The sequence below is a fragment of the Henckelia pumila genome, chromosome 4 (assembly GCF_033568475.1).
Source record: "Henckelia pumila isolate YLH828 chromosome 4, ASM3356847v2, whole genome shotgun sequence".
NCBI lineage: Eukaryota > Viridiplantae > Streptophyta > Magnoliopsida > Lamiales > Gesneriaceae > Henckelia > Henckelia pumila.
In genome coordinates, this window is record NC_133123.1 from 49,001,989 (window position 1) to 49,074,077 (window position 72,089).

Here is a 72,089-nt window from a genome sequence, read left to right on the forward strand (position 1 = left end):
AGTTGCAAGATCAACTTGATAAGGGATATATTCGTTCGAGTGTTTCTCCGTGAGGAGCACCTGTTTTATTTGTCAAGAAGAAGGATGGATCGATGCGATTATGTATTGACTACAAGCAGTTGAATCGTGTCACCATCAAGAATAAGTATCCTTTGCCGCGGATTGATGATCTGTTCGATCAATTACAGGGTACTTCTGTTTACTCGAAGATAGATCTGAGATCTGGATACCACCAGATGCGGGTACGAGACTCAGATATTTCCACGACTGCTTTCAGGACTAGATACGGCCATTATGAATTTCTGGTGATGCCATTCAGTTTGACGAATGCACCGGCAGTCTTTATGAATCTGATGAATTAGGTATTTCGAGAATATCTGGATAGATTTGTCATCGTCTTCATGAAATAGTGGGTGCCCGGTTAGCCAACTTGTGGCTAAGGGCTTTTATGACTCTATGTATAAACAATCTTTGTTTAATATAATTTACATTCATTAATGGCATTTTCTTTGTCTTTCTTCATATTGTTATATTGTGATATACTATTGTTGTTTTGATAAAAACCTTGAATATACTATAGTGTAAGTAAGATGAGATAGTGAATAAAGAGAGATCACAATTATGAAACACATCTTATAGTCACTGTATATTCTAAACAGTTCCTAGTCAATTGAGTCGTCCGCTAATAAGGATAAGGATCGCTCGAGATTGAGACTAGCATTTGTGATGCCAAGTACCACGTTTCATTGGTAATGGACATGGAGATGTTTAAAGCATGCAAATGAATATTCATATGATGAATGATCGAACTACCCTATTCGAACTTTCCAAGTGGTTATCACTTATCGAGTGGATAAAGTCCACAGTTTTGGTTGTACACCATTAGTCCTTACTACTTGAAACATCATTGAGACTCTATATGCTAGTACTGTATTTTGACTCGTTTACTGACTCTATTGGGGTCATCAGGTGTCGGGATTTGGTACAGTTACGACACATATAGGAGTCAATGCTTTGTTGTCAAGGATTCACCACATACTTGCAAGTGTGGATATCCTATGCGATCTGAGGAGATATTAGTGTGACGAATCTCTGGCCAGAGTACATGATGTGTTTTAGGTTACTCGGTTTCCTAGTAGCACATGCGATGTCACTATTTGATCTTCAAGATGCATTGCATAGTTATCGAATCTCGAACGACTTTCGATGCACCAATGGTTGTTGATTCGATCGGGATATATGGATGAAGGGACCGTACTGTATGCTAACCAAAATCTACTGGTTCTTGCAGGTACTATCAGTGATACCTAGGGAATCATGGGGCGATGTTGCTAGACGCTCTTACCATGATTCATTGGGTAAGTCGGAAATCGTTGTTCCGAGTCACAAGGAGTTGTGAGCCCACGGCTAGCTATATCCCTGAACCATTGAGGGTCACACAAGTAATGGATTACTAAACCCCGTTGAGATAGTTAAATTTAAAGAGTTAAATTTAATGAAAGAGAAGTTGGACTTCTTAACTAAAGGGAGTGGAATTTCCTAAAATGACATAGGGATGGGCATTTTTGGAAATCACTGAATTCGGATTCAGAAAAATTATCTTGACTTTAAAAGATGCAAAAATGGTTTCTGTGCACATTGGTAAAATCAGTTTATCAATCGGAGTCATGATGAATTTTATATTAATTTCTATAATAACAGGCTTGGCTTGTTGGACTTAAGTTATGGATTATGGGCCCTAAGGAGTTAGAGTCCTTATATAATTATAACTTAATCTAGTCTAAAAATTATCTATAAATATAAGTGTAGTGTTCGAAAATTGAATGTATTCCATCCTTGAAATTTTCGAAAATCACTTATAATATTCTAAGGGAATTTTGAAAATTCTCTTCTCCTTTTTGAGATAATTCAGGCTGTGATTTTTGTGAAAAATTACATTCTGAATTGACAGATCAAATCTGTTTATTCTCTTCGATAAACATCTGATTGATTTCTAGTGCAATCAATCAGAGGGTTTCTGTTTTCTATTCGTGGACCTAATTCCGGAGATTGATCGAGCGAGTCATCGGTTCCCGAGATTTACAAAAAGAGTAGATTAAATTCTGTTGGAGTCCATAATCAAGCTTTAGCTTGAAGAGGTAAAAATATTTAATTGTGTATTTATATTTTTACTTGTAAGATTTTAATCGTTAGGATTTGATACCCACGATATGGAATCGTTCCATATCGAAAAATAAATTTTTTTAAACTTTCGCTGCTCCGGGTATCACATCCGTGTGATTAGAGAATGCATGTTCCAACAGTGGTATCAGAGCCAGGTCGTAAACTTTGATCAAACGATTAAAATTAATCGATTGTACAAAATTTTTAAGCCGCGGTTTTTGGAAAACAAAAAAAAATTTTAAACGAAAATTAAATTTGAACAGGGCAACGGGGCAGCGAGATCGCTGCCCAAAGGGCAGCATGATCGCTGCCCAAGGGCAGCAATCGTTGCTGCCCAGGGGCAGGGGCAGGGGCTGCGAGATTGCTGCCCAAGCTGCCCAGGGGCAGCGAGATCGCTGCCCAAGACAGCCAAGGGGCTGCCCTACACCCCATGTGGGGGCTGCCCTGCCCTACGTGGGGGCGGGGCTGCCTGGGAACGTCCCGGGCAGCCCGAAAAATTAAATTTTTTATTTTTTTTCAGAATTTTAAATTTTTGAAATTTTAGTTTTTGGTCCGATCGAAAATTGTTTTTGATTGGTCCGCGAGGCGTCGGATCAAATTGTTTGAGTCCTTAAAATTGATTTTTGGATAATTTTGAATTTTTGGAAATTTATAAATTTTATCCGTTAAATTAGATTTTATAAAAATTAATTATTTTGGTACAATTGATGATAAGATATGATCTTATGAAAGGATGAGATAAAATTTGATTTTATCTTTTTAATTATGATGTCATTGCATGTTATCCAATTATTTAATTATTGAATTAATTATTGGATAAAAGGATGATCAATTGCCATGACCAATATTATAGGTGTATGTTAGGTTGTTTACATTTGGTTTTATTGTTGTTGGGTTTTATTAATGGGCTTGGTTTATGGCCCAATTTAAATTGTCATTTGTAATAAAAAGTGGGTTTGGTTTATGGCCCGTTTCCACCCTTAAATATGTATCCCCTACTTGTCATCGAAATTTATTGTAAATTTATTAGACGTAGTGGGAGATAAAGATTTGAAGACAATGGTGGGCCCAGCAAACATTAAAGACCGAAGAAATATAAATTGGAAGCTCAATGTAATAGGATTGCATTGCATACCTGCATATCACCTAGGATTGGACTTAGACTCGTGATTGGCAACCACGGGTCGATTAGTGATTGGGATCTATCATCCTTTAAATAATATATGATATTATTATTGTATGCATGTTTAGACTAAATTGTATGAATTCCGCAAGCATACAAACTTTAAAAGATGAGACGAATTTTCAAAATTAAAAATCCCTCATTTTAAATATGATTTAAAATTGATCGAAAATTGTTTTTGATTGGTCCGCGAGGCGTCGGATCAAATTGTTTGAGTCCTTAAAATTGATTTTTGGATAATTTTGAATTTTTGGAAATTTATAAATTTTATCCGTTAAATTAGATTTTATAAAAATTAATTATTTTGGTACAATTGATGATAAGATATGATCTTATGAAAGGATGAGATAAAATTTGATTTTATCTTTTTAATTATGATGTCATTGCATGTTATCCAATTATTTAATTATTGAATTAATTATTGGATAAAAGGATGATCAATTGCCATGACCAATATTATAGGTGTATGTTAGGTTGTTTACATTTGGTTTTATTGTTGTTGGGTTTTATTAATGGGCTTGGTTTATGGCCCAATTTAAATTGTCATTTGTAATAAAAAGTGGGTTTGGTTTATGGCCCGTTTCCACCCTTAAATATGTATCCCCTACTTGTCATCGAAATTTATTGTAAATTTATTAGACGTAGTGGGAGATAAAGATTTGAAGACAATGGTGGGCCCAGCAAACATTAAAGACCGAAGAAATATAAATTGGAAGCTCAATGTAATAGGATTACATTGCATACCTGCATATCACCTAGGATTGGACTTAGACTCGTGATTGGCAACCACGGGTCGATTAGTGATTGGGATCTATCATCCTTTAAATAATATATGATATTATTATTGTATGCATGTTTAGACTAAATTGTATGAATTCCGCAAGCATACAAACTTTAAAAGATGAGACGAATTTTCAAAATTAAAAATCCCTCATTTTAAATATGATTTAAAATTGATATTAAGATTTATAAAAGGAAATTTAAATATTGTTTAAATGTTCCTACCTTCCATCAACGATCAATGTATGAGATGCTACCCGGGGGCACGGTCCGGCTCATATTATTGGGGGGGGGGGGGGGGGCATTCGTTGGAAATCTGTACATTGGATCGACACATATTGTAAGTTGGGTGGTACTCCCATGGGATTGGCTCATATTATTGGGGATCCACATGGCGACCGTCCATCACAACTTAATATTGATGGGTCATCTTGACATGTCACATTAAACGGCGTCATATTATTGGGCCCTTATTGGACATGAGGTAAAAACATGGGGGTTTCTTTGAAAGCAATTGGGCTCTACCTTTTGAAAATTATGGTTGGCTGATATTATTCGGGACTATAGTTTGTCAATTGGACTCCATCAAGTTTTCCGTTTTCACTAGAGGGTAGTGAAATCGTTAAAATAGTGGGAGTGAAATTCATAAAATAAATTTCGCCATATTTTATGTCTTAATAAATTAATTAAACAATCATCGATTATTGTCTGTTTCATCTCAGTATATCATTATGATGAATCTTCGTAATCCACATGTTTCAATTCTCGAACAAAACAAACTTTCTGGCGCAAACTATACGGAATGGTTCCATAAGTTAAGATTGTCCTGAGTTTGGAAAAGATTTTCTAAGTGTTAGAAAAGGCTCCTCCGAAAAACAGCCCCAGCTGATGTAACTTCGGAAACGTTGGCCGAACTAGAGAAATGGTAGGACCATGATCTCAAGGCCAAATGTTACATGCAAAGATGGACAAGTCTAAATAAGTTTGCCATCACTGTAAGAAACCCGGTTACTGGAAGCGCAACTGCAAAGAATGTATATCGAGTAGTTACGAACTACAAAGGATATATTTTATAAATGTTTCACTTAATATTATTTCTTGGGCATTGGATACCAGATGTAGATCTCACATTTGCAATGAGTTGCAGATGATGACAAGAAGTCGTAAGCTTAGGATGGGTGAGACCCAGTTAAGGCTCGGGAATGGTTCCAGAGTTAAATCCAAAAGCTATAGGAAACATTTGTTTAATTTTGCAAAAACAATTTTAAGCTATATTTTGAGAGAGATGTTTTTATTTGTACCAAGATTTCATTAAAACATTATTTCTTTTTCTATTCTTGATAGAGAAGATATTTCTTGAAAATTTGCGAATGGGATTTGCAATATTTATAAGAATGAATGTTTGATTTGAAATGGACAATTTAAAAACGATCTATATAACTTCAAATTAAAAGACGTTCCAGTTGATTATGTTGATAAACCGGTAACAATAAACAAAAGGAAAATCGATGGTCAAAACCCGGCAAACCTTTGGCATGCTAGGCTAGGTCATATTTCCTCAAGGAGGATGAACAAGCTAGTGGGAGAGGGCATGTTTGATATGTCTGATATTAATTCTCTACCTACTTATGAGTCCTGCCTAAAAGAAAAAATGACTAAATCTCCTTTCAAAGGGAAGCCTGAGCGTAGTCAAAAGTTGTTGGATTTGATCCATACAGATGTTTGCGGACCATTTAGTATCGGTACTAAATTTGGTCACACCTACTTCATTACCTTTACTGATGATTATTCTAGGTATGGGTATTTATATTTAATGAAATATAAGTCTGAATCATTTGAAAAGTTCAAAGAATTCAAGGCTGAAGTAGAAAACAAACAAGGTAGAAGTATTAAAGCACTTCGATCGGATCGAGGTGGAGAATACTTAAGTACCGAGTTTTTGAGCTATATAAAAGAGAATGGGATTCTCTCTCAGTGGACTCCTCCCATGACACCTCAGCTGAATGGTGTCTCGGAGCATCGCAATCGAACTTTGTTGGACATGGTTCGATCTATGATGAGCTTCACTGAGCTCCCTCCTTCATTTTGGGGCAATGCACTTGAAACGGTGGTATTGTTGTTGAACAATGTTCACACCAAAGCAGTGAATAAAACTCCATACGAGTTATGGAATGGCAAAGCTCCTAAGTATTCGTACTTGAGGATTTGGGGATGTCCTGCTTACGTGAAGCAGATAGTGGGAGATAAGTTGGATAGTCGATCCACCTTATGTTATTTTGTAGGATATCCGAAGAATTCAATCGGATATTATTTTTATCATCCTACTGAAACAAAAGTGTTTGTTTTGAGGAATGCCACCTTCATGAAAAAGGAGTTTTTATTAGATAAGAAAGGCAAGATGATGGAACTCGAAGAAATTCGAGAAAAACAGATATACAAAATAACGATCCCACACCTCAAGAACCTTCAGTGGACACGCCTACATCTAGGAGATCCAAGAGAACTTCTAGACCTCCTATTCGATATGGTCTTCTTCTTGAATGGGATCAAAGTGAACCCGACAATGGATGTGATCCAAGAAACTTCAAGGAAGCAATTTCTGATGCGGATTCGAATTTATGGCTTGAAGCTATGCAGTCGGAAATAGACTCGATGCATACAAACCAAATTTGATCTTTAGTAGATCCTCCCGATGGAATTGTTCCAATAAGGTGTAAATGGATCTACAAGAGAAAATTTGGGCCTGATGGCAAGGTACTAACCTACAAGGCACGATTGGTAGCAAAAGGTTATACTCAAAGACAAGGAGTTGACTATGATGAAACCTTTTCACCAGTCACATTGTTCAAGTCCATATGAATCCTTATTGCCATAGCAGCATGGTATGACTATGAGATATGGCAAATGGATGTGAAGACTGCATTTCTTAATGGAAACATTAAGGAAAAAATCTATATGATGCAGCCCGAGGGATTCACATCCATGGAAAGCAAGCATAAGGTATGCAAGCTTCAGAGATCAATTTATGGTCTCAAACAAGCATCAAGAAGTTGGAACCAGAAATTTGATGAAACAATAAAGGACTTTGGTTTCATCAAAAACCCGGAGGAACCGTGCGTGTACAAGAAAGTAGTTAAGGATGCGGTGATGTTTTTAGTGCTTTATGTTGATGACATCCTACTAATTGGGAATGACGTAGGGATGTTGCAGTCAACAAAGATATGGTTATCAGGTAGATTCTCGATGAAGGTGAAAGAGTGGGTGCCCAGTGAGCCAACTTGTGGCTAAGGGCTTTGATGACTCTTTGTATAAACAATCTTTTGTTTAATATAATTTACACTTTTATTAATGGCAATGACTTTATCTTTCTTCATATTGTTATATTGTGATATACTATTGTTGTTTTGATAAAGACCTTGAATATACTATAGTGTATGTAAGATGTGGTAGAACATGGGGATGTCTATCATGAAACACATCTTATAGTCACTGTATATTCTAAACTGTTCCTAGTCGATTGAGCCGACCGATAATAAGGATAAGGATCGCTCGAGTTTGAGACTAGCATTTGCGATGCGGAGTACCACGTTTCATTGGTAAGGAACATAGAGATGTTCGAAGCATGCAAATGGATATTCATACGATGAATGATCGAACTACCCTATCCGGACTTTCCAAGTGGTTATCACTTATCGAGTGGATAAAGTCCGCGGTTTTGGTTGTACACCATTAGTCCTTACTACTTGAAACATCATTGAGACTCTATATGCTAGTACTGTGCTTTGACTCGTTTACCGACTCTATTGGGGTCATCAGGTATCGGGATTGGGTACAGTTACAACACATATAGGAGTCGATGCTTTGTTGTCAAGGATTCACCACATACTTGCGAGTGTGGATATCCTATGCGATCTGAGGAGATATTAGTGTGACGAATCTCTGGCCAGAGTACATGATGTGTTTTAAGAAATGGTTTCTTAGTAGCACATGCGATGTCACTATTTGATCTTCAAGATGTATTGCATAGTTATCGAATCTCGAACGACTCTCGATATACCAATTGTTGTTGATTCGATCGGGATATTTGGATGAAGGGACCGTACTGTACGCTAACCAAAATCTATTGGTTCTTGCAGACACTATCAGTGATACCTAGGGAATCATGGGGCGATGTTGCTAGGCGCTCTTACCATGATTCGATGGGCAAGTCGGAAATTGTTGTTCCGAGTCACAAGGAGTTGTGAGCCCACGGCTAGCTGTATCCCTGAACCATTGAGGGTCACACAGAGTAATGGATTTTTAATCCCCGTTGAGATAGTTAAATTTAAAGAGTTAAATTTAATGAAAAAAGAAGTTGGACTTCTTAATTATGAGTAGAGGAGTAAGATTTCCTAAAATGACATAGGGATGGGCATTTTTGGAAATCACTGAATTCGGATTCAGAAAAATTTATCTTGACTTTAAAAGGTGCAGAAATGGTTTCTGTGCACATTGGTGAAATCGGTTTATCAATCGGAGTCACGATGAATTTTATATTAATTTCTGAACATGCGGACTTTGCTTGTCGGGCTTGAACTTATGACTAATGGGCCCTAAGCTGTTAGTGGCCTACATTATAAATAAGTTATTGCAGTACAGAAATTACACACAACAGGTCACAATTTTCGAAAAAAACCCTATTTTTCTCTCAGTAGTGGCCGCCCCCTTTCTCCCCTCTGCTCGGAAAATCCAGTCTGTGAATTTTGAATTACAGTCTGGTTTAACGGATCAAATTCGTTAATCTCTTCGTAGAAACTTCTGATAGATTTTCTAGTGCAATCTATCAGAGGGATTAAATATCCGTTCGTGGACCTGATTGAAGAACAGTTCGTCCATCAGTTCCAGGGATATACAACAAGAGCAGAGCAATCTGTTGGTGTCCATAATCTCGCTTCGAGATTGGAGGTAAAAATTTATAATCGTTATTTAATTTTTACACACACACAATTTAATCGTAAGGTTGATACCCATTATGAAATCGTTCCATATAAAATTTTAAACTTCCGCTGCACCGGGTATCAATCCTGATTGATCTGATCGTCGCATTCTCCAACAGAAGGATTTGGGTGAGGCCTCCTATATTTTAGGGATACAGATCTATAGAGATAGATCTAAGAGAATGATAGGACTCACTCAAACAACCTACATCGACACCATATTGAAAAGGTTTTCTATGGATGAGTCCAAGAGAGGACATCTACCTAGGTGTCATGAAGTTTCTCTATCCAAGTCTATTTGTCCCAAGACTGACGAAGAGATAGAGAAAATGACACACATACCATATGCGTCAGCCATAGGTAAGTATTATGTATGGGATGATATCTACCAGATCGAATGTAGCCTTTGCTCTAAGTGTCACGAGCAGATATCAGGCCAACCCTGGTCAAATGCATTGGAAATCCGTGAATGATATTCTTAAGTATTTGAGAAGGACTAAGAATATATTCATGGTTTATGGAGGAAGAGAATTGAAATTGGAAGGCTATACCGACTCTAGCTTCCAAAGCGACGTGGATGACTCGAAGTCAACCTCTGGATTTGTATTCATGCTCAATGGCAGTGCTGTCTCTTGGAAGAGTTCCAAGCAGGACACCACAGCGGATTCCACCACTGAGGCAGAATACATTGCAGCATCAGCTGCTGCTAAAGAGGTCATTTGGATGAGGAATTTCGTCCAAGAGTTGGGCATAATTCCTGAAGCTGTTGGTCCAGTTCCGGTGTACTGCGACAACACTGGTGTCGTTGCTCAGGCAAAGGAACCAAGGTCTCATCAAAGATCCAAACACGTACAGAGGAAATACCACATCATCCGGGAGATTGTGGAAAGAGGAGACATCACTGTTGAGAGAGTGGCCTCTACAGACAATATCGCTGATCCACTTACTAAGCCCTTGCCAGGACCATTGTTTGAAAAACATCGCGAAGCAATGGGATTACGTAGTATGACTAGTTGGCTTTAGGGCAAGTGGGAGATTGAAAGAGTGGTTGCCCGGTTAGCCAACTTGTGGCTAAGGGCTTTTATGACTCTATGTATAAACAATCTTTGTTTAATATAATTTACATTCATTAATGGCATTTTCTTTGTCTTTCTTCATATTGTTATATTGTGATTTATTATTATTGTTTTGATAAATACCTTGAATATACTATAGTGTAAGTAAGATGAGATAGTGAATAAAGAGAGATCACTATTATGAAACACATCTTATAGTCACTGTATATTCTAAACAGTTCCTAGTCAATTGAGCCGTCCGCTAATAAGGATAAGGATCGCTCGAGATTGAGACTAGCATTTGTGATGCCAAGTACCACGTTTCATTGGTAATGGACATGGAGATGTTCAAAGCATGCAAATGGATATTCATATGATGAATGATCGAACTACCCTATTCGAACTTTCCAAGTGGTTATCCCTTATCGAGTGGATAAAGTCTGCGGTTTTGGTTGTACACCATTAGTTCTTACTACTTGAAATATCATTGAGACTCTATATGCTAGTACTGTGTTTTGACTTGTTTACCGACTCTATTGGGGTCATCAGGTGTCGGGATTGGGTACAGTTACGATACATATAGGAGTCAATGCTTTGTTGTCAAGGATTCACCACATACTTGCGAGTGTGGATATCCTATGCGATCTGAGGAGATATTAGTGTGACGAATCTTTGGCCAGAGTACATGATGTGTTTTAGGTTACTCGGTTTCCTAGTAGCACATGCGATGTCACTATTTGATCTTCAAGATGCATTGCATAGTTATCGAATCTCGAACGACTCTCGATGCACCAATGGTTGTTGATTCGATCGGGATATATGAATGAAGGGACCGTACTGTATGCTAAACAAAATCTACTGATTCTGGCAGGCACTATCAGTGATACCTAGGAAATCATGGGGCGATGCTGCTAGACGCTCTTACCATGATTCATTGGGTAAGTCGGAAATCGTTGTTCCGAGTCACAAGGAGTTGTGAGCCCACGGCTAGCTGTATCCCTGAACCATTGAGGGTCACACAAGTAATGGATTACTAAACCCCGTTGAGATAGTTAAATTTAAAGAGTTAAATTTAATGAAAGAGAAGTTGTACTTCTTAACTAAAGGGAGTGGAATTTCCTAAAATGACATATGGATGGGCATTTTTGGAAATCACTGAATTCGGATTCTAAAAAATTATCTTGACTTTAAAAGATGCAGAAATGGTTTCTGTGCACATTGGTGAAATCAGTTTATCAATCAGAGTCATGATGAATTTTATATTAATTTCTATAATAACAGGCTTGGCTTGTTGGGCTTAAGTTATGGATTATGGGCCCTAAGGAGTTAGAGTCCTAATATAATTATAACTTAATCTAGTCTAGAAATTATCTTAAATATAAGTGTAGTGTTCGAAAATTTAATGTATTCCATCCTTGAAATTTTCGAAAATCACTTATAATATTCTAAGGGAATTTTCGAAATTCTCTTCTCCTTTTTGAGATAATTCAGGCTGTGATTTTTGTGAAAAATTACATTCTGAATTGACAGATCAAATCTGTTTATTTTCTTCGATAAACATCTGATTGATTTCTAGTGCAATCAATCAGAGGGTTTCTGTTTTCTATTCGTGGACCTAATTCCGAAGATTGATCGAGCGAGTCATCGGTTCCCGGGATTTACAATAAGAGCAGATTAAATTCTGTTGGAGTTCATAATCAAGCTTTAGCTTGAAGAGGTAAAAATATTTAATTGTGTATTTATATTTTTACTTGTAAGATTTTAATCGTTAGGATTTGATACCCACGATATGGAATCGTTCCATATCGAAAAATAAAATTTTTTAAACTTCCGCTGCTCCGGGTATCACATCCGTGTGATCAGAGAACGCATGTTCCAACACTTCATTGATGATATTCTTGTCTATTCTCATGACAAGGATGAGCATGCACAGCATCTGAGAATTGTTTTACAGACGTTACGAGATAAGCAGATGTATGCAAAATTGAGCAAGTGTGAATTCTGGCTTGATCGGGTAGTGTTTCTCGGTCATGTGATTTCTAGTGAAGGAATATCTGTTGATCCAAGTAAGATAGAGGCAGTGCTGAACTGGTCTCGTCCGACGACGGTTGCTGAGATTCGTAGTTTCTTGGGTCTAGCGGGTTATTACCGTCGGTTCATCGAGAATTTTGCACAGTTGGCCAGGCCTTTGACACAGCTTATACGGAAAGATGTTGCCTTCATATGGTCCTCGGATTGTGAGGAGTCATTTCACGAGCTGCGTAGACGTCTTACTACTGCACCTGTGCTAGCTCTACCTTCTGGATCAGGAGGTTATGTTGTCTATACTGATGCCTTTGGTCAGGAGTTAGGATGTGTTCTTACACAGCATGAACATGTTATTGTCTATGCTTCTCGACAGTTGAAGACGCATGAGAATAATTATCCAGTACATGATCTCGAGTTAGCCGCCATTGTATTTGCACTCAAGATTTGGAGGCATTATCTTTATGGCGAGCAATTTGAGATATTCACGGATCACAAGAGTTTGAAGTATTTATTCACTTAGGCGGAGTTGAATATGCGACAGAGATGCTGGATGGATCTTTTGAAGGATTATGATTGTGAAATCAAATATCATCCAGGTTCTACTAATCTTACTGTTGATGCCTTGAGTCGGCAGGTGAGACTTTCTGCACTTCAGACTAGTGAAATATCTCATTTGGTTTAAGAGTGTTGTTTATTGAGTTTTACACTCAAGCACAAGAAAGGAAGAAATGGAATCCGTTCGTATACTATATTATCTGAGCCAGCATTGTATTCTCGGATCAGAGATACTCAGATATCTGATGTTAAGACTCAGAGTTTGGCACGTTTAGCCAATGGGGGTAATACATCTGGATTTCATTTTCAGGCATATGGTTTATTGTGCTTATCAAATCGAGTGATTGTACCTGATGTTACGGAGCTCAGGAATGATATTCTATCTCAAGCTCACAGGAGTCGATTGTCTGTTCATCCTGGAAGCATGAAAATGTATAAGGACTTGCGAACCAGATTCTGGTGGAAAGAGATGAAGCGGAGTATATATCAGTTTGTTTCAAGATGTTTGGTTTGTCAACAGGTCGAGGCTGAACACCGACGACCAGGTGAATTACTGCAGAATCTTGATATTCTCGAATGGAAGTGGGAGCATGTGACTATGGATTTTGTCACCCACTTGCCTATGACTTCACGTCAGTGTGATGCTATCTGGGTCGTTGTTGACCATTTGACGAAATCAACACACTTTATTCCTTACAACCGGGAGTATTCTTATGATCGCATGACACGCTTATATATCCAAGAGATAGTGTGATTACATGGAATTCCAGTGAGCATAGTTAGTGATAGAGATCCGCGATTTACCTCACGTTTCTGGGGTAGTTTTCAGCAGGCGTTGGGTACCACTCTGAGTTTGAGCACTGCATATCATCCGGAGACTGACGGGCAGTCAGAGCAAACTATTCGTACGCTGGAGGATATGCTACGTTCTTCTGTCATGGATTTTAGCTTATCTTGGTAGGATTAGTTACCTTTGATCGAGTTTTCCTACAATAACAGTTATCATCGTAGTATTGAAATGGCACCTTTCGAGGCATTGTATGGTCGACGGTGTCGTACTCCGTTATTCTGGGATGAAGTCGGGGAATGACAAGTCGAGGGTCCTGAATTGGTGCAGCATATTGTAGACAAGGTAGATTTGATCAAGCGGAGGATCAAAGCTGCTCAAGATCGACAAGCCAGTTACGCTAATATTCACCGCAGGCCACTTCAGTTTGAGCCTGGTGAATATGTGTTCCTACGAGTGTCACCTTTTAGGAAGGTGATGAGGTTCGGTGTGAAAGGCAAGTTATCACCTCGTTTCATTGGGCCTTTCCAAATACTGGAGAAGATTAGAGATGTTGCATATCGTTTGGCGTTACCGCCATCTCTTTCCAGTATACATAATGTTTTTCATGTGTCGTTACTTCGACAGTACATAGCTGATGAATCTCATATTATCCAGCATACTGATATTAAGCTAGAACCAAATCTGTCTTTTTTTGAGCGACCACTCCGTATCCTAGACAGGAAGGAGAAAATTCTTCGGAACAAGACTATACCACTTGTGATGGTACAGTGGCAACGCCGAGGCGTTGAAGAAGCAACTTGGAAAACCGAGAGCTATATGCGGGCTGAATATCCTGAGTTATTTGCTTTGTACTTTTGATTACCATGTAAAGATGTAATTACAGTTGTTGTAATAAAACATGGTTTGATGTTTCATATTGTTATCTTGATTTGTCTTTAGATTTTATTTCGCGGACAAAATATCTAAAGGTGGGGAGAATGTAGTAACCCAGATTCTATTTTAAGATAATAATATGTTAAACATGATTTAGGGTTGGTAATTAACCAATTCCGTGGCTTAATCGGACTTCAGAATCAAGAATTGGATTTTCTTTTTCTGAGCCAGTTCGGACGATCCGAAGAGGACTTCGGACGGCCCGAACTCAGCACACCGGGGGCTCCAAAGGTGAACTTGTTGACTTCGGAGTTAAGGCAAGTTCGGACGATCCGAAGTAGGATCGGACGGCCCGAACTTCATCTGTGCCAAGTAGGCAGGATTACTCAGCCATGGTTTTTGACAAGTGTCGAATTTAGGACACTTCGGACGACCCGAAGTGGTGATCGGACAGTCCGAACTCGACGTGTCTCGCATGCAGGCAGTGAGTTGGATCGGACGATCCGAACCCCAGTTCGGAGGGCCCGAACTCGACCAGAAATTTTCCTATAAATAGGACTCGTTCGATTTCAATTTGAATTAAAAATTTCCGAGTTTCCTTCTCGAGTTATATAGTGTGAGTTATACACTTGAGGGCTCTATCGGTTATAATCAAGGTTCTGGAATAACCAAGGTGTGGTTATAGTCATCCGGGACCAGTGACTCCAAAGGGTTATCTACGGACGAAGATATGGTCCGGGAATCTATTTAAGTTTTGGGAGTACTTATTAGCTTAGTTAAGACTTATAGAACTTATGTAGTGATACGGTGAACTTTTGAATATAGGCTTGGAACCTAGGATCTACTATACTTGAACTAGCTTAGAGGTACGTATACATTGACTGAGATTGCCAGCGAGTATACATGTTTATATGTTGCATTTATTTGGCATTATTATATGGCATGATATATGATTTACCGTTTTCCATATTCATATGTCATGTGCATATACACATTGAGCCTATACCTTGTTATTCCTGATTATAGAGCCGCTCAGCTCTATACTCGATAGTCTGTCACTGAGAGTACCATGACGGCGGGGACATGTATGTCTGACTACTCTGGTGTACTAGACGAGTGTGGTTGCACCCAGAGGTTGATCCGTGCGGTGACAGCACTCATGTGGTGCCGGTACTGAGCATGACGTTTCAGATGACCTTTTACTAGTCATCATGTTGCATGCATTATATACATATGTTTACTCATGTTTATGTACTGGGCGTTAGCGCTCACGTCCTAGTTGTTATCTTGGACACCCTATTCCACGGGGTAGGTCGCAGGATGGACGGAGCTGGTAGTTCAAGGCAGGACTAGGGAGCAGGAGCCTTGAGGAGTTTATTATACAGCAGGATTCGATATAGCTGTATAATGTTTACTTTTAAGTTTTTCGATATGGTTGTATCACTACAGTATTAAGCCTTGATATATTTTACTAAGCTGATATGTAAATTATGGATTATGTTTCCGCACGTTTTACTCTGTTAAGTATTTTGCTGTATTAAGTTTACTGCATGCTATTAGTTGCCAGTTAGTAAGTGATTCCATGTAGGGTCACTACAGGTTTGGACGAGTTGGAAGAAATCCTGGCTACCCTTACCAAGTATGGGCAAGACGAGTTGGGTGTTATCCCGACTTTCTTGCGGCATAGTGCACTGCAGCCATGATCATGATCGAAATCACAGGGTCACAATTCAAGGATCTAAGTTCAAACATTTATATCTATGTTTTCGTATAGTTTACTCAGTTATATTGTTTATGTTTGACTTAGCCATGCATATGTTTCATCCATATTCACGTCATTTATTCAGAAATCTTTTATTTAAGTTTCACGGCACAAAAATATATTTTTATTACAAGTTATTTTCAATCTGCCCGAGCTTGTATTTATGTAGTACTCGTTATCTCCCCCATATTCTTGCTGAGTATTTTAGGCTCACTACACTCATTTGTTTTTAGGTGATGATTACTACATTGAGGCTGAGGGGCAGGATCCCCCGGGCGAGGTCACCAGTGGTGCAGGCCCTTGACCGACGTGCTATTAGTTTTTCCGCCAAAAACTCTGATGTTGCCTTTTTATTTATGAGTTGAAATATTTTCATACACTGTCAGTTATTTGCAGGAGGTGATTTCCCTAATTTAGGATATTTGGTCATGTAATCTTAACAGTGTTTGTTCCGAAACTATGTGGGATTTATTTCACTTTTTCAGATTTTATGTTATCGTATTTGGATTTTTAACTTGTGTTTATTTTATTTTAAATTTAAATTGTTGACTGTGTGAGTTGGGCTTATGATATTTTTAAAACGAGTCATGGAAATTTTTTTTGTAATTTCCGCAAATACTTTATTTATTATTTAAATTTTAGAGGGTTAGGGTCGTCTCAAACATATCGAGCATAAGTTCAGGCGATGATTCCAATTTTGGATTCTCACGATAACTCAGAACCGCCTGACTTCATATTCCCAGAAGAGGAACAAGACTTCACTGAGGCACAAGAAGAATGTCCTTTGACATACTTCTCCTTTGCCTTCTCCTCTGTCGAACAACCGACATCTAGTACTGCTCATGTTTTAGAAACTCAACTGATAGAACCAATTACATCAGTTGTTGATGATTCTCTTCCTGAGATCCCACTCACCTCAGTCTCAGACGTTATGAAGGCCATATTTGACGAAATTCAGCCTACATCTCCTCTTCTTGAGATTCACTCGGCTGACTCCTCTCCGAACCCGACTATTACAGCATCTCAGCCAACTAGTCCGGTCAGTCCAATTGACCAGTAGATTACGGTCGATGTACCCTCATCATTGAACAAAACAACCGTCACACCTCCAAGCACAGAGCACCTCATCTCATCCCCTGTCACAACTACTGCCGATGACTAAGCAATCATGCTCAATACGTCAGGCGATGCAATTGACAAACTTGCCTCAGCTTCGGTTGTTGAACCAGAATCTACAACTTATGCTTTGGAATGCATCATAGACGAACTTCGCTCCACAACGCAGAGCCTTAGCAATCACATCCAAGGACAAGATGCTGGTATTGCAATCTCCAGATCCGCGATTATGTCTCGTCTAATCAGTCTATCTTCTGAGCTCGGCCGATGCGTTACTGAATTGCGAAACTACAAAGAACGCAATCTTCGGGCCATGGATACTATTGCCGAACAAGTATCACAAACTATTCGTCGCACAAATGAGCACACCTCCGCGCAAATATTAGTTCTTCAAGCTGATCTGACTGCTCACATTGACTCCCGTATTGACTCATTCCAAACCACAGTCGGTGCTCAACTCGGAGAGATCATCTCTCATCTTTACCGTGGTGATGTCAAAAAGGGGGAAATATCCAGAAAATCAGTTGACACCGAACGCCAAAGGAAATAAGATATTTACTTTATTTTAGACGTCTTCCTACCGTTGAAACAGAAGAGAAAGACGTTGAAGAAAATTGATATAAATATCAATGTCTCTCTACAAAGAAAGTGCGACACGACTACAAAGAATTTTCATAATTGAGCTCTTGAATCTACTTTGAATACTCGACTGCTCATTCAACCCTCAGTTAAAAAGCATATCCAATCTACAAGGAGATCTTTTCGAAGGCTACTCAAATTCAGCTGTTGTTTGAAGAACACTATCTGCTACAAGGATTTGAGAGTCTAAGTCTTCAAGAAACTTAGACGCTTATCATTACCAACCGAAGAAAAGTTTTGATAAGAGCTTTAAATCTTATCACTGTGAATCTAGGAGTTTCATCTTAGACAGTGGATAAGTCCTAACTTGGATCGGGTGTATTGCAGACGTTGTAATAACCAAAGTCTTCTAGTGAATCCTTCCGAGGTGGAAGAAGGGGTGACGTAGAAGATTGAACTCCAAACATCCAGAAACATATATGTGTTTATTTACGTTACTGCATTACAACATTCCACCATTATCATCTAGCATATTAAGAGTTGTTTTCGCACTATCATAAGTAGCTCTTATACTTCCAGCAAGCTAACAGAAAATCGGTTGAGTAAACTAACATTTGCTCAATCACATTGCATTAGAATTAAAGATTATCATAAGTGCGTATTCACCCCCCCCCCCCCTCTACACACGTATTCGATCCCCAACAACTACACTTGCGAAATTTTTGAAACATGAAGATGATTATAATATTAATGCACTTGAACTATTTTTTGAATTGCAGTTACTGATGAAAGCATTGCTGGATTGGATTACCTGGCCACTTGAGTTCTTGGAGTATGTCGAAAAATTTCATAATTAGGGAAAGGTTTCCTAATGCTTGGATATCTTATAGAATATTATAACCATACCAGTTACAATAGCTTCTGCTCAAAGAAGTTTCTCGAAGCCGAAGTTGATAAAGAACTACCTCCGATCAACTATGTCATGAGATATAGATTATTGAATGGTTTAGCCATATTGTCTATTGAAAAATGATGGTAGTTAAGCTTGATTATGATGATTTAGTTGACAATTTTGAACAACAAAAAACGTGAAGAGTATGAACATTTTGTTATTAGATTTAATTTATATATGTAATTTATGATAATTTAATAAATTTACATAGTATATTAGTTAGGGGTGTCAAAATGAGCCCAACCCGTCAATCCGAGACGAGTCGACCCGAAAAATATCGTGTTAGGGTGGGGGTTTTGGGTTCAGGTCAAATACCCGAATGACCCGAAACTTTTTTTTTTTTATATAAAATTAAGAAAGATTTGCTACATTTTCATACGTTGTATCTTTAAAATAAATTTATTGTAAATTGATATAATAAATTTTCGTCATTTAATATTTATTTCGTAAATTTTTAATTTTTTAAAATATTTTTTAATTTTTTGTAGTAAATATAATTTAAATTTTTTACAACTAGAGTTTCAAATTTAAATTTTATATAAGCTTACATTTTGTTATTATGTGTTTAAAAATTATTGTGTGCTTTGAATTTTATTTAATTATTTTTTAAAAAATAAGAAAATAAAATCGGGTTGGTTTGGGTTAGCCATGTTCGGGTTGACCATTTTCGGGTTGATTTGGGTTCAGGTTGGGTTCGGGTTGTGAATTCTTTAAATCATATTTTTGCCAACCGACCCGAACTCACCCGACCCACCCGAATTGACACCCCAAATCATTAAATTAGATATTGGTTATCATAATGTTAATTTTATTAATAGTTTGTATGTAATATTTTTATATTTAATAAAGCTTTTTATATAGATCTTTTTTTGAAGGCTTTTTTATATAAATATTAAATTAACCTAAAACATTCAATTTTCTGGAGACACCCTCAGATAAACATGTATCATTATTTTACATAATATCATCATAAAATCAAATATTTTCAAATAAATATTATATTATATTAAATAAATAAAACGCATAATATTTTTCTATTTTATTGATCCATGAGCCATGTCCCACCGGGACGTTAATACACACTAGCATAATTGCACACACACGATGTGTGTGACGAAAAATTGTTTTTTTTTTAAATTATATTTAATTTCAATAAAAAAATTTAATAAATATATAGTAGAAAAAATAATTTTTTTTGGGTTAAGAATGATAACCATAACAAGTAGTTAAAACATCATTTTTTTATTAGGTATTTTGCGCTACATTAGTTTTTCAAATAATTTGGAATTTGAAAATAGTTAAATAAATAGAATTTATTATTAGTTTTTCAAAGAGGTTCCTGATATACGTGCACGTACGTCAAAACAAAGAAAAAAGAGAAGACCATCTCCCCAGTCCCAATCCAATCTCCCTTTTTATTCTTTATCTCCGAATCGATGCCAACACCTATCGGAAAACAAAAATTAGTTTAGGGTTTTGTTCCTCGCTCTGCAAGCTTCAATCTAAGCCTTGAATCTCGAGTTTAGAACCAGATTTGTGCCACTCGAATCTCTGAGATTGCGACGGGCTGCGCTGTGGTATCATTGTTGAAGAAAGTATTGTTGTTAGAAAGTGTTGTATTATTTTAAGAATTAAAGCTAATAGAATTTCCGGAAGTTGAATATTTGAATTTCGAGAATTTTAGTTGAATATTTTGAAAATTTATTCAATTTTTGAATTCCGATGACTATAGGTATAGTATTGAATTATGAAACTTTGATGATTCTCGATAAATTTGAGATTTTGGATACCATTATGGAGTTAGAACTTCCTAAGTGATTCTTGTTTGAAGTATTAAGTGATTGTTGTTTGAAGTTTCTGGACATTTCAAGCATATTTCTAGCTCGATTCTTCAGTGATTGTAAAATGCCCGGAATCGAAACTTTATCCATTTGATTTAAATTCGATTTCTTCGCGATTATCGCACTAATATTGATCATCAATTTTGTTAATATTTTATGTATCAAAGTCAAAGAAGAAAATCACTTTACGTAGTTATTGCTGATTCTTACACTAGTTTATGCGATTGTTTATTATGCTTTCTTATTTTGGAGTTATGGAAAAACAATGGCTAAGGACTCGTATTTGGTATTGAAATTATGCATGATTTAAGTACCTGTTTTGTTTTCTAGTTCTTCAAAATTCATTGGAGATGATATGTAGTACCTAAAATCTAATCTACTAAATCGCTAACATTAAATTTAATAAATATGATTTATTATTTTTAAGTTTAATTTATTTAAATTCTTTATTTGAATTACGTGTTAATAAAATATTAAATATTTATTTAAAGGATTTTATTTTACTGACTATTAAATTAATTCTTTTAATTTTTTAATTTTACTCATTTAAATTATTTTATTATACTACTTATTTGTTTCAAAGATTTTAAAGGTTTAAGTCTACTTATTTAAATGATATTAACTATTTCATTTACTTATTTAAAAAATTACTTTAGATGTTGGATAGTTATTTAAATGATTTTAACTATTAAAATTATTTATTTAAATATTTTGATTGTCCAATTTATTTATTTTAAATAACTTAAGTTTAGCGGTTAGTCACTTTAAATTATTTTTTAAATGTCTATCTTATCTAATTAAAAGTTTTTACCTGTCCGAGTCGTTTTAAAGATTTTATTTCGTTTGTGTATTTATTTAAATGACTTTTAATCGTTCGTCAAGTTTGTTTAAATTATTTTAATCGCTTTGTTTATTATTTAAATATTTTAGTTGCTTTAAATTCATTTAAAGTATAGTTGCTCAAATATTTTAAGTTAACTATTCTTGGGATTTTTGAGTTCAGCGGCTTCCGGTTCCGGCTTTCGGCGTTAGTGGTTTTTGGGGGTAAATTCCTAGATATTATTTCAAGAGTTAATATTTGTGATAATTGAGAAAAATAGATGAAATGTTATTTTAGAATTTTTCGGGTGTCAAAAATCGCTTTTATCGCATTCTTGAGCTTATTTTTAAAATTTTTCGAAAATTATCATTTTCAAACCAGGCAAATAGAATTTAAGTATTTAATTCTTGAATTTTCAAACTTTGAGTATTTACAAAAATTTGGGACTAACACTTTAACAAACACCATTTAAAATACTACATACTATATATTATACATTATTTTTCATATACATTTAAGGCATTGTTTGGTTTGATGTATTATTTATCTATGTATAACTTATCCCAATCAATTTTGCTTTATTTTTGTCATATTATTTATCTATTTATTAATTAATAATTTTACATCAATTAAATCAAATAAATTATAATCTATCCATCAAATCAAATAATTTATTAACTATTTTTTTCTTATTTATTTTTAATTTACATTATATTACTTATTTATGAATTACTTATCCTATCACTCAAACCAAATGGCCTCTTAAATTATGTGTTTACTCGGCCCAATAAGGGATTACACTTAGAAGCCCAATTCACGGCCCATTTCTATTTTTCCCCTCTCAAGCATCAGCCGATAGTACCCCTTTCATTCTTCCTCCCCCTATTCACACTCTAGCGATCGGCACTCTCACTTTCTTCCATTCCAGCCTTCGGCCGCCGCCAGCTGCTCTTTCCCGGCGAATCATCCCTCCAGGCGAGGTGCTCGAGTTCCACAATTCTTTACCACGGCCGAGTCCGTGTATTTTCTGCATTTCTCTGATAGCCGTTCGAGTTCCCTGCTTCCTTTTGATTAGCCGTTCGAAAGCTTCAGGTTTCCTTTTGGTGTTGTACGTGTTTATGATCTATATATGTTGTTTTTCTTGTGTTGGCCAGATGTGAGTAGAAGTTTCTGTTTATTGTTTGCATCTGCCTCTGTTTCGAATCCTGTTTCGAATCTTCTTTATCATTGGGCTTATGTGATTCGATATTTGTGTGGCCTTGGATTGGTGATTTAGAGGCTGCCATAGTTGAGATGTAGCTCTCATGGTAGTGCTTAGGACGGGTGAAGTTGGCTAGCAAGTTGGAAGTGAAGGGCTGGTGTTTTGGGTGTTGAAGGGGACGGTTTTGAGGGGCAGGGGCAGGGGCTGGCCTTATGAGTCACTAGGCTTGGGGAAAGCTGTTCTAATGGTTTAAAATGGGTCTATGGGTGCTCATGTGGTTAGGTTATAGGCTGGAAACTTAGAGGAGCTTGGGTTGAAGGTCTAAGAGAGGTCCAAGTAGGAAGAGTTGCATTGTTTCCTGCCAAGAAACAGGGCTGCCCGGGAATGGTGGTTTATGCCAGTGTTATACTCATGTTTTGGTTATGGGCTCGGGTTTGGGAATAGCCTAGGATGCTAGGGAATGCTGTTTCAAACTGGAACTAATTCGGTTAAGTTTTGGTCTAGGCTATTGAATGTTAAGGTGCAGGGTTTTAGGTGTTGGGTGTTGCTGCCCGGAAACATTATTGCCAGAAATTATTGGTTAAGATTTGTACCTCGAGGATGACTTCCTAGTTAAGTATAGAGTGCATGGGAACCGTGTTTTCAAGCGAAAGTCGTTTTGATTTTGATTAAGAATTGAGTAAGTTATAAGCTTTGCAAGTGGATTGCTCCGGATACGTAAAGTCTAGACTCTTGTCTATGGTTTGCCACCTAAATCATCATCTTTGTCAACCATTTTTCATCATTTATTTGTGAGTCGAGTAATCGAGTAAATATTTGCAAGAAAGTCATTTTTCTTAAATTCAGCCTAAGTCTTCGAGTCGAGTCAAGAAAAGAAAAGTATTTTGAACAAGGAGAGTTGATTGTGACAAGACGTACAATGTCGGTTGAGGGATGCCTCGACTCACTTGCCAAAATGACGGGTAGTGTGCGGCCGGGAGACATCTCAGAATCCCTACCAAAACGACGGGTAGTGTGTGGCCGGGAGAAATCTCGGAATCCCTACCAAATCAGATAAAAAGGGGCAATGTCGCGTCGGGAGAGATCTCGGCGTCTTGCCGGCATAGTATACTACAGCCATTGATCGATCAAAATAGAGGGTTACAATCAAGGATCTAAGTTCACAGTTCAGTTTATTAGTTTACAGTTCAGTTTATTAGTTCTCAGTTGAGTCTTTTTAGTCCACATGTTCAGTCTTGCTATGCAGCTGCAGTTTAGTTTTGTTTCAGTCAGTTAAATTCAGTCTTGCATGTGATGTTTTCAAGTTTCTCTTTTTGCTAGAGTCCCAGTTAAGGAAAAACAATGTATTTTCAGTATAAGATATTTTTAATTGTGTGTGAATGTATATTTATTATTCGTTATTTCACCCCATATTCTTATTGAGTCTTTAGGCTCACTACATCTGCTTGGTGCAGGTGAGGATGATTTCTCAGTGACCGAGGGGCAGGATCACCAGGGTTGATAGCACCTGGTAGGGGTAGGCATAATTTGGTTAAAACTGAAAAAACCGGCCAAACAGAAAAATTCGGTTTATTTGGTTCGGTTTTTTCGGTGATTCGGCCGATTTCGGTTTTAAAATTTATGAAAACCGGTTATTCGGTTCGGTTTGCGGTTTTACCCGAAAAAATCGAAAAAACCGAACCGGCCGAATTTTAATTAAAATAAGATTTTTATGCATATTGGCCATTGGGTCTTACAAATGGGCCTTTATTATCACTTCTATGCTTTCTTCCTTATGTGAACCTATTTTAATTAAATATTGTTTTTATGGAACTCAATAGTCGCTTTATTGTTTAAATTGAAGTTCATATTGTTAATTCTAATGGAATAATTTATGCTTTATTATTATTAGTTCTCTATTATGTATTGCATGCATCAATTGAGATATCATTTTAGTTCTTAAAAAAATTTTAGTATTAACTTTTTTATAATTTGGTTTTTATTTTATTTATAAATCCATAATTATTTTTAACAATGCGTACTTTTCTTTGTCTCTAAACTAATATTTGCAGTCGTGCAAAATAAATTTAATTCATTATTTAAACCGTATAAAACCGGACCGTATCACAAAAAAACCGGACCGAACCGTAATAAAATGGTTCGGTTTCAGACCAGAGATTTTGAAAACCGAAACCGAAAAAACGAAACCGTAGTAGAGTAAAACCGAACCAAACCGACCGATGCCCACCCCTAGCACCTAGCACCCGGCGGAGCACACCCATGACCGTCGCTTCCTTTGTTTTTCCGCATTTGAGATGTCTATAATAATGAACTGTTTGCACTGTTTATCTTCCAATTTGTTAGCAGGATGTGATTCCCTGCATTTGATACTAGGCATTTAAACTTGTTAATCCCTTCTCACTTATTTGTTGTTGGGACTGTACCCAAACAGATGCTTATGCTTATCGTGAGATGTTTCTTACCTTTTGGGAGTCTTTCTTTTATTTTGAAATGCTGAGTTGAGACAGGTCGGGTTAAGTATTTTAAGATAGGTCATGACGATTTTTTTTTAAAAATTTTTCTATAATAATTATGGTAGTATAATTAATAATAATACTTCGAAATTCCTTTTTCTTATTTATTTAATTAAACTAGAGGTTAGGGTCGTTTCATGATATGCTAGTTTTAATTTTGTGAAAATAGTTGCTTAATCCTAAGGTTCAGACCATAATATCCAAATGCCATATATTTGTTCTCTTTTTTCCCTCTGTTTTAACTGTATGTCGTGTGAAGCGAGACTTACCTGAATCAAAGTTCATTCTTTGCATGCTCAGTTATGGTATGGTTATCGCCTTACCCTAGATTTGTTTTTTGTAGAGCATTGCGCCAGTAATGCAAGAAAACTATTCAGCTACACATTGGCTTTTGGGTGGTTAAGTTTTAACAAAGAAGTGGTGGTATTGAGGTTCAGAATGAGGGCTGAGCATGTGGGAGAAAATTCAACAATGGATGTCTACGATGTGAATGGTTAGTACTCTGGGGGAGTTTCTACTATGGATTGCAGCTCTAGTAATAACTCAATTTTATTTCCTGACGCACAATTTAATATTGTTGAACACTCTATGAAATCAGAACAAGATGTTGAAGTCAACGAGGCTTGCGAAGAAGGCGAAACTACTGATGATGAAGAAGAGGGCACATTCCTGTTTCAAGGGGAAACGGACCCTATTACATTTGTCGAAGAGGACAATGCCTCTGAGCTTCAGCCTTATCAGCGACTTGAACAGATGCAAAATGACTATGAGATCCTGGCAGCCAAGAAGCGCTGCACTCTTGATCGCGAAATATGGTATTTAATCTATTTTTAGCTGTGACAGTTCATGTTGCTTTGCTTTATTTCACGATTCTTTATTTATCAATGAGTTTCATTTCTTACTCAAAAAATTAGCGAAATTCCAGCGAAAAGGTTTAGGCAGGAGGAGTTTCTTGGAGCAAGCTTTGAGGAAATAATGGAGACCATCAACTTCGGTATGAAGAAAAGGTCAACAAAGGTATCAAAAAGTTTATTACTCAGTGTAAGCTCCAGTGTGTTTCTCATTATGTGTATACGATCAATTTAAATCTATGATTCCCGGTATAGTGATATCCTGTGACATTTTCTTGAAACTTCATTTTAACGTAAATTCAATGATTGATCTTGCCCCTTATCATAGATTTCGGAGTTACACTTCAGTACCACTACCGTCTCACTGGTTACAATGATTTCTGGTGGTGCCATTGCACTATAAACTGTGAATTCATGGTCCCTTTTGGATTCTCAACTTGAAATCAGGATCATAGGCGTTGTATATTTTCTATCCAAGAGTTAGTGTTTTGTTGTTATAATTTCTTCATTAGTTCCATTGTAGCTGACTAGTTGTTTTCTTTCTTGGTGATCTTTAATATTTTTTGGAGAGAAGCCTGAACTGCACTGTTGCATAACTGAAATGAAGTATATTTTGTATATCGTTAAAATGTCCTTAAAATTAATTTGTTACAGTATGAGAATGTATTTTACACACTTAATTTTGTCACTGGTATCAGTCTAAACAAAGGGGAAGGAAGAAGGGATCAAAGAACAAAGTCAACCCAGAGGTGACTCAAAAACTTGGTGATGCAACACTCCACTATGCACATGGCCATTTTGAAGAGGTATTTCATCTCTCAATCCATCTGACTCCAATTTTGTCAATAGATGCTTTTTAATCTTCCAATCTTCCATATTCCAATATATTATGGGACCTTACTGTTATTTTCCAATTAAATTTCTGTCAATGAAGAAGGAATAGTAACAGTTTTGTTTTTATTTTTGGAGCTGAAAACTGCTTTATTGAGCCTTTCTTGAGAAACGGGTCGAGTTTCTGCTGTATCATGCACACTAATTTCTGAGTTCTATGACAAAGTAAATTGTTACATATTAGGGAAGGATATATCAACAACTTATTGTGAGCCAAAAAATGTAGGTAGACTTTGGATGGGAATCTTTTAGGTTGTTTCGCTGGTAAATTTTCCAAATTCCGGATAGATTGTGGAATTTCCTGAATGATGTTGAGTTTTGATAATTGTAGAAGTTTCGGTTTATGTTCTGTGTAAATGTTCTAGGCTGTGATGTCATAAGATAATTTTGGCAAAATTTTTGATTCCCTATAACTTAGGGAACGATGATTTACTGGGCTATGATGTCCTCAGATAATTTTGGCAAAATTCTTTTCTCTATATATGTAGCGCCTTTACCCGAGCCACTAGCATAATTAAACTTAACAACATCAAATAAACAGCGGAAACAACTTAAATACTTTTACAACCCCAAACAAAAGCAGAAGATAATCCCAGCTTTAAACATTAATATAATCATAATAGTAATCACAATCCTGCATGAGAATGCGAGAAACCAAATAAAATTCAATCGGATCACCACCGAGAACTCAATTGCTCTAACCATTGCCCTGGCCGTCCGATCCGTCCAACCTGAGACCTGCCCTGTGGAGTGGGGTGTTCAAGATGAAAACAAGAACGTGAGCGAAAATCGTCCAATACGAGAAAGTACGAGTATACAAGCCGATAATTATGATGCATGCAAATGCAATATACTCGGATATCACGGGTTGGGTAGTTCGGTTTTCGGGTAGTTTGGGTCGGGTACCCGATTAGTCGGGTAGTGTTTTACACTACCCGAAACGAACCGACAACTTCGGGTACCCGACTAGTCGGATACCCGATTAGTCGGGTTCGGGTCGGGTCGGTTTCGGGTTTCCTGCTTATAAAGAATAGAACCTGAAGAATTTCTAAGAAAACTTTTGAACATTAATTTTTCAACATCTTCGGCTAAAGAAAAGTTATAATCAAGTTTTGTACATCAACGAAAGTGTTTTAACTATTATTAAGTTTTAATATTAAATATGTTTCTTATCAAAAAAAAAAAAAAGTGTTTTAACTACACAGAAATATGCATCTCCAGGAAAGTGATGGGCTTGGTTTAGTACAGAAGCAGGATATGGCATAACACTTGGTCAGAAAGTCACCCTTCAATTAGAAGCTTTATCAATTACATCATACCTATTTAAAAAGACAATTTAACAGGTAAATATCTCATGCCCAACAGTAGAATACGTGTGTTAATCCTAAAAAACAAAAAAGGGCATATCATGATACTCAATAAAAGAAATCTTTCATCCTCACCAAAATAAAATCCCGAGCTCTCCAAAACTAATGGGCTTTTTCCAATTCCAAAGCCATATAGCTTTTTTTTAAAAAAAATAAATTAATAATAATCGGGTAGTCGGATACCCGATCGGGTATTTCGGGTAGTATTTTACTACCCGAAACCGACCCGACTAAATTTTAATCGGGTTCGGTTACTATCCGAACCCGATTAAAAACCCGATCTACCCGAATTTTGCACCCGATCGGGTTCGGTCGGGTCGGGTCGGGTCGGGACCCCGAACTACCCGATCCGATTGCCCACCCCTACCCACACTCATCAACAAGACGTGGACCTACAATGTCTAGGGTTATCAGAGCCCGTGGGTCCCGTCGGACATTGTAACTCTCGATACCCAATCGTCTACAATACAGAACAGGGCCAAGCGTCCCCAACAAACGAGGTATATCTCAAAGATATCAGATCCAACATAATATGTCATGCATAAGATGCCAAAACACTAAATCATGAATAATGCAACATATAAGAATGCAATATATACGGGTGTATACTATGCTTGGATATCTTAGTCAGCATATCATGTAACTCACTAAACAATCTACAAAAGTCTACTCGTCTGAACCTAAACAATACCAACATACTGAAATTACTATCATACCAGATCTAGAATTACTAAATATGTTTCTTAACTCACTACTGAAGGCTTTAGGGTTATACCTGCGTTCGTCGTTAGCCAGCTGACGACGTCTCGATCTGATGGTGACCCCTCCTCAAGCCGACACTAGCTTTGAAGCTTCCCAACACTAGACTGGGTATATGGGTAGAACTCGAGAGAGAAGCCGAGGGAAATCGGTGAAGAAAACCAATAAAATCGACTCTTATTTATAGGTTATATCCGGACTAGTTTAGAAGATCTGAACTTTACACGTGTCATAATCTCATTCGTCCAGTTGGATTACTCGAGATAAGATTATCTGAATCAGATTGGTCGGTGGATCCCCACATCCTGATCCTCAACTAATCGATTCATTAACAATGCTTAATTAACAACTCTTTAATCATGTCTTAAATTAGTACTTTATTCAAATAAGGATTTGGGTTATTACTATATAACTTAGGCAACAATGACCTCAAGGCTTTTTGATACTTTCTTATGTTCAAAATGCAAAAGTATTGTTACTTTGTTGGGTCACTACCCTTGGTTCTTTTTGTCTCTTTCCGGTTTCATGACATTTGTTATGGAATCGCATACTTGGAACATTGTTTGTATGTGAATCTAGTTAAAGGGAATCAGTTATGTTAAGTAAAGATTTGTGATATTGGTAGAGTATTTCTACGGATTAATTATATGTTTTCTTTTAATGCATATAAAATCTATATTGTAGGCCATATGTGCATTGAAAGAAGTGATTCGCCTTGCTCCGAATCTATCTGCTCCATACCATCAACTTGGACTTATTTACAAGGCAATGAATGATAGGAAGAAGGCCTTAAATTTCTATATGATTGCAGCACATTTGACTCCGAGAGATGCTTCTTTGTGGAAACTCCTTGTCACTTGGTCAATGTAAGATTCCCTCACTTAGTTTAGTCAATCAGCCTCTGGATGTTCTTGTTAACTAATTTTTTATTCCATTTGTGGCGCTTATAGCTGTTGATTGGGATTTCCATCGTTCTATTATCTTGCATTTTGTTCTTCACTTATTTGGGTTGATGTTGTTTGCCTGATCAGTTACTGTTCAGCTAAGTTTTAATACCCAAGTAAAAATGTTGTAGCGCATGTGCTTATATTGAACTTCATGCAATTTTTTTTCCTTCGCTGTACTTTTCTTCATGAGTGATTTTTCCAGAAATGGGTTGTCGTCACTGTGAAACATGAGATTGTGTTGTAGAGTATTGAAGAATGTGTGAAATAAAAAACGTAATTGTATTCCAAAAATCAGAACCGAACAAAAGCAGCTAGTTTTATGGCAATATATTGTCATGGATGTTTGTATATGTTATTGTTATATGGAGCGACTCCCAACTATGGTCCTACATAATCATCAGGTTTCGATAGTCTTTCCATCTCTGTTTTGAACTCCAGTTCCCATTAAGCATGAAATTCCTGAAATCTGATCCACACCCTGCAAAACAAGATCCACACCCTACAATACAAATTTCTAAATGAGAGGCGAGAACTAGAAATTCAACATGGTAGTGGTCCAGTTGACCCAATAATCTTTTATGAATGGCATTTGAATGAACGTGAAGTGAATAGTCAAGAAGAATGAACCTACACGAATTGATTCATCTTGGTATAATGGTTCCACAATTTTTAATTATGAGAAAAGTGAAATTAAATGCTTTTAGAATAGTCCAAGGCAGCAAATTATTTTCTGAAAGCGAGCTTGGCTGGTTCAACAGGGACAAATTACAAATTGGCCTATATACGCATTTGTAACACAACCTTAATTAAAGCTATTCTGTGTCAATATTAAAGTTGCTTTATGCTTTAACAGTTCTCATGGTTTGCCATTTTGTCAATTTATTCTTTCTGTTCAGTCTTGCACTTTTTTGGCTTTTGTTCTACGGTTATTTATATCTTTAGTTTTGGACTGTCATTGTTATCATCTGAAAAATCATATCATTAACCATTATCCTGAATTATGTGGATTGACTATTGTGGACCTCGCCTTCTCATAAAAAGTAGCAATACAAATGTAAAAAATTGTTAATAAGCTTTTTCCAAAAAATTCTGATCTCATCCATAGTCTTTCATGGGATGTTCCAGACTCCTTGTGGGGTGAATGATAGAACTGTGATTTTTTTGCTGCTAAGTCGAATCAGGTTCTGTTTTTGATACCTGTAATTTTGAGACAAAATAGACTACAAGATAACAGAAGAGTGAAAACTTCTTTTGCAAAATGAAGGTTCTATAATTTGAAAGTGTAACTTGATGCCCAAGGACCAAATGCTCATCTGATTGTAAAGTTTGTGTCCAAAATTAATTGAGATTATTTAATTTATTTTCATATGTAGTCTGTCTCGAAAGAACCTTTTTCGTGCAGAGATGATGTCGAGCCTTTTCTTCTGAGAATTTCATGTCACATATGAAAATTGTAAAAGAAAAATAAGCATAGGATGCTACAGGTGTGAAAACATAATCAGATATTAAAAATAATGCAAAATGCACCAGAAAGAGTTGCTTTGAGATAAATTGCAAAGTAAAGAGAATCGGAGATGAACTTGGATGGTATTGATACCCTCATGCCACAGTTGAAAATTTGTTTACATTTCCACAACTTTATGCTAAAAGTGTGGCTTGGCATGTTTTTTGAAATGATCAAAAAAATTCTTCTGAAGGGAAGTAGAAAGTAGAGAGATGGTTTATCCATTTGATCTCTGTGTGAGCGGTTGTCTAGAACATTAAACATTTTGGTGAACTAGAAGTATGAAAAGTGAAAACTGGTCAGTAGAGCTGACCAAACATGACTCAAATGGGTTTGGGCTACATTCAACTCAATTCTAGTGGGATCTATGATTCATGACGTGTTTGTACAGTTGTAAATTTTTTGATTCAATATCATGATATATTGGATCCATTTGTATTTGGTTTGAACATATATGCTTCCTAAGTAAAATTTGTGATTGCTTGCATAACTAGTATCCTAAGTTCTGTCGCATGTGCTTTCATTTATCCAAGCCGAGTTAAAATTCTCATATCAAGTGAGTTGGTTGACTTCTGATTTAAATTACCTGCAGAGAACTGGGGGACAAGAAGCAGGCAAACTACTGTCTTGGCAAAGCAATAGCAGCAGATCCTGAAGATATTGATCTTCAGTTTCAGCGTGCATCTCTCTTTGTTGAGCTCGGAGAGCATCAAAAGGCTGCTGATTCATATGAGCAAATCTCACACCTTTATCCTGATAATATTGAAGTTCTTAGAATAGCCACACAGGTTCATATTGATTTGTTTGTTGATCTTTTGCTTTTTGAAACATCAAATTTATTTAGTTGAGTTCAACTCAAGTGCGAGAACTTAAATATTTCCTAGCAGCAGCAATGATCGTGTAGAGATTATTGCTGATTTCAACTCTTTTTATCATATTATAATATCACACGGATAATTTATCTGGTTTAAACTTCAAATATCATCAAAGCAGAATAAAATAAAGTATCCTTTTCAGAGTGAAAGGAATAGAAAGCAAAATGGAACATTTATTAGCACTTATCTTGTGAAAAAATGTTTCCATGTCTCTGAAGTGCATTGCTGTTCCATAAACTTTTGAAGCAATACATAGGATGCAAAATCACAGGTCTGATTGAGAGGGTTTTCCAAGTCAGAAATGAACTTGAATTTTCTTTCTTGTTTCAGCTTTACCAAAAATGTGGGCAAAATAAGCGAGCAGTCTGTATACTGGAGGACCATCTCAGGAATCACAATCACATAGGCGATCCTGTTCTAAGTTTAGTAGATTTGTTGGCTTCGATACTCATGGAAAGTGATGCGTATGACAAAGTTCTTGACCATATTGAACATGCACAGAAGATTCACTCTGCTGGAAAAGAAATTACATTAAGTTTAATAATCAAGGCTGGAATTTGCCATGTTCATCTGAGACAGTTGGAGAAAGCAGAGGTTTGCCTGTGTCTGATATTGCCACTCTCTTAACATTATCTTACCTTATTGTAACTGATTATTGATTCTTTTGTGGTTTAAATCTCAACTAGGACTGCGAATTTGGCTCAACTTTTAATTTTTAATTCACTCGTATGCACTTGTTAGATTGAGAAATGAAACATAAAAACACATCTATCCATATCTTTGGTCCTGCTCTAGGTTTTTGAATAGCTATTGGTACGTTTGCGTCAGGTGCCTGAGCTGTGAGAATGTAAAGTGTTTGGTTTCTGCATGTCGTGCAATTTGAACCTTTTTTTTTTTACTAACTTTTTTCTTGCATATGCTAGTAGATAATCTTTGCTTGCAATCAACACAAACATGCTAAAAATTTTCATTGGGGAAGAGTTTGAGCAAAGAAACAGTTTATTTCCTATTTATTCTCGTCCTTCCAGGAAAAAAGTGGATTTCCCAAACAATTCTTGATCTGTGCAAAACTCACTGCTCTTTTATCATGGTTCGCTAAATTGTATCACAGGCTTTCTTCAGTGCATTACAACCAGAGCATGCCTCTGTTCATCCTCAGTTAATCATGGACGTTGCAGACTCACTAATGACTGTTGGTCAATATGGTTCCGCATTAAAGTACTATATGATGTTAGAAGGAGAGGGGGATAAATATAATGTAAGGAAATCTAACATTTTCATGATGCTTAATACCTTTTTCTCAAGTTAAAGTTGTTAAGCTAAACAATCTTGATGGTGCTTACTTCTTCAATGTCTTGATCACAAACATGCTGCTGCTTGTTCTTTTTTTTTTTTTTCGCTGGTGCACTGACTTGTGCATCTGAATCCCTTCAGAGAAGTATCATAAAGCACTAGGATGATACTGACAACGGGCTTTTTGTATTCAATTCATCATAAATTTAGGGCTATTTACATTTGAAAATCGCCAGGTGTTGTGTTTCTTTGAAGAAAAGAGTTCAAGCCATTGAATATTATTACAAAGGTAAGTGAATTAAATAACGAAGTCTAAAACTTGTAATTGCCTGGTATTTTCTGTGCTTCATGTTTTAGCTTATAGACTTTGCCCTACTTATGTATTAGTTCACTGAAGTGCTTTATCATTTCAACTTTCCGTCAGCTATTCAAAAACTTAATGATGGTATTGATGCTCGCTTGACTTTGTCATCTCTTCTTCTTGAAGAAGAAAGAGAAGATGAAGCAATCTCTGTGCTGTCACCTCCAATAGGATCAGGTATAGTTCTCTCTTTTGGCCTTTTTTAATAGGTCAATCTTATCATTTATCACTTTCCTAGTAAGTGTTGTGTTGTATTTTCAGAATCAACCCTTGCCCCAAGTTCAGACGAGTCTAAATCATGGTGGCATAGTGGGAGAATAAAAGTAAAGCTTTCTCAAATTTATAAAGCTAAAGGGTCTTGTGAGGCTTTCGTAGATGTAATTTTCCCTGTAATTCGCGAGACTTTGTTTCTTGAATCAGTTCAACAAAAGGTAACATTAAATTAAAATTCCCTACCTTGTCTATGTTTACCCATTTGTGTTCTTTTTCCATTATCAGCTCACTTGAAATGAAACTTCCTAGGATAAAGTAGTTTCCTGTTTGTCAATTTATGAATGTCTTGAAAAACTACCTTCATTTATCTGAGTAGCACAAAAGTAAATAAATATATCGATTCCCATCCTTGCTACGCACGGTTGGAGGCTCCACCATTAATGGTTCTTCCAATTCTAAGCATGATACTTATTGCGGTGAACCTGTGATGAATTAGGTTATTGGAAAGTCATCTTCTTTTTCTTAATCCAAAGCACTCCTAGTACTTTCAGATCTCTATAGATATTTCATGCTGCTGTAAATCTTGGAATTTCAGAACTATGGCCACACTAACTGAAGGGATCCAATTGGCATTTCTTCCAAATTATTCACTCCCAAGAGAAAATGTTTTTCTGTTTGGATGTGAAGAGTTGCATGTGTGCCAAAAATTCCGCCAGATGCTATTCGTCTCTCTGTTTCGGATGGTTAATGGTGCAGCTAGAAGTTAGTCAATAAAGAAAGAGTACGTAGCAAATGAGGAAATAAAATATATTATTTTTAAACAAAATATAATCCTTTTAAGGTCCTCATGTAGAGGGTGAAAATTTATTTGTGACCTCAAGTGTGTGGGCTGTAACATGTATTATATTGTCTGAAGAATGGACTTTTATAGGCTCATCCGAGTGCTTGTTCCTAAACCTGTTGCCACAGGTTTGAAACCAGGCTAAACCTGTTGCCACAGGTTTGAAACCAGGCCCATTTACTCTGCTTGAAAAATACTATGACTATAGACTTAAGTTGGGAGTCATTCTCTTAATTGTGGTTAGTCTCATGCAACTTTTATTTTTACTCTAGGTTGCCCGAACTTGGATATTTTTCTTTAATAATGATTTTTTCTGCGAACTGAATCCTGTTATGTTCTCATTTTATTTTCTGCTGTTTCATATGTTCCTGGTTTTCATTTGAGTTCTTGCCGAACTTCAGTTTTATTCACTTATCGGCGATGGAATCAGAACCTTCCTGTTACATTGTGCCTATTATGCATTACATCTGTAGATTTGTGTTCCTTTCCTTGATGAGCACATTTTAATTCTACCAGTACCATAATTGTGGAGTTTCGAATTCTTCATTTGAATTAGGTTAAGCCCAAGAAACGATTGTCTAGAAATGTTCTTTCAGAGAGGATTAAAGTATTGGATGATCATCAGACCGGCGGCGTGTTTCACGGATTTAGGCCCGTGGCCTCATCTGCAGATTTGTGAGTTTTTTGGCTCAATTCATTTATGGTTTGATGTCTAAATTATCTTTCTAACCATCGATTGACCAATCATTTTGGTCAGTCCATAGACAGATATATAGATACATATTGTAACTGCAGCCACCTGCCAATGTAGATAATCTTTTTCATGTTAATAAAATAGTAGTTTCAAGCATTTCAAGTTGGAATAGTGTTATATAAACTCTTTAGCACTACTGAGACAAAATACTTCGTAAATCTGTGTTCATTTGTTATAGTTTTGTTCTGTAAGTTACTACTAATCTAAAATACTACAGCTTTATTTTCAGTTATATGTTAGGTTATTATTACTGATATGTAACAAGACCATCCTTTTGGGCGATATTGTCCCTGTTTGCGGCAATTCTCATAAATATGGATTCCAAGATGCCAAAAAGGAATTTATACTTTTTCCTTTGTGAAAATGCTGGTCCCAATTCCTGACCAAAATTTATGGTGGGCTTCCTCATGGCTTACACAAATCGAATTCAACGTGCTCTAGAGGCTGAATTGTACGTGGGTTTTCTTAGCCCACTAAAAGTAGCTTCCTCATATTTGTTTATACTGCTTATATTTGTTTTGGGATATAATGCCTTATCTATTACCACCTCCAATCTTCTGAAGTAAGATGCTCCAAATTTTGAATAAACATGGCCAAATTGATAGTGTCTGTCAGCAGGAGTAAAAAAATGGTCAAAAAGAATGAATTATCGTTTTTCCACATTAGTCGCGCTTTGACTCCTTGATGTTGGAAAATACGTTACTAGTGTGATACAACCCTAATCATATTATAGTTTGAACATGTTACATCTGAGTATTAAATAATTTGATGAATATTAAATTTTTAATGAATGCTCAGATAAAGCTAGAAGCTGTCAGAGAAAATAGCTACTTCTATGTAATAACAGTTTCAATGTTGCAATAGGTCTAAAGCCAGCAGGGCAAAGAAATTGCTTGGGAGAAAAGATGCAATAAAGGAAGCAAAAAGGGCTGCTGCATTGGCTGATGGAATTGATTGGGAGAGTGATGATTCGGATGAAGAATCTCCGGTAAGGATTCAAAACTGTGATTGACCTCCTGATTTGGATTAAAGTTGTTCCCCTTCGGATTATCGAGATATGACCCACTCACCTGTTTTTCATTTTGATTCAATTAATTACTGGATCAGCGATTGTTTCTGGAACCCCCTTTGCCAGATCTTGTAAAAGATGAAGAGCATCATCTTCTGATTTTAGATGTAAGCCTCCGAATCGCCATCTTATTCCCAACCCCCACACACCGTTTGTCTCACGTTTTAAGTTTGGTTTGTGTCTCTCCTATATGTTTCAACAACCATGTTCCAGTGAACCTGCCAGGAATATCAGGTTACTGGATTGATATGGCTGGATCAAGTTCACTAGCACAAGATAGAACTGGAGAGGAAGAAGAAATAAAACTTGTAATTTAGGCAGTGTCGCCAATACTATTTCCCTTGTGCAATTATGTCTTTATTTGTTTGATTGCTTGCAAGTCAAAAAAATATAATCAAGAAATAGCTTCAGACTGTTTTTCTGTATTACTTAGTGAGCCAATCTTAATTTGATGTAATCTGAGAATCATGATGTGGATCTCAGTTACTCATTATCCTCCAGGGAGAGGTCTTGAGTAGCTTGAAAGAAATTGCTGATAATGTTAAGAAGTTGAATACATAGTAAATAGGAATGAAACTGAAGGTCCTGTTAACGCATTTCCTTTTCATTGATAACATTGAAAGAATAAGTCATTTGCTAAATTATTTGAAAGTGAAAACAAATAAAAATTTTAGAAGAAATGAGGAGCCGATTTAAGATAAGAGTTAGATTTAATTATGGTGGTTGATGTTTTGCCATATTTTATTCATCATGATGATCTCCACATGTTTCTGTTTTTATTTTCCTGAATGTGTTCATCCCTGGTTAGACTTTGATTTTATACATGATCTTCCTCGAACTCATTTGTGTGATTAAACTTTATTTCTGAATCAAATTGTCATGTGTTCAATTTCATTAGTTATGCAAGTCATTATCATCCTTGCAAAGGTATTGGGAGGCATTAGACATCATCAATCTTTGCTTGAAAGTGGAATGCAATACGTTTTCTGTTGGGATGAAGGAGGAGCTTCGAACGCTTGGAGCTCGTAAGTCTTGAAATTAAATTATGAAATAGTTGTAGCTTCTTTAGTTTATCTTCCTTTATGTTTCGTTCGTTTAATTCAATAGTGACCCTGGGCTTTGTTATTAGTTGGGAATAGGTGAATTGTACTTGTTTGAAAGTTCTAAATCATTCCTCATCTTTTAAACTCGTAGGAATAACATATAATCTTGCTGATCCTGCAAATGGGTGGGATTGCGTGCGTTACCTTGTCAGTCAGCGTCCGTACAGCTTTGCTGCCTGGAGTTGCTACTACAAAGCATTATCAAGGTAACAATGCCCTTGTTCATGCCTTTATTATTGTTTGCTGAAACATATCTATTTTCATCTAATTGACGATGTTAATCAACTAATGGTGTTTTACAAATGCGGAAATCAAAATCAGAATAATGTGTTTTTGCATAACATAAACAATACAAGACAATCAATTTATAATTACAATAGAGAGTTAAGCAAAGAAAGAAAACTATTATGCTAAAATAACTTATTCTAATTCATTCTATTCCATCCTATCAAATATCTCTAATTGATTATGTTCAATAATTTACAATAAATAAAAGATATTGAGATATTTTCTACAACCTACAATGTCCAGGGTCATCAGAGCTCGCGGGTCCCATCGGACACTGTAGCTCTCGATACCCAATCGTCCACAATCGAGAGCAGGGCCGAGCGGCCCCTACAAACGAGGTATATCTCAAAGATATCATGTGCAACATGATATGTCATGCATAATATGCCAAAACAATAAATCATGTATAATGCAACAGATAATAATGCAACATATAAGTGTATACTACGCTTGATACCTCAGACAGTACATCACGTACCTCACTAAACAATCTGACCAAAGTCTACTCGTCTGAACCTAAACAACACCAACATACTGAAATTACTATCATATCAGATCCATAATGACTAAACATGCTTCTTAACTCACTATTGAAGGTTTTAGGGTTATACCTACGTCCGTCGTTAGCCCGCTGATGACGTCTCGATTTGACGGTGACCCCTCCTCAAGCCGACACTAGCTTCGAAGCTCCTCAACACTAAACTTCCCTAGAACTGGCTAGAAAACCTAAGGGATATGGCTAGAAACTCGAGAGAGAAGCTGAGGGAAATCTGTGAAAAAAACCAATGAAATCGACTCCTATTTATAGGCTGGATCCGGACTAGTTAAGAAGATCCGAACTTTATCTTATCTGACACGTGTCACAATCTCATTCGTCTAGTTGGATTACTTGGGATAAGATAATCTGAATTAGATTGGTCGGTGAATCCCCACATGATGATCCTCAATTAACCGATTCATTAACAATGCTTAATTAACAACTCTTTAATCACGACTTAAATTATACTTTATTCAAATAAGGATTTGGGTTATTACAGTGAACATTGCCCTTTTATTTTGAAGATTTCTGCCCCTGTATAAACCTGTCCAAATCTTCTACTATTTGGGTTGCTGTTTTGATCACCTTGAATGGATGGATTTGCACCTTCTATACTAGGCAGTGAAAAATTAACATGAAAATCATTTTTGGACTCGATGGTCTTCTCATTATCACATTCAAACATGGACTCTTCAAAAGTATTCCCTCCCCGAAGGAGGGTGGTAAACAATTTCTGTGATTCAAAGAAAGTCACATCCATGGTCACAAAATATTTTCCAGATTTTGGATCAAAACATTTATACCTTTTTTGAGTGGGAGAATAATCAAGAAACATACATCTCAAGGCTTGAGGGTCAAGTTTATCCCTATTATGATTATGAATGTGAACAAATGCTACACAACCAAACACCTTTAAAGGAAAATCTGAGGTAATTCTTGACATTTGATAGGTTTCCTAAGGGAATGTTCCTCGCTTCCTCGCCCGTTTAATTTGAACCGGCGAGGAAATCGCATGAGGAGTAATCCTCGTGTGATAAAGCAGGTGGGCTTCTACGCGGTGAAGTGCCTGCTTGCTCCTTTTTTATTTATATCTTTAATTTTTCAACGACCAGATTAAATCTTGAACGACCAAATTTAATCCGGCCGTTCTAATATTTTAAAAATAATATAATATAAAAACTAAATTTTTTTTAAAAATAAATTAATGGTGGTGAATGTTATGAACCTGATTGATATGATGAAATTCAATATAGAATATATTAATATCCCAGAGCAAGCTCTGTAAACCTTAGCAGAATTGCTAGTAAACCCCTAGCCAAAGCTAGTTACAAATCCAGAATAATAACCGAATATCCCTAACCAGCTACAACTCCTACGTTTTATTCTTCTTCATGTACGCATCTAGATTCTTCTTCTATGGGCTTGAGACTCTTGGGCCTCAATCCAATCTATCAAAACTCATAAGAAAGCCCATGAAACTTTAGTCCATAACAATACAACCATCTCTAAAATCAACAACCTCTTCTCTGAATGCAGTAACCTTCCTCTGAATTCAGTAATCTTCCACCCAACATCGAAAACAACTATCGCAAAACCCTGTGCAAAAAACTCATTACCAAAATAGAAGAAATTAAGAGGATACTCTTCAACCCACTCGTTAGTTATCCCGGATCTGCTGACTCTGTTGTGAAATCCCTTTACTACAGTTACTTCCTGGGCAGCAACACCATAGTCTCGTTCCCAACAATCCATAACAGTTCCTATACCAAAAACAAGATTTTCTCTTTCATCCGGAGTAATTGACCACGTATGCACATAAGCCACTCGATAAAACAGCCACAAAATCATCCTATATCTTCTGGACAACAAACCCTCCACAAGAGTTTTCTGAGCATGGAAGCTTGTAGGTGGGCTAAAGGCCCATTCTTCCTCCTTAACCTCTTTCTGTCTTTGAACAACTAGGTTCTTTTCAAATTCATGAAGCCCTGAACACTTGTCTTCCTTCTCTTCAATTCTCGTTTGCAAAACCGTTAGACTTTCCCGATTCTTTGTCCCTAGGCTTCGTTTATGTAGCACAGTGGCCGCGCCGCTACTATGCTTCCATCCTTTGGTGAAACGAGGACTCCTTGGAGTATTTCTTCCTTGGCGTCTAGCGAATGGACTTGCTCGCTCAAATTTAAAGCGAACAAGGATTGGGCCTAACCCATACTGCAGCTCTTGGGCCAGTAGTATACAAGCCCATTATCATCTAGTCCAATCTCAATATGGTCAAAATAGCACTACCCTCTTAGTTTTAGGGTTACTTCACCATCAAAAGATTCAAAACACAATTTCTCAACTTTGATAACTTTAATCGGGCTTTGATTTCTCGTCCAACTCAAAGTTTCTTCGGGTCAGGTAATTGTTCTTGAGCCCACTCTTGCGCTATCAACTTCTCAGTTTTCACTATTTGCAGCCCTACTATCTTGCGTCCCTGGATCAACGTTGCGTGTCCATCAGTCATGGCTTTTCGGCCGCTGTAACGTTTGATCAATTCCATGGTAAGTCGCTCGTCAGTCTTCTCCAGAAGTTTCGTTTGACCCCAAGATGTCGCAAGGAATCTCGGGCTCATCGTGTTAATGTTTACCGTGAAGTTAGGCATATGTTCCCTCTTCAGTGTGAGGTCAGCCTTCAACTCCATAAAGAAATTAGAGCTATGCGCCTCCGATTTCAATCCAGGCACCGCCATATAGTCACCTGGCCAAGGTAGCTTTACTTCAGTATTTGGTCGTCGGCTTTTTGAGAGTTCGCCCGGGTCATTGTTTCCCTCTACCGCTTGCTTAATCTCATCAATTGCTTCAAAATGCACTTCTTCGTAAGTCCCTATTCCTTCCGCGTTTTGTTCTTGATCAAGCAACTCATGATTCACCTTCCCTCTGGTTTGATTACACCTTGTTGGTTTATTTCATCTCCCAAATTTCTATTCACCGAATTCTCCAACAGAACCTTGATATTATCTCGTTGGTTTGTTGCCATCCTGAATTTTCCCCGATCCTTGATCCACTGTACCATCAACACCCTCAGATCACTAAGGCCTCCGAGAGCTTGATCAATCCTATCTAGCCTACCCTGCACTTGCCACATACTCTTCTGCAACCCCCTCACTGAATGCTCCATAGCTTCAAACTTCCCATCTGCTCCTGTGCTGGCCATCGTGAATCGACGCTCCTCGAAATCCGGCAGGTCGGACCAATGTTATGAACCCGATTGATATGATGAAATTCAATATAGAATATATTAATATCCCAGAGCAAGCTCTGTAAACCCTAGCAGAATTGCTAGTAAACCCCTAGCCAAAGCTAGTTACAAATCCAGAATAATAACCGAATATCCCTAACCAGCTACAACTCCCACGTTTTATTCCTCTTCATGTACGCATCTAAATTCTTCTTCTATGGGCTTGAGACTCTTGGGCCTCAATCCAATCTATGAAAACTCATAAGAAAGCCTATGAAACTTTAGTCCATAACAGTGAATAATGGAGATGAATAATTAATTATCTGTTTTTTTTAATTATGTGTTTTTTAATTATGTGTGTAATTTAAAATTATGTTTGTTGTTTCAAAATACTATTTTAAAATTTTAATTATGTGTAATTTTAATTTTTTTTCAATCATATGCAATTTTATTTCGTATTTAATTACCCATATATTTAATGAAATAAAAAATTAATATTTCAACGTCATCTCTGCAACATCATCTCACACTCGCAAAACGATGAGATGATGTTGTTATCGCTGACATGAGCATGCAATGAAGTTACCAACTTCATCACACCAACATCCTCACACCATTGAACATGCCCCAACACATGTAAGGGAGTTTTGATTTAGAACTGTTGTTGGCATAAGGTTTATAAGAAAAGCAGCAGTGAGAATTGCCTCCCCCACAAGTATTCAGGAACCTTATTTGTGAACAAAGACCTAACCACTTCCAAGAGGTGTTTATTTTTCATTTCTGCCACATCGTTTTGTTGCTGCGTGTCAATACAAGAGCTATGTCGAATAATCTTTTTTCTTCAAAGAATGAGCCCAATAGTTTACCAAATATTCCCGTTCATTGGCACTTCGAAATGTTTGAATTTTTACTTGAAATTTTGTTTCTACCATGTTGTAATTTTTTTTAAAATTACTTTCAACCTCAGATTTATCTTTTAATAAATATACCCAGCTCAAACGAGTGTGATCATCAATAAAAGTTATGAACCACCTTTTTCTTGAACTGGTTTGGATTTTTTGTTGGCCCACATATCACAATGAATCAGATTGAATGGTCTTGATGCATGCTATGGCCGTGTAGGGAAGGATGCACAATGATGTTTAGATAATTGACACCCAGCACATTTAAAACAAAGATAAATTTTTATTTCGAACAAGTTCGGAAACAAATATCGCAAATAGTGAAACTAGGCTGCCCTAACCTACGGTGCCATAGCATTATTTCATCATCCTTGGAATCCTTAAATGATCCAAAACCAGAAACTAACTGTTGCTCACTTGAGGAGGGGCTTTCATCTTCAAAACAATATAAACCTCCACACTCCTTAGCATTGCCAATCATTCTCCCCGTCTCTAGTTCCTGAAATTCACAGTAATTTGACAAAAAATTAGCAAAAGACTTCAAATCACAGTGAGTTTGCTAACCGACGGTAAGTTAAATGAAAACTTAGGAACATGAAACACAGTTTGGAGAGTAAGCTTATTGGAGATGGCTATGGATCCTTTTCCAGCTATGGCTGAGAATGATCCATCAGCTAGTTTAATTTTTATTTACTGCACATAGACTGTATGAGGAAAATAATTTAGAGCAACCTGTCATATGATCGGTTGCACTAGTGTCTATTATCTGCGGTTGACAAGGAGTGGTTGACACATTTAAAGTTGTGGCTTTAGAATTATGACCTGTTTGGGCTAAAGAACATAAAGAAGCCATGGATGAGAATTTTGTGGAGTGAAAAAGGCTATACAATTGTTCCTTAGTGAAAGAGGGGGCTGTTCCTGAGATTTCAGTTGGTTGAATGACCCTGGTTTCTAGTTGTGTGGTTTCCCATGCAACTCCCATCAAGTTTCTATTGTATATGGCGGAGTATTGCATTGTTCGCACCACACTCTTTCTCCCTTCTTATTCTGCCGGCTTTTCAGTTGAGAATTATTCTGCTGTTTTTTTGGACAATAATGCAGAACTTTCAGGTTGATGCGGACCCTTCTCACTCGTCATCACCTTCCTTCGACATTCTTCATGCCTTACTTCAGCAAATACAGATGGCAATGGAACTCTTCCAAGAATTCTGCCCCTGACTTCATCCAGATATCTATTCAAACCTGCCAAGAATTCAAATCTCGATCATTCTCCAATCGCTTCAGGAAACTGATAGCATCAGGTTGGCAAGACCATTTATTATCATAACAAAGATCTAACTCCTGCCATAGACCCTTAACTTCGTTTTAGTACTCGGTCACATCTCGATCACCTTGTTTGATTTTCCACAATTTCGTCCTCAAATGTAATATTAGTGCAGAATTTTCCAGATTGGAGTATGTGTCTTTGACGGCATCCCATTAGCACGGGTACTCCTAAAAAATTCTTTTTTGAAGTATCGGGCACGGGTACGACACGCTTGTTGGCTAAGGCAAAGCACGTGTCGTTGACTTTTTTAAAGTTTGACCAGTCGGATACGTTTTGGATACGGTTAGGTACGGCATGGACACGTTTAAATTGTAAATAATTAAAAGCTTAAGGGTTAAATTGAAAAGCAATAAATTTCCGAGGGCTAATTAATAAATAGATTAAAATGAATTAGCCTAAAAAAACCCTAAATTAGCTATTCTTTCTTTGGTCGTTCTCGTTCCCCTTTCTGCTTCTCTCATCGTCGATCATCACCAACACCACTGCTTGAAGTTCTGCATCGGTCTTGTTCCCCTTTCTTTTTGCTTCTCTCACTAAATTTATATATATATATATATATGTATATATATAATATTTATATGTTTTTAATAATTGCCGTATTCTAGCCGTATCGTGTCTTATATTTTCAAAATTTTTCGTATCGCCATACTTGTATAGTATCCGATACGATACCCGTACCCGTATCCATGCGACATAGACAACATCTCATACTTCTTTCGCTGTGGGAAGAAGCAAATAAGTTTTCCCAATCGATGTCTCCACTGAATTAATTAACCTAGCAATTATTAGGGAATTTTCAGCCTTCCAATTCTTTCAGGTTGCTTCTGATTTGGCCAGTTCTTTTGCCTCGCCAGAAAGATACCCATGCTTTCCCTTATCTTTGATTATTAGATTGATAGATTGTGCCCACTCTAAGTAATTCTTCCCATTTAATTTGTGAACGGTTAATTGAATGGGCATGTTGTCCATCCTGCTTGGCTTTACGGACCCAGAAGGCGGAGGTGGTGTTGTGTTTGTGGAATCTGTGTCTGATGAGGAACTTGATGCCATCACAGAATTGCTAACAAGGGGCAGGGAAAGAAATTATTAGGCTAGGGTAAACACTAGGCTCTGATACCATGAACGAAATCAAGCAATATCCATGAAGTTGAGGAAAAACTGAAAAAGGATTTTATTACTTTCACGATACAATAATCACAATACGATATGCTTAAATAAATAGACTAATGGGCTAGGATATTCTTGCAATTATGGGCTATACAATCTTAACCAAAATAAAAAAAGATCCAATTAAATCTTTCTATCATTTACCATATATCTTTCTACTTTTCAACGGTGAGACTTTATGAGCAATGATTTCCAGTTGTGTGCTCTCTGTAGTTCCCAGTTATGAGTTGCTCTCATTGTGGAAGCGAGATGGAAGAACCGATCTAAGATATACAGACCGGCGAACAGCTACATCACATCTGAAGATAAAATGTATCTTGTTCTCATCGTCAGCCCTTTCATCCCTACTTAACCTTTCCTCGGTAAACCACTAGCCACTTTGATCAACAATCCTTCCATTGCCGAGCCTTTCTAAAATTTCCATGACTGGTTCCAATCAAGTTGTCAGTTTGAGCTTTCAATTCAATCTTGAATGTACATGTATGAACCCACTGAAACCTTGTTTCTATTAATTAATTGTAAAAATGAATTGTTTGCATGTCATGCACATGATTACTGGAGTTTTGATTTATACATTCGTATAATTTTAATTGATTTGCCTCAAGGTCATTTCTTTTTCTGTTGTAGATTTGGCAATCGATGCTCAAAGCACAATAAATTCCTGCATAGCATGCGAACAAAGCACAAAGATTCTGTGCCACCAATTCTTATTTCCGGACATCAGTTTACCATGATTAGTCAGCATCAAGCTGCTGCTCGAGAATATTTGGAAGCTTATAGACTGATGCCTGATGATCCCCTTGTCAATCTTTGTGCCGGTATACATCTTTTGCGAGAAAACATAAAAATTAAAGTTTCAGATTTTAAAAACACCAGAATGCTATTGTATGTGACTCTGGAGATTCTCTAATGGAGCTTTTCATTTTCTTTAGGAACTGCCTTGATAAACTTAGCTCTAGGCCATAGACTCCAGAACAAGCACCAGACTGTACTGCAAGGACTTTCCTTCCTCCAAAACAACGCCAGGCTTTGTAAAGATAATCAGGTTTGGCTTGTATGAAGACTCAATATCAAATGATGTCTATAACATTTTGCTCAAAATCAGTGGTTATTCGTTCAGTTGCCTCTAGTGATTTAGCTTCTTCAAAAGCCAGTTTCATGTTGTGTTTTTATTTTCTTTTTTACACAGTGGAGTGATAAAGTAACCGTGAACTTCACTTGCAGGAATCATTATTCAACATTGCTCGAGCATACCATCATGTTGGTCTAGTTACTTTGGCTGCCATCTTTTATGAAAAGGTATTGGCGATCACTCAGAACGACTTCCCCATCCCAAAACTTCCAGATGAAAATCAAGATACAAATACTAAAAGTCGAGGCCACTGTGATCTTCGGAGAGAAGCAGCTTATAATCTGCACTTGATCTATAAGAAAAGTGGGGCATCTGATCTTGCTCGGCAGATCTTGAAGCAATACGTTGTCTTCTGATGTGGACCACCTGAGCTACTTTGTCCTGTGAATGTATATTTATCTGTGCAGGTAATCTATCTATCTACTCTATTTTATCTCTTACTATCTCTTTAAGTTTGAGCATGCTATAGTAACTGTTTTAGTATGACAATGACGTACCAAAATTGTGTTCCTAGTTGTCCCTCCCGCCTTTTCTGATTTCTCAACTACAGCCCACGTTTCCATTTTTTCCTACTCATGTCAGTTTTCTTTCAAAACACGTCCCTAATTCATGTCGCTTTGATCACTTCCTTGAGAAAAATGAAGTTTCACATCTTTCATGTCGCTAAATCTACAGTTGTTCAAGGTATATGTTTTATCTGTGGCTCTGTATTCCTTGGTTGAGGAAGTCATGTTTTATTTTGATTATCCCTGAATTGATGTGGTTAATGGATACCTTTTTAGTTTTTTTTTTTATTTTTGTACACAGCTTCTGGGTTAATCTGGTTTATTAACAGATTGTGGTTGGTTTTGATGGTTGTGAATTTCAAACTTTTGTGTATTAGAACCAGGAATGAGAAATGTGGTGTGTTTTGAGCCTTTGTAATGTCAGAACTTCGAATTACGGATTACCATTCAAAATTTACAAAATTGGCAATCAAAGATTCTTAATTGGACTCTTTTACAGGTTTTAGTCGGGGAATTATTTAGGAGTTTTAAATTGAGATTGACAGAAACAAGCTGTAGAAAGAGCAGATGGAGAAGAAAGCCTGAAGCTTGAGAAGGAGCTTGAGCGAAGTTGGTAAAGCCGTAGAGAGGTTTCGACGAATCCACACCTCAGCAGCCGAAGCAAAAGGTCTGGTGTTACTTACACTTGATTTGAAGTTTGAACAAGAAAGTAATCGTGGTGATGGATATGATATCTATACCTGATTTAAAGGCATTTATGTGGTATTATTTCTATATATATATATATATATATATATATTTAATTTCGTGGTTCAATCCAGTATTTTAGTGGGAAGGAGATCGAGAAAAAAGATTTTCTTTCAATCAGTATCCGCAGGTTAAAAACTCAAGTTTCCGAAAAAAATATTTTGATTGTTGCTGTGTTTAATTTGAGTTTGTTGGATATACTAATTACTCATGATTTACAGTTTACAAGTGTTTGTTTTCATTTGTAGTACTAGTATCTCACCCGTACGATGCACGGGATGTTATTTACAATAAATGATAAAAATTTTAAATGTTATATATTATGATGTACCAAATTTCGTTCTTAAATTTGAAATTTGATCGAAAAATATCGTTACTTTTTTATTTCACTTATTGTCTGTGTCCATATATATATGTAAATTTTTTTATAAATGTTATATATATGATATATCAATTGTTGGTTCAATTTTATAATTTGATAGGATATTATCACTTTTTTTTAATTTCAATTTTTTTGATATATATGTGAAAATTTTCATAAATTATATATTATAATGTGACAATTTTTGGTTTAAATTTTGAAATTTGATCGGACGTTAAATACTTGTTTTTATTTTAGTTAATTTTTTTTTGTATGTATATGTATGTGAAAATTTTGAAAAATGTTATATATAATGTATCATTTTTTGGTTCAAATTTAAAATTTCATAGAATGTTATAGGGGTGTTCATATTTCGGATAAAACCGAAAAAATCGAAAATCCAAACCGAAAAAATCAAAAACCGAAAATCGTATTTTATATATGTAAAAATCGAACCGAAAATCGTATTTTATAATTCGGATATAAATATTAAAATCGAAGTTTATTTGGTTCGATTTTGGATTATATATGTTAAAACCGAATCGATCGAAAAAATCGAAATTAAATTAAATTAATAATTTTATATAAATTTTTTATTTATATTATATATCTTATGAGATGATATTTAGTGAATAAATAATTATTTTAAATAATTTTTAGTTGGTTTTTTTTCATTTAATTCATTGTTGTTGTTTATGTATTTTATAGTTGATTAATTGGTTGTTGTTTATGTAATTTTTAGTTGATTATTGTTTATGTAAGTCATTTAAACTTTATTTTTAAATTTTTTACTAAGAAATCATGTAAAAAAAAGACATATTATATTTTACAATGTATTTATATTAATTTTAACATTTGTATCAAAATCGGAATAACCATATGTCCGTATCAAAATTTGTTTTGTTTTTTAAAAATATTATAAGATTGTGGTTGGATGTTTGTTCTTGTATTGTTTGTTATTTTTTTTTCATTATATAACTATAACTTTAAGTTGTATTTTGGGGTATTTAAATTACATGATTGATGAAATTTATGTTTATGTTTATTGTGTTGTGTATTATTAATGATAAAACCGATCAAATCGAATCGTATAAATCGGTCCATTTTTGTACAAAAACTGAACCGAATAGAACCGAAGTAGAACAGTTTGACTTCGGATTACATTTTTTATAAACCGAAAACCGAACCGAAATTAGACAAATTAAAATCGAACCGACAGATGAATACCCCTAGGATGTTATCATTATTTTTTAATTTCAGTTATTTTTTTTTTGTATTCATGTATATCTGAAAATTTTCATAAATGCTATATATACGATTTTTCGTTCAAAATTTGAAATTTGATTCGATGTTATCATTACTTTTTAAATTTCAATTTTTTTTTCATATTAATGTGAATATTTATATAAATCTATACATGATATTGTATCAATTTTTCAATTCAAAATTTGATTCCATCGAATATTATCACTATTTTTTAATTTCATTTAATTTTTTTTGTGTACATATATATGTATATGATGATATAAGTTCTGCCTAATATAACCGATGTTATGGTTCGACCAACCTTAAAATATAAAATACTTTTAAATATCTACATTGATTATATTATTTCATTTAAATTCAGTCATGATATTGAGTTTTTCCTATTGATTTTTATATATTTACTCTTTACTACTCTATGATATTAAACAGATAAGTTTAAAAATCATGTTAAGTAAATATAATTTTTTTATATAATATTACATTTTTGAAATTTTTAAAAGAACTTCGTTCTGAATATTTGGTGTACTGACTTTTCATAAATCTACATTATATGTATCTTAATTAGAACCTTGATACAAATTTACTTAGCATATTATAAAAAATAATTAAAATTATTCATCGACAAAAAATTGATTTTTTTTTAAAAGTATTGATCGAAAAATAATATATGATTTTTTTAGATATATTTTTGTATTATTTTTATTAATAAGATTTATCTCACCAAGATAAAGAAAGTAATGTAACAACAAAAGATTATTATGTCTTATTTAAAGATGATCTCAAATGATATAAATATTTCTCATAAATATTATAAATATTTCAAAATAAATCAAATAATTTTGCTTCGAATAATATTTCATAATATTAATCATTATCTTCTTGCCTTCTAACATAAACTCTTTTTAAGTAAATTGTATCATTTACTGAACATTTATTTGTAATTGGGAAATATTCTAAATTTCGTTGTATTATTATAGATATATAGAATTTATAAAAAAATTCACATATATATGATAATTATTTTCAAAATTTGACTTGATGTAAGTTTTCAGGCAAATTAGCTCCACATAAATTTTATTCCTAATTAAATTAGGTAAATTGATTCCTTTATTTATGTAATTAGATTAGAAAATCTTTAAAATTTTGAATGTATATATAGCATTTATTGAATATTTCACATATATATGATAATTTCTTTTTTAAATTTGATTTGTAACAAATTTTCAGATAAATTTATTTCCACATAAAATTGTTTATGAAGCAAATTCGAAATAGTAAACGAAACAAATTGAAATATAATATTTGTACATTATTATTTATAGTTTTGAAATCAACCAAGATAAATAAAATAATGTAACAACATAAGATTATTATGTCTCATTTGAAGATTATCTCAAATGATATAAATATTTCTCATAAATATGATAAATATGTAAAAATGAATCAAAATTTACTTCAAATAATGCTTCATTCCATTCGTTCAAAATCTTTCATATTAATTATCTTCTTGTCATCTAACATAAACTTTTTTTTAAGCAAATTGTATAATTTCTTAAACATTTTATATTGAATTATGAAATATTCTAAATTTCGTTGTATTATTATAGATAAATAGAATTTATAAAAATTTCACATATATATGGTAATTATTTTCAAATTTTGATTTGAATCAAGTTTCAGGCGAATTTAGTTCCATATAAATTTTAATTCCAAATTAGGTAAATTGTATCCTTTATTGATAATTTTATGTGTAATTAGAAAATCTTCAAAATTTTGTATGTATATATATAGCATTTATTGAATATTTGACATATATATCATAATTTTTTAAAAATTTGATTTGAAATAAATTTTGAGACGAATTTAGTTCCATATAAAATTGTTTGCGAAGCAAATTCGAAATATTAAACGAAAAAGATTGACATATAATATATGTAGATGAACAGACCAAAACATTTTTCTCGAGTTACTACATTTCTCAATTCTAATTTATTATTCTTAATTGTGTATAATTATTTGCGTAAATAAAAAATGGCCAGTGATGATACAAAGACGTGTCGTATCGTGCAAGGTTTTTATGGCGCCAAAAAACTTCTATTCGTATATGTCAATTCATCCTAGGTATTGTATTTATATTTTCTTATATCTTTATAAGTAAAAAATTTGCACATTTATGTGATTATTTGTCGTAGTATGTGAGTTTGGTTTTTTAAAAAAGTTAGAATATGCTGAATTCAAGTTTTTTATGACAAGAAAATGAAATTTTTGTATTTGCATTGCGGACAGAGGTACATAAAACATTATGCCCTAATGTTTTGTATTCTTGGGTTGAATATTTTTCAACTTCTTTATCATTATTTTATTTATGTGTTTTGTATACACCATAGTAATTATGTTATTTAGATTCTTCATTATCAGATTATTATTATGTGATACAAATGTGCTGATTTCCAAAGCATTATTAACAATTTTGGTTTAGCCTTCACTTATTAAAATATTTTTATTAACTTTATCTTTTCACTTTTTGTCGGTTTTGTGCAAATATTTCCGGACAAGTTTGATTAACGCCATTGATTTCAACACAATCAAATTATCATTCATAATTACACTTATATATTTGTGAATGCCTTGTTACAATTTTCCACGTACTTTGCGTCGGCTACTAATATTTTATAAAATTCGGCCACAAAAAAGAAAAAAAAAACACTGTTTTGGTGTGTCAATCACTCGAAAATATGTTATTTCAATTTTATCCTTCGTTTTTATTAATTAAAATTGTGTTCGGAAGCACCGAGCAGTTAGAAAGCTCTGAACTTGAGATCGAAACGTCCAAACTCCATCAAATAGACAGGATAAAGGTTTATGATTGGTGATTTGATTCGAGGCAGTTCGAAAGGTTCGAACTCAGCCTGCAACAGTGCATTGTCCAATCACAGGACACACGTTTGGTTAATAGAGATCGGAAGCTCCGAACCACAGATCGGAACGTTCGAACTTTTGGCTACAAATAGATGGCTGAGGCTGCCATTTCAATCGCACCAAACATTTTTCCTCTCTCGTATCAATCGTAGTTCTAAGGCATTTAGGCATCGTATCGAGGGTCGGGCGATATCGAGATGCTACCGAGATCATAGCGAAGTTGTGCCTAGAGTTTGAGGCTATAACCGTCAATGGGCTAACGACGGACTCATGTAATACTCCGAGATCCTTGATAAGTTTGGGAGTATCTAATAACTTAGTAAAAACTTTTAGAATGGTATAAGTATTACGGTATATATTTTATTATAGGCTTGGATACTAGGTTGTTCACCTAGATTTGATCTATAGAGGTATGTAAGTACTGGCTGAGATATACAACTGCTTATGCATTCTTATGTATTGCATTTTATCTGTCATGATATGCATGTATTAGTTTTCATATGCTGCAAGTACATGTATCACGTTAAGCCGTATCTCCTTCGAGATAACCATTTATGGTAGGACCGCTCAGCCCTAGTTTTGGACAATTGGACATCATGAGTGTAGTAGCCCGATTTTTAATTAAGCTAATCAACTACCTAAATGTTTTTAATTGGTAAAAAACGTGATTAAAATATTTCCAATTGGATTTAAGGAGTTTAATTATGATTCGAAATGATCGGAAATGGTTCCAAGGGCTTCAAGTTATTGGACAGTTTGGAAGCTCCGAAGAGTAGCTCGGTAGAACTGAACAAGTTCGGAAGCAGCGATGCACTTCGAAGGCAGAAGGTGAGTTCGAAAGCTCATACTCTTGATTGGAAGGTCCGATCAGCTTAGGGTAAGAAAGTATGACTTTCTGATTGGTGATTTGACTCGAGAGGGTTCAGAAGGTCCGAACACAAGTTCGAAATGTTCGAACTCCGTTGGCAACATTGTGTTGTCCAATCAGGGACATGCGTTCGGTGGCTAGAGATTGGAAGCTCCGAACGTAAAATTGGTTGTTTCGATTGTAGTCTATAAATAGGGGCTGAGAGCATACTTTCACTCACCAATTCACTTTTTTCTCTCTCTCTCTCTCTCTCTCTCTCTCTCTCTCTCTCTCTCTCTCTCTCTCTCTCTCTCTCTCTTTCTCATTTTTGGTGGTTTTGGAAGGATTGCGGGCTTCGTCTTGAGGGCCAGTCGATAGCGAGGCGCTACCGGGATTGTAGCGGAGTTATGCCTAGGTTTTGAGGCCATCGCCATCAAAGGGCTAATGATGGACGCATGTATAAGTCTAGACTCTGATTAGCTTATGTGTGTAGCTATTAGTCTAGTTAAGGCTTTTAGTAGGTAGTAATTGATATGATGATTATCTGCTTATAGGCTTGGACTTGAGTACCCGAGTGGCTAGGTTGCTTGAGTTGCTTGATTAGAGGTACATACGTCGAGATATCTTGATTAAGTATGCATGTTCTTTGTTTGCATGGTTTAAATGACATGAATTATGTGCATATATTATGTCACGATTATTATGTTGCATGCATTATCATGTTGAGCCTGTACCTTGATATTACCAGTAGTGGAGTCGCTCAGTCCCGAGTTATTGAGCGGATGGTTAGATCCTTGGATTCGGATCAGGTCACCTATATCCACATATTTTTTCTGGTATAGGAGCCACCGCTAGATGTGATGACCCGACGTGATAAATATCATGGTTTCTTTTGTCTAAGCAGAGTTTTCTACCGTGATAGGTTTCCGGTACCTATTCATTTGCATTAGCATTCATATCATGTGTATACTCACACTTTCATACTGAGCGTTGTTAGCTCACGTCCTCGTTTTTTGGTTCTGGACACCCCATTCCACGGGGCAGGGCTTAGGTTGGATGGATTGGATGTAGTGGTCTTTGAGCTGCAATGGTGGGGATTGTTCCGTACCAGGTTTTTGTTTGTTAATTTTTGTACTGTCATTTGATCGGATTGTAGAACAATTATCTACAGTTGATTTCGGTACCGACTGTATTCCGCCGGTTGTATTGTTTTATTGTTTAAGTTTTTGCTTGTTTGAATTGATTGTTTTTCTTTAAGATATTTATTGCATGCTTAAGATTGATTAGTAGGTGATTTCGGAGCGGGTCACTACATTTATGGTATTAGAACATGCATTGAGATTTGAGATTTAGAAAGCAGTTTTGGGGTTAATTTCTGTTGCTTTTGTAGATTGCGGACCGTGGAGATGAGAGTCATGGGAGCATCGGACGCTGGGGAGATGATGAGTAGAGAGATCATCATCATGGACACCGTCACCATCGGTATGAAAGACGTCGTTTTGACATGCATAAGTTCGTTCAGATGGGGCCGAAGCCGATAGTGGGTGGCAAAACTCCAGAGCCTGCAGAGAACTGTTTGGAACGCATGGAGAGTTGTTTTCAGGTTTTCCACTGCACCGAAGATCAGTGGATGGAGGCATTCAACTTCTATCGGAAGGGAGTGTTTGCAAGTAGTGGAAGTCCACTTCTGCGCCCATGGTATTTGAGCAAGACGTAGCTACCTTAACCGAGTTCCGTACAGGGTTTCAGATGCTGTATTTTCTTCTGGCACTCTGCCAGGCTAAGACGAATGAGATGCTGAATCTGAGGTAGGGAAGCATGTCGATAGACGAGTATCATCATATATTCTTTGAGTTGTTGTCGTATTGCCTGTATGTTTCTGCAGGCTCGGATGCCAAGTACGATCACTTTCTTCAAGGCCTCAAACCAGAGATTCACGACCTAGTGGCTATCTGTGATGATCTGACATCGTATGAGGGATTGGTTAATCAATGTCGACAGGCGGAAAACTGTATCCAGCGTAACAGGTCTTTCTCTTCCTTCCGGTCATGCAACTATTTGGGGCCTAAACACCAGTCTTTCAAGAAGCCTGGTTCATCTTCTTCTTATTCGTGTTCTGGTGGTGGTGTAATCCACTTTGGGAAGAATTGTAGCACCTAAAATCCAATTTACTAAATCGCATGCATTAAATTAAATAAATATTAGGATTTATTATTTTTTAAATTTAATTTATTTACATTCTTTATTTGAAATTATGTGCTAATAAAATATTTTATTATTTATTCAAAATGATTTTTATTGTGCAACTTATTGTGTTAATATTTTAAAGGTTTAAGCTTGCTTATTTAAATGATTTTAATTGTTTAGTTTATTATTTTAAATGATTATAACTATTTAGCTTATTTGTTTAAATAATTTCGAGTGTCCAACTTATTTATTTTAAATAGCCTAAGTTTAGTGATTAGTTATTTTAAATTATTTTAAATGTCTAGATTATTTATTTCAATGCTTTTTTTTAATTTTTCAAATCATTTTAAAGGTTTTATTCACGTTTGCGTATTTATTTAAAATGTTTTTAAACGTTAGCCTAGCTTGTTTAAAATTATTGTAATCGTTCTGTTTATTGTTTAAATATTTTATTTATTGTTGTGACATGAAAATATTTAAGTATTGATTTTTAATTCTAAGTTAGTGTTTAAATTCCTTTAAAATATAAGTTGTTCGAATATTTAAGTTAATCATTCTTGAAATTCTTAAGTTCAGTGACTTCCGGTTCCGGCTTACGGCGATGGTGGATTTCGGCGGAAAATTCCTAAGTTTTATTGCGAGAGTTAACATTTATGAGAATTGAAGAAAATAATTCAAGTATTTACTTTTAAGATTTTTCCGGGTGACCAAAATTGCCTTTGCGGCAATTTTTAAGCTTACTTTAGAATTTTCCAAAAATTAGCAATTTCAAACCCGCACTAGCGAAATCTAAATTATTTATTTCAATACTTGAATTTTTAAACATCAAGAATTTGAAAGAAATAGTGTGTGTAGTGCAAGAATTTTTATAAGGGAGTAGCATTTTTTTAAAAAGTAAATAGCACTTTTTTTTTTAAATCACACATACCCACCTATACTTACATACACCTATACATACACATACATACACTAAAAACATATTATATAACTCAAATAAATCCCAAATCCCCAACCCTAGCCCCAAAAACGTACGCCTCTCTCTTCCCCTTCTTCAAGAATCGATTGGCTCTTCACCTCCAGCCCTTTCACGTCGCCGCCGCCGCTCGCCCACCACCGTCGTCGGAGTCGCACCTTGGAGGTCCATCTTGATGCTGGTTCGAGTTCAGCCGTGTTCCTTTACTGTTTCCAGCTTCTTTCCACCTTCATTTCTTTGGGTTTTTGGAGCATTTCGAAAATAGGCAAGATTATGGCTTTCTTTGGCCACCAAGTAGATTATTTTGTCATGCGATTATCCTATTGTGTGCATTTTGAATTTTTCTGAAATTTTAGGGACATTATTTCGAAAATTTCAGTATATATATGTTTCTATGTTCATGCTTAAGGTTGGTCCATTATGATTTCTTATGGTTTGTAATGTGTTGAGTAGAAGGTTGATTGAAGTTTTTAACATTGCTTGAAGTTCGAAATTTCAGAAAAATGGATGGAAGTGCATTTCGATTTTTGCCCTATTTTTGTGATGCTTGGATGGTGGGTTAGGAGCTATCATGGGTGAGAATGTAGCTCACATGGTAGTGCTTAGGATGTCTTGAAGTTAGATTGTAAGTTAGAGTTGAAGAACGCTTCGAATTTGGGAATGGTTGGCTCGGTTTTGGGTATGGTTAAGGGCTGCCATTTTTGAGCTAAGTCGAGTTGTTTAGGGATGAGTTCTTAGGGATTGGGATGAGTCTAAGTGTTGGTCATGATCCTAGTTAGTTGGCTCGGGACATGGGAGTCTTATAGCTGAGTTTTGATGGGGTATAAAAAATGGGTCTTGAGCAGAATTTTGTCTAGTGTTTGGGCTGCCCGGAAACTGATTTTTAAAGCAGGGTTAAACTCAGGTTTTGTTCAAAGGCTCGGGTTTAGAAATAGTTTAGGATGATAGGAAAAAGTTCGGTTCAAGCGGAAATGAATTCGGTTAAGTTTAGATTGTTCTAGGCATATGAATAAGAGAGGTGCAGAATTCTAAAGTTCTATGTTGCTGTACGGAAACTTATGGCTAAGGCAGGGTTAATCTCATGTTTTGGTAAAGGGATTGGGTCAAGAACTAGCCTAAGATATTGGAAATATTCCGGTTCAAGCGGAAATTAATTCGGTTAAGTCTTGGTCGGGTTATAGATTTTTATTTGATTAGGTGCAGAATTTTTTAAGCCAAAGGGCTGCTGCCCGAAATTTTGATTTTTATAAAATTATTGCTTAGGAATAAAATTAAGAGGATGATTTCTCTACTTAGTTCTAAGTGTTATGGAGTCGTGGTTTTAAGCGAAATTCTTTTTGAATAAGAATCGAGCAAGTTACAAATTTTACGGGCAAACCGCTCGATTTGTCTTAAGCGCAAATTTATAATTTAGACTTCCATCCTTGGTTTGCTCCCTAAATCACCATCCCGGTCGTCCATGTGTGAGTTATTTGCATGATTATCGATCAAATATTTACTTGTACGTCATATTTACATATGCATGCTAAGTCCATATTCAAGTATGAAAGAAAATATTTTTAGGAACGAAGTGAGATGATTGTGACTATAGAAAGTATGAGTTTGAACGAGTTGGGAGACGTTCTGACTTCCTTTACCAAATTTATGGTTTGGACGAGTTGGGAGAAATTTTAGTGACCCTTACCCGGATCACCTACTAAACAAAACTTATGCATGCAATTATCTTAATTAAACAGATAACAGAATGAAACTGCGGAAACCATAAATAATATACAATCCCAAGTAAAGGAATCTGTAATTTATCCAATAATATACAACCAAATCGAATAGCTGTATAAACCCAAAACAACAGTAATAAAACCTAGACGAAGCTCCAGCTGGCCAACCACTGACTAGCCCCTCCTGGATCCACCCTCCTCGTCCAATCGCAAACCTGCCCCATGGAATAGGGTGTCCAGAAAATACAGAGTACGAGACGTGAGCATAAAACGCTCAGTGCGAGAGTACGAGTATACATGCATGCAAAGTGAACTCCCTATAGACTCGAGGTCAAGGATCAGATAACAGAGACAGACCGGGCCCTGGTATGTAGCACGCTGTGCCGTCGCTTCAGGAGGTGGCTCCCATACCGAGATAACCGTGGATACGCCGGACCCAAATCGATGGAAGTCCATCCACTAACAGGATAGGGTACAACCCTACTAACAGACATCTCGAAAGAGATACAGCAAGATGCAAATGAATGCAGCATAATATCATGGCATATAAATCATGCAGTCACATAATACATGCATACTCAGTCAGGATATCTCGAACAGTACTTTCGTACCTCAAAATAGAGCAAGCTCTACCAACTCTAGGTCCACGCCTATAGTCTGCTCTACACTGCCAAATGATACTACTATCATTAAAGTGCTCTAAAAGCCTTAACTAAGCTATTGCATACTCCTAAATATTTATAGGAAGTAAAAGCTATACCTTCGTCCGTCGTTAGCCCTTTGATGTCGATGCCTCCAGAACTTGGGCACAACTCCGCTACGACTACCGAACGCCTCGCCGACCTCCGGACCAAGCCTAAGAAGACTAGAACAGCTCCAAAAGGACTAGAATGGAAAGGAGAACTCGGAATTGGCAAATGAAAGTGAAGCCTCGGCCCTCTATTTATAGACACCGATCGGAACTTCCGATCCTTGATCGGAACGTCCGAACCTCGATCGGAACGTCCGATCCTGCCATCGGAGCTTCCGAAGATCCTGATCTACCACGTGTCAAAATATCACTTGTTGATTTCGGATAGGGGTGATCGGAGCTTCCGATCTAGCCACACGTCATGCCTGACGTAATATCGATCGGAGCTTCCGATCCTGTTCGGAGCTTCCAATCTAGCCACACGTCATGCTGACGTAATATCGATCGGAGCTTCCGATCCTGTTCGGAGCTTCCGATCCTGATCGAAGCTTCCGAACTCACCTTCGGAGCTTCCAAACTCTATCCAAGTAATTATGATTAATTCCTTAATTACTGATTTTGGTTATGGGCTACTACATTCTCCCCCACTTAAGATATTTCGTCCTCGAAATCAGATCTTAAGTACCGAATGTAAATACAGAAATCAGAAACATTCTTTATTCAAATCAAACGTTTACAGAGTTTGCAACTGAATACAACTTAAAGAATGAAATCAAAACAACTCAGGGTGGTCTTTACGCATCCTGTCCTCAAGCTCCCAAGTAGCTTCCTTAGTGCCTCGGCGCTGCCACTGAACTAAAACCAAAGGAATGACTTTGTTCCGTAAAACCTTATCCTTATAATCCAGGATACGAAGAGGTTTCTCAACATAAGTCAAATCCTTGTCTACCTGAACCTCAGACCGCTGCAGAATATGAGATTCATCCGCCACATACCGTCGCAACAGAGATACGTGGAACACGTCGTGAATACTGGATAGATGCGGTGGCAAAGCTAGTCGATAAGCCAAATCGCCAATGCTTTCCAAGATCTCAAACGAACCGATAAATCTGGGAGACAACTTGCCCTTAAGGCCAAATCTGAGAATCTTGGGAAAGGTGACACTCTCAGAAACACTTTCTCCCTGACCTCGAACTGCAAAGGCCTACGTTTGATATTAGCATAACTGGCCTGACGATCCTGTGCAGTCTTAATCCGTTTCTTGATTTGATCAACAATGCCTATCGCCTGCTGGATAAACTCCGGTCCCTCAGCCTGTCTCTCCCCCACTTCTTCCCAGAAGAGTGGAGTACGACAACATCGCCCGTACAACGCCTCAAAAGGTGCCATCCCAATACTAGTATGATAGCTGTTGTTGTAAGAGAACTCGATCAATGACAAATGATCCTGCCAGGCTGAACCAAAATCCATGACGCATGCTCTAAGCATATCCTCTAAAGTACGGATAGTGCGCTCTGACTGACCATCAGTCTCCGGATGATAGGCTGTACTCAAATTGAGAGTAGTACCCATCGCACGCTGAACACTCCCCCAGAATCTAGAAGTAAACCTGGGGTCCCGATCGCTGACAATGCTCACAGGCACTCCATGAAGTCGGACGATCTCCTGAATGTACATCCGTGCCATGCGATCCACAGAGTACTCTCGGCTATAGGCAATGAAATGCGCTGACTTGGTAAGTCGGTCCACCATAACCCAGATAGCATCACAGTTCTTCGGGGATACCGGCAAATGGGTCACAAAGTCCATAGTGATAAACTCCCATTTCCATTCAGGAATAGGCAGACTGTGAAGCAATCCTCCAGGTCGTCGGTGCTCTGCCTTGACCTGTTGACACACCAAACACCTCGAAACAAACTGATAAACACTGCGTTTCATTCCCTTCCACTAGAAACGAGTACGTAGATCCTTGTACATCTTGTTGCTCCCAGGATGAATACTCAACTTAGTGCGATGTGCCTGAGACAAAATCTCCTCTCGCAACTCTTTATCCTGTGGAATCACAAGCCTACCAGACAAACACAGAAATCCATCTGACTGATAATGAAATCCAGACGAGCTACCCTCGTTAGCTAGATGAGCTAAACGCTGGGTCTTTGAATCAGACATCTGAGCATCTCGGATCCGCGAATACAAGGCTGGCTCAGATAATATTGCAAACATCTGGATACTCTGCATACCTTTCTTATGCTTGAAGGTATAACCTGAGGTACAACAGTCACTGATCGCACTAGACATCGAACAAGTTTGAAGTGCGGATAGTCGCACCTTGCAACTCAAAGCATCAGCGGTGAGATTAGCAGCTCCCGGATGGTACTTAATCTCGCAATCATAGTCCTTAAGCAAGTCCATCCAACGTCTCTGCCTCATGTTCAACTCCGCCTGAGTGAACAAATACTTGAGACTTTTATGGTCGGTGAAGATCTCAAATTTCTCGCCATACAGATAATGATGCCAGATCTTCAAAGCGAACACAATGGCTGCCAATTCCAAATCATGGATTGGGTAGTTGTCCTCGTGAAGCTTCAGCTGTCTAGAAGCGTATGCGATCACATGCCCATTCTGAGTCAGGACACAACCTAACCCCTGAAGAGAAGCATCCGTGTAAACTACATACCCTCCAGATCCTGACGGTAATGCCAACACCGGCGCAGAAGTCAACCGCCGTCGAAGCTCACGGAAATTCTCCTCACACTCGGAGGACCACTCAAAATCCACACCCTTGCGGGTAAGCTGCGTCAACGGTCGAGCTAACTGAGAGAAGTTCAGAATGAAGCGACGATAATACCCTGCTAGACCCAGAAAACTACGGATCTCAGCAACTGTCGTCGGACGCGACCAATTAAGTACTGCTTCAATCTTGCTTGGATCAACAGAAATCCCCTCCCTGGATATGATATGGCCAAGAAAGACCACTCTATCCATCCAGAACTCACACTTGCTCAGCTTGGCGTACAACTGCTCATCTCGAAGAGTCTGCAGTACCAACCGCAAGTGAGAAACATGCTCTTTCGTATTACGTGAATACACCAAGATGTCGTCAATGAAGACCACGACAAACTTGTCCAAATACTCCCTGAAGACACGGTTCATCAGATCCATGAATATAGCCGGCGCATTAGTCAAACCAAATGGCATCACTAGGAACTCGTAATGCCCATAGCGAGTACGGAATGCAGTCTTGGCTACGTCCTGATCACGGACTCTCAACTGATGATACCCAGATCTCAAGTCAATCTTGGAGTAAACTGACGTGCCCTGCAGCTGGTCGAACAAATCATCAATACGAGGCAACGGATACTTGTTCTTCACAGTGACTTGGTTCAGCTGCCGATAGTCAATGCACAGCCGCATCGACCCATCCTTCTTCTTCACGAAGAGAACAGGAGCTCCCCAAAGAGATACACTAGGACGAATGTACCCCTTGTCCAAAAGATCCTGTAGCTGATTCTTCAACTCACGCATCTCTGACGGAGCCAGACGATACGGTGCTCTAGAAATAGGCGAAGTACCCGGCATCAACTCTATGCCAAACTCGACTTCCCTAGCAGGAGGAAAACCCGGAATCTCATCAGGAAATACATCTGGAAATTCATCCACAACAGGAATGCTCTCTATCCCAATACTCTCAGCTGAAAAATCAACTGCATAGATAAGGTAGCCTTCCCCGCCAGACTCTAGAGCTCGACAGGCTCTCAAAGCTGATACCAAAGGCATCGGAGGTCGCGCTCCCTCACCATAGAAAAACCAACTCTCACTCCCCTCTGGATGAAAGCGTACTAATCTCTGATAGCAGTCCACTGAAGCTCGATAGATAGTCAACATATCTATTCCCAGAATGCAATCAAAGTCGTCCATTGCCAGGACCATGAGATTCGCTAACAGAATGTTCCCTTCGAACTCTAAAGGGCAACCCATCACTAGACGCTTAGACAAAACAGATTGGCCCATCGGAGTAGAAACAGACATCACTACGTCTAGTGCAATGCATGGTAACTTATGCCTCTTAACAAAACGTGCAAAAATGAAGGAATGAGATGCACCAGTGTCAATAAGTACAAGAGCAGGTATACCATAAAGCAGAAATGTACCTGCGATGACTTTCTCATTCTCCTCCATAGCCTGATCATGTCTCAGGGCAAACACCTGGCCAGAAGCTCGTGGCCTCAAATGAGAACTCACAGCAGACTGTCCCTGCGACCTCTGCTGTACGGTGGCCTGAGAACCCAATCCTGAACCAGATCCAGAACCGCCTCCCCCAGACAGTGGACAATCCCTCCGGATATGACCAGTTTCTCCACAACGGAAACAAGCTCCAAAAGCTCTATGGCACTTTTCGGATGGATGGTTCTTCCCACAGTGATCACACTTGTCCTTCTTACCGAAACGGACAACACCTCCAGAACCAGAGGAAGAAGAAGATCCAGACTTCTTGAAAGTTTGGGCACGGGGACCCAAAGAACTAGCAGGACTCAACTGAGGGAAAGACCTGTTCCGCCGTATGCTATCCTCCGCCTGGTGACAACGACTCACCAAACCCTCGTAGGACATGTCGTCGCCAACCGCCACACGGTCATGGATCTCAGGGTTAAGGCCCTGAAGGAAAAAATTATACTTCATCTCTGAGCTATCAGCAATCTCGGGGCAATAGGATAGCAGATCAAAGAACCTCTGCTGATACTCATCGATAGACATGGCTCCCTATCGCAGACTCAGTAGCTCGCCTGCCTTCGACTGACGGAGTGCAGGAGGAAAATACCGCTTTTGGAAAGCTGTGCGGAACTCGGCCCAGGTGGCCACTCCTCTCGCCGAAACAAAAGGTGCAGAAGTAAACCTCCACCACCTGCTCGCACGCCCATCCAGAAGATAGCCAAGGGTCTCCACCTTCTGCTCCTCGGTGCATTGGAAAGTTTGAAAAGTCGTCTCCATGCGGTCTAACCAGTTCTCCGCATCCTCCAGAGACTCACCTCCAACTAAGGGCTTAGGAACCATAGCTAAGAATCGACGCAAAGTGAAATGCTCGTCGTCATGATGACGATGACGCCGTTCTCGACGAGGCTCCCGGTCGGCATCACCCCAACGCCCACCAACACTGCCATGAGAACTCCGGTCGTCATGATTTTCCATCTACAAAAATACCTCAAGATGAGACTAAATCCCAAGAATTCTTTTGCATGCTCTGATACCATAAATGTAGTGACCCTTACCCGGATCACCTACTAAACAGAACTTATGCATGCAATTATCTTAATTAAACAGATAACAGAATGAAACTGCGGAAACCATAAATAATATACAATCCCAAGTAAAGGAATCTGTAATTTATCCAATAATATACAACCAAATTGAATAGCTGTATAAACCCAAAACAACAGTAATAAAACCGCTCCAGCTGGCCAACCACTGACTAGCCCCTCCTGGATCCACCCTCCTCGTCCAATCGCAAACCTGCCCCATGGAATAGGGTGTCCAGAAAATACAGAGTACGAGACGTGAGCATAAAACTGTAACGCCCGGAATTATTTAATTTTAATCCGAGAATAATTAATTTGGGAATATTTGGAGTTTTGATTTAAATTCTAATATTCTTAAATTGATTAGGATTGAAATTGAATGAATGGAGGAATTAAGGACTGAATTGCAATTATTGCATAGTTGAGGGGCTAAAGTGCAAAATTGTGATTGTTAGTGGGACACTTGTTATTCCTAGGCTTAGTCACGTGTAATTATCTTGCAATTCCATCAGATTCTTCAGCCCAAGGAAAGAAAAGAACCGAGAGAAACTTTCAAGAGATCTTCAAGCTTCATCTTCATCTTCAAATCCTTATATCTTGAGCTACGGTTATCCGAATTCGATTCCGAAAGATGTTTTGGAATCCTCTCGACAAGACCTTCGATTTGATGTAAGTTTTTCTGTCTTTCATGTTGGTTTGAGAATTCGAAATGGACAGGGATCAGAAGTTGGAATGAATTTGATGGTTTTGATCTTCTAGCTTTGATGTTCTTGAAGTTTGGTTAAAGAGTGATGTGTATATCATGTCCTTATGATTTCCAGATATGTTTCGATTGATATACACTTGCAGATATGTTGAGTTTAGTTGTTAAACATCTGATATGAATGTTAGAAATGATTTAGAGTTGTTCGGGATCGCCGAAGTAATACCGAAATGCCGTCGAACTCTTGAATCGAAATGATTTGCTATTGTTCTTGGAATCTGAAGTTGTTGAACTATTAGCTGATGATTCCTTGTTTGTTATGCTATGATTTCAGTGTGTAAACAGGACAAGTGAACTCGAGAACGTTGAATTCGAAACCGATAGAAGAACACACAAGGTTGGTTGAGTTTCCTTTGAAGTTCTTGTGGAAGGTTGAGTTGATATTGAACAGAATTTGAGTTGTGTTTGGTAATTGATCTTGGACAGAATTGGAAAAGCTCAAAGACATCCTAGATATCACATTTGGAAGGTAAAAGTGGACTACTATTTGATTGGGATTACAACTCGAGATGGTTTGTATCGAGTTCCCACAATTCACATACTTGTTTGCTTAAGTGCTCTTATGTGTTTTACCTTGATTACTTGGATAAGTCTTTGATATAATGAATGCTTTGATTATGATATATGTTGCATTCATCTTGATGACTTATTCCTTGAATTTGAAATGAACGGACACGTTCGAATAGACGATTTGAGGGATTGTATATGTATGGCCTGGGTGGTTGTTTTAGCCTAGTGTCTGAACTACATATATAATGGCTTCAAAGTCTAGAGGAGCAAGATAGTAGCCCCACCTCGATAGGGTGTGTCGGTGGATTAGATATGATATCTTCTTCTCGGGATCCCAGTCGATGAATGACGAAATGAACCTTGTTTTGAAAGCATGCATTGTATTTACTTCTATATCATGATTGTGATATTGATTATGCATGTTTAGTTGCTTTTACTGGGAAATCTATTTCTCACCGGAGTTATCCGGCTATTGTTTTGTTGTATGTGTCATTGCAATAGGAGGAAGTGGAACCGGGCAAAGGCGGACTTAAAGAACAAGGGATGAAATTGATATAGCGTGAGGATCCGAGTTAGGAGTTATGTGTGCTGTCATGAAGTTTATTGAGTCTTAAACATGATCATGTTAGAAGATACTTGTACCAAGACTTGTAGATGATTGAGTTGTGGTTTTGTTGATGTTTATAGGATTGGAAATATGTTGTAAATCCTTGAATCAACATAAGGTGTCTTGAACTTGATATATGACAATGTTATTGCATGTTATGAGAATTATGATTATGTTGTAAAGCCTTGGAATGGTTTATTCCTAACAATTATAGCATGTTAGAATGCATGTTAGATGTTATGATTGATTAAACCATGTCTAGACTTTGGTAGGACATGATCTTGAATCAATCATAGGCATGATCTCGTTTTTGACAGCAGCTGAGCCATATTTTTTTTCTGTTGGTTTGGCTGGCGCACGGGCGAGCTCCTGCTCGCGCGCGTGGGAGCCAAGCCAGGGGGCCTCGGTCCCATTGGCCGGCGCGCGCGCGAGGGGTGATGCCCGCGCGTGCGCAGAGCAATTTATTTTAAAATTTTTTTTTTTTATTCTTTTGTTTAGACTTTGATTATTGTCTAACATGGTTTAATAATGATTAATGAGATTAATGAGATATTAGAACTCGGGTCATCACAACAGGTGGTATCAGAGCAAGACAATTCTGGACTTAGATAGACAATGAGTGGGGTAGATCGAGTCATCTGCTTTACTTATTTATGATCTATGCTATGATTTAATTACGTGATTGAATTACATGGTTTAAATGATAGCATGATTTACTTTCAAGTAATTTATTACAGTATTGTATTTATTTTATTTGAAAGTATGAGTACTATAATTAACGACACATGTTTACTGGAATATCTGGAATGATTAGAGGCATGTGATCTGTTAATTATGATATGCTACCTGATTATCGGATTTGATTGGAAGCATGTCTTGTTGAGTACTTGTTCTTCGATTCTTTATTTACACCTGAATCAGAACCGAGTCTTGATCAGAGGTAAGATGATCAGAGGAGGACTGAGATAATTTGATGATTTGGTATCCTAACCATTTTGATAATCAGATATGTCTCGATGACCAGGAAGACCTTCTCTTCGACCACAGGTTCCTACTCTACCACAGGTTCCTATTCCTCTGCCAGAACAGACAGTTCATACTCCACCGACAGTTGTTACACCGATAGTGCCTCGAGCTACTGCAGTGCCGAGTAATGAACAGGGAAGTACGTCAAGAGATATGACTGATATGACAGCAACTCCTATGGAAACACTTCTGAAACGTTTCCAATCCTACAAGCCGCCTACTTTGAAAGGTACAGAAAATGCTGTTGAATGCGAGGGATGGCTTGATGATATGGAGATGCTATTTGATTCACTTGACTACGGGGATGAACGGAGAGTTAGATTGATTGGGCACCAGTTGCATGAAGTTGCGAAGAGCTGGTGGTTCACTACAAAAAGAGCTGTGGAGCGTAGAGGAACTGTACTGACTTGGAATGTCTTCAAAACTGAGTTCTACCAATGCTTCTTTCCTGTGTCTTACCGCAAGGATAAAGGGGCTGAGTTTGCAAATCTGAAACAGGGGAATTTGAATATCGAAGACTATGTTGCAAAATTCTCTACATTGCTACGTTTTGCTCCACATGTTGCTGACAGTGACGAGGCTATGGCTGATCAGTTTATCAATGGCCTGAGTCCGGATGTTTTTACACTGGTGAATACAAGGCGACCGAATACCTTTGCTGATGCCTTGAACAGTGCCAAGGGAGCGGAAGCTGGTTTGATACAGTAGAGAGGAGCTTCGTATACCGCACAACCTCTGAGACAGTCACAACCTGCAGCTCCAACTCCGCAACAGTCTTTTCGATTTGAAGGTGGTAGTAGCAGTGGAAAGAAAGGGTTCTTGCAAGCAAGAGGAAAACAGTTTAAGAAGTCTGGGAGCAGTTCTTCGAGTTCCAGTGGTACGAAGCAGAAGTCAGGAGTGTTCTACAACAGTTGTGGTGGAAATCATTCAACCGATCAGTGCCGAGGTGTATCTGGGAGGTGCCATATATGCCAACAGACGGGTCATTTTGCAAGGGTGTGTCCTCAGAGAAATACTGGACAGGCAAGAGGTGCAGAGTCATCACGATCAGTGGCTCAACCTGGAAGACAGGCCTCTTCTGTTCATTCTTTCCAGCCAGCACATCCACAGCAGCAGACTCGACCAGGTGGAGGTCAGGCAGGCAATCAGCCTCAGAGACAGCAGGCTCATGTCTTTGCTTTGACTGAGGAGCAGGCACAGGGAGCACCTGATGATGTGATTGCAGGTAACTGTTCTATTTCTGGTTATTCTGCTTATGTGTTGTTTGATACCGGTGCATCCCATACGTTTCTATCTGCCAAATTTGTTGCATTGCATTCTTTGCCTGTTGAGTCATTACCAGTTGTAGTATCTGTTTCTTCTCCTTTGGGGAGGGGTCTTATCTCGATTCAGATAGTAAAGAATTGTGTACTACAGTATGAGGGTAATGAGATTGAGATCGATTGTTTTGTACTTGGTATGTTTGATTTTGATTGTATTATTGGGATTGATATGCTGAATAAGTACAGAGCTACCGTCGATTGCTTTCAGAAGGTAGTGAGATTCAGACCTGAGATGGCTGGAGAATGGAAATTCTATGGTAAGGGTTCACGTGCTAAGATTCCTCTTATTTCTGTATTATCTATGACCCGACTTTTGCAGAAAGGAGCAGAGGGATTTCTTGTTTATGCGGTGGATACGTTGAAAACTAGCCCGAACCTGGCTGACTTGCCAGTGGTTAGTGAATTTGCGGACGTCTTTCCGGATGAGATTCCAGGATTACCTCCGTATCGTGAGATTGACTTCAACATTGAACTGATGCCTGGAACTGCACCGATTTTGAAGGCACCATATCGAATGGCACCAGTGGAATTAAAAGAGTTGAAAGAACAGTTAGAAGATTTATTGGCCAAGGGATACATTTGACCCAGTGTTTCTCCTTGGGGTGCTCCAGTTCTGTTTGTCAGAAAGAAAGACGGATCAATGAGATTGTGTATTGATTACCGGCAACTGAACAAGGCTACGGTAAAGAACAAATACCCTTTGCCTCGTATTGATGATTTATTTGACCAGTTGCAGGGTTCTTCTGTGTATTCCAAGATTGATCTGAGATCTGGATACCATCAGCTGAGAGTTAGGGATTCTGATATTCCTAAGACTGCGTTCAGAACCAGGTATGGCCATTATGAGTTTATAGTTATGCCGTTTGGTTTGACGAATGCTCCAGCTGTATTCATGGCTTTGATGAACCGTGTGTTTCAGAAGTATCTCGATGATTTTGTAATTATCTTTATTGATGATATTATGATATATTCCAAGAATCTGATTGATCATGCTGAACATCTGAGAACAGTTTTGAAAACCTTACGAGCCGAGAAATTGTATGCTAAACTTTCGAAATGTGAGTTTTGGCTGAAACAGGTTGTCTTTCTTGGACATATTATATCTGAAAATTGTATTTCTGTGGATCCAAGTAAAGTAGAAGCAGTGATCAGTTGGTCAAGACCGACATCTGTTCCTGAGATCCGGAGTTTTATGGGATTGGCTGGGTATTATCGTCGATTTATCAAAGATTTTTCCAGTATTGCGAAGCCAATTACTCAGTTAACTCAGAAAAATGCTCCTTTTGTCTGGTCTGAAGCTTGTGAATCTAGTTTTCTTGAGTTGAAGACACGACTGACCAGTGCACCAGTCTTGACGATTCCTTCAGGTACTGGTGGTTTCACTGTTTACTGTGATGCATCTCATCGAGGATTAGGGTGTGTCTTGATGCAGCGAGGACATGTGATTGCTTATGCCTCAAGACAGTTGAAGTCTCACGAAACCAGATATCCGATTCATGATCTTGAATTGGCCGCCATTGTATTTGCTTTGAAGATTTGGCGACATTATCTGTACGGGGAGCAGTTTGAGATTTATTCTGATCACAAGAGTCTGAAGTATCTATTTTCACAGTCAGAATTGAATATGAGACAGCGGAGGTGGCTTGATTTGCTTAAAGACTTTGATTGTGAGATTAAGTACTATCCAGGGAAATCGAATGCGGCAGCAGATGCACTTAGTCGAAAGGTATGTTCTTTGTCCTTATCGACGATTGGTGTATCAAATTTGATTGAAGACTGTTGTCTGTCTGGGTTAGTATTTGATACGAATTATCAACCTCTTCGACTCTATCAAATGAAAGCTGAACCAGCTTTATTGGTAAGAATTCGAGATGCTCAGAAACTTGATCAGAATATACAGAATTCGATTGAGAAAGTCAGATCAGGGCATGTATCTGAATACCGAGTTCGAGATGATCTTCTTTATTTTCACAATCGCCTTGTAGTGCCTGATATTTCTGATGTGCGACAACAACTACTGACAGAGGCGCATTGTAGTCGTTATAGTATTCATCCTGGAGGTAGGAAGATGTATAATGATCTGAAGACTCGATACTGGTGGAAACCAATGAAGTCTGATATCACTGATTTTGTATCTCGGTGTCTGAACTGCCAACAGGTGAAGGCTGAAAGGAAGAAACCGCCTGGTTTGTTACAGAGTTTATCCGTGCCTGAATGGAAATGGGATCATATTTCCATGGATTTCGTGACGAGATTACCTCGATCTTCTAGAGGTTATGATGCTATCTGGGTGATTATCGATAGATTGACGAAGTCTGCGTGTTTTATACCTTATCGTATGACGTACAGACATGATCAGATGGCAGAGATTTATGTCCGTGAAGTTGTCAGATTACATGGTGTGCCGAAGTCTATTGTATCAGATCGTGATCCTCGATTTACATCTCACTTCTGGCATAGCTTACAGAGTGCTTTGGGTACTCAGCTTCGTTTGAGCACAGCTTATCATCCACAAACAGACGGGCAGTCTGAGCGTACCATTCAGACATTGGAGGACATGTTGAGAGCTGTAGTGCGCTATTTTGGCACGAGTTGGCAAGATTCATTACCTCTTTGTGAATTCTCGTACAACAACAGCTACCAATCGAGTATTGGAATGGCTCCATTTGAAGCTTTATACGGAAGAAAATGTCGATCTCCTTTGTACTGGGATGATATTTCAGAAGTACCTGACACTGGCCCTGATATGATACGTGATCTGACTGATCAAGTGAAGCTTATTCAGACAAAAATGAAGACAGCTCAAGATAGACAAGCGAAATATGCTAACATTCGACGTCGACCTTTGTCTTTTGAACAGGGGGATCGAGTATTCCTGAAGATTTCTCCTTTCAGAGGTACAGTCAGATTTGGCAAGCAAGGGAAGTTGTCTCCACGCTACATTGGTCCGTATGAAATTCTGGAGAAAATAGGCAATCTTGCCTATCGATTAGCTCTTCCTCCTGCGTTATCTGGAATACATGATGTCTTTCATGTATCAATGCTTCGAAAGTATCTTTCTGATGAATCTCATGTACTTCAATCTGATGAAGTTGAACTCGACGAGACTTTGAGTTATTTCGAAAAGCCGATTCAGATTCTTGATCGTAAAGAGAAGCAACTTCGTACGAAGACTATTCCGCTTGTGAAGGTTCAGTGGAGTCGTCATGGTATTACAGAAGCGACTTGGGAGACTGAATCAGATATGAGACAACGATTTCCAGAGTTATTTTCTTGATGTGAGTCTCCTTTAGTTTTCTGTTATCTGATATCTGTGATATGATTTGTTGATATTACTAAGATTTCGAGGACGAAATCGAGTCTTAGTGGGGGGGAATTGTAACGCCCGGAATTAATTAATTTTAATCCGAGAATAATTAATTTGGGAATATTTGGAGTTTTGATTTAAATTCTAATATTCTTAAATTGATTAGGATTGAAATTGAATGAATGGAGGAATTAAGGACTGAATTGCAATTATTGCATAGTTGAGGGGCTAAAGTGCAAAATTGTGATTGTTAGTGGGACACTTGTTATTCCTAGGCTTAGTCACGTGTAATTATCTTGCAATTCCATCAGATTCTTCAGCCCAAGGAAAGAAAAGAACCGAGAGCAACTTTCAAGAGATCTTCAAGCTTCATCTTCATCTTCAAATCCTTATATCTTGAGCTACGGTTATCCGAATTCGATTCCAAAAGATGTTTTGGAATCCTCTCGACAAGACCTTC

At 37.2% G+C, this 72,089-nt stretch overlaps 1 protein-coding gene across 10 annotated transcripts; it reads left to right on the forward strand.

The window, feature by feature from the left end:
* Positions 1 to 20,176: 20,176 nt before the first annotated feature.
* LOC140860199 (uncharacterized) lies at positions 20,177 to 48,158 on the forward strand. Of its 10 annotated transcripts, XM_073263064.1 has the most exons (24): positions 20,177 to 20,389; positions 21,657 to 21,697; positions 22,402 to 22,565; positions 24,129 to 24,184; positions 25,531 to 25,680; positions 25,786 to 26,002; positions 26,102 to 26,204; positions 26,737 to 26,844; positions 29,740 to 29,921; positions 32,099 to 32,294; positions 32,712 to 32,975; positions 33,493 to 33,639; positions 33,885 to 33,963; positions 34,099 to 34,212; positions 34,297 to 34,466; positions 35,646 to 35,764; positions 36,708 to 36,831; positions 36,951 to 37,019; positions 37,811 to 37,937; positions 38,107 to 38,221; positions 46,081 to 46,271; positions 46,386 to 46,498; positions 46,678 to 46,992; positions 47,591 to 48,158. In XM_073263064.1, the coding sequence occupies exons 5-23, from the start codon at positions 25,626 to 25,628 to the stop codon at positions 46,939 to 46,941; spliced, it is 2,757 nt and encodes a 918-aa protein (XP_073119165.1). In that variant the 5' UTR covers positions 20,177 to 20,389; positions 21,657 to 21,697; positions 22,402 to 22,565; positions 24,129 to 24,184; positions 25,531 to 25,625; the 3' UTR covers positions 46,942 to 46,992; positions 47,591 to 48,158. The 10 variants fall into 10 exon arrangements, with proteins under 10 accessions (XP_073119165.1, XP_073119169.1, XP_073119170.1 ...); XM_073263072.1 differs by lacking the exon at positions 24,129 to 24,184 and having other exon boundaries at positions 20,352 to 20,389; XM_073263068.1 differs by lacking the exons at positions 21,657 to 21,697; positions 22,402 to 22,565 and having other exon boundaries at positions 20,177 to 20,407.
* Positions 48,159 to 72,089: the final 23,931 nt, after the last annotated feature.

Excerpts from the sequence above, each read along its gene's own strand:
- LOC140860199 (XM_073263068.1), top strand. The coding sequence starts at position 25,626 with ATGAGGGCTGAGCATGTGGGAGAAAATTCAACAATGGATGTCTACGAT. Across the intron at positions 33,640-33,884 it reads GAGAGGGGGATAAATATAAT|GGCTATTTACATTTGAAAAT; the intron begins GTAAGGAAATCT and ends TCATAAATTTAG. Across the intron at positions 34,213-34,296 it reads GTCACCTCCAATAGGATCAG|AATCAACCCTTGCCCCAAGT; the intron begins GTATAGTTCTCT and ends TTGTATTTTCAG.